Consider the following 72089-nt stretch of genomic DNA (forward strand, 5'->3'; position numbering starts at 1 on the left):
TGCCTACCTTATCCACCTGCGTTGACACTTTCAGTGACCTGTGGACCTGTACGCCCGGATCTCTCTGCCTGTCAATACTCCTAAGGGTTCTGCCATTTACTGTATACTTCCCACCTACATTAGATCTTCCAAAATGCATTACTTCACATTTGTCCGGATTAAACTCCATCTGCCATTTCTCAGCCCAAGTCTCCAACCGATCTATATCCTGCTGTATCCTCTGACAATCCTCATCACTGTCCGCAACTCCACCAAACTTTGTGTCGTCTGCAAACTTACTCATCAGACCAGCTACATTTTCCTCCAAATCATTTATATATACTGCAAACAGCAAAGGTCCCAGCACTGATCCCTGCGGAACACCACTAGTCTCAGCCCTCCACTCAGAAAAGCACCATTCCACTGCTACCCTCTGTCTTCTATGACAGAGCCAGTTCTGTATCCATCTTGCCAGCTCACCTCTGATCCCGTGTGACTTCACCTTTTGTACCAGTCTGCCATGAGGGACCTTGTCAAAGGCTTTACTGAAGTCCATATAGATAACATCCACCGCCCTTCCCTCATCAATCATCTTCTTCACTTCCTCAAAAAACTCAATCAAATTAGTAAGACACGACCTCCCCTTCACAAAACCATGCTGTCTCTCGCTAATAAGTTCGTTTGTTTCCAAATGGGAGTAAATACTGTCCCGAAGAATCCTCTCTAATAATTTCCCTTCCACTGACGTAAGGCTCACCGGCCTATAATTTCTTGGATTATACTTGCCACCCTTCTTAAACAAACGAACAACATTGGCTATTCTCCAGTCCTCTGGGACCTCACCTGTAGCCAATGAGGATGCAAAGATTTCTGTCAAGGCCCCAGCAATTTCTTCCCTTGCCTCCCTTAGTATTCTGGGGTAGATCCCATCAGGCCCTGGGGACTTATCTACCTTAATGCTTTGCAAGATACCCAACACCTCCTCCTCTTTGATAATGAGATGACTGAGACTATCTACACTCCCTTCCCTAGGCTCATCATCCACCAAGTCCTTCTCTTTGGTGAATACTGATGCAAAGTAATCATTCAGTACCTCGCCCATTTCCTCTGGCTCCACACATAGATTCCATTCTCTGTCCTTGAGCGAGCCAACCCTTTCCCTAGTTACCCTCTTGCTCTTTATATATGTATAAAAAGCCTTGGGATTATCCTTAATCCTGTTTGCCAATCACTTTTCATGACCCATTTTAGCCCTCCTGAGTCTTTGCTTAAGTTCCTTTCTACTGTCTTTATATTCCTCAAGGGATTCGTCTGTTCTTAGCCTTCCAGCCCTTACAAATGCTTCCTTTTTCTTTTTGACTAGGCTCACAATATCCCGTGTTATCCAAGGTTCCTGAAACTTGCCAAACTTGTCTTTCTTCCTCACAGGAACATGCTGGTCCTGGATTCTAATCAACTGACATTTGAAAGACTCCCACATGTCAGATGTTGATTTACCCTCAAACAGCCGCCCCCAATCTAAATTCTTCAGTTCCTGCCTAATATTGTTATAATTAGCCTTCCCCCAATTTAGCACCTTCACCCGAGGACTACTCTTATCCTTATCCACAAGTACCTTAAAACTTATGGAATTATGGTCACTGTTCCCGAAATGCTCCCCTACTGAAACTTCGACCACCTGGCCGGGCTCATTCCCCAATACCAGGTCCAGTACGGCCCCATCCCTAGTTGGACTATCTGCATACTGTTTCAAGAAGCCCTCCTGGATGCTCCTTACAAATTCTGCCCAATCTAAGCCCCTAGCACTAAGTGAGTCCCAGTCAATATAGGGGAAGTTAAAATCACCCACCACTACAACCCTGTTACCTTTACATCTTTCCAAAATCTGTCTACATATCTGCTCCTCTACCTCCCGCTGGCTGTTGGGAGGCCTGTAGAAAACCCTCAACATCGTGACTGCACCCTTTCTATTCCTGAGCTCCACCCATATTGCCTCGCTGCACGTCCCCTCTGAGGTGTCCTCCCGCAGTACAGCTGTGATATTCTCCTTAACAAGTAATGCAACTCCCCCACCCCTTTTACATCCCCCTCTATCCCGCCTGAAGCTTCTAAAGCCTGGAACATTTAGCTGCCAATCCTGTCCTTCCTTCAACCAAGTCTCTGTAATGGCAACAACATCATAGTTCCAAGTACTAATCCAAGCTCTAAGTTCATCTGCCTTACCTGTTACACTTCTCGCATTGAAACAAATGCACTTCAGACCACCAGTCCCGCTGTGCTCCTCAACATCTCCCTGCCTGCTCTTCCTCTTAGTCTTACTGGCCTTATTTACTAGTTCCCCCTCAGTTATTTCACTTTCTGTCCTACTGCTCTGGTTCCCACCCCCCTGCCACATTAGTTTAAACCCTCCCGAGTGACACTAGCAAATCTCGCAGCCAGGTTATTTGTGCCCCTCCAGTTTAGATGCAACCCGTCCTTCTTGTACTGGTCCCATCTGTCCCTGAAGAGATCCCAATAGTCCAGATATCGGAAACCCTCCCTTCTACACCAGCTCTTCAGCCACGTGTTTAGCTGCACTATCTTCCTATTTCTAGCCTCACTGGCACGTGGCACAGGGAGTAATCCCAAGATTACAACCCTCGAGGTCCTGTCTTTTAACTTACTACCTAACTCCCTAAACTCCCCCTGCAGGACCTCGTCACTTTTCCTGCCTATGTCGTTGGTACCGATGTGTACCACAACCTCTGGCTGTTCACCCTCCCCCTTCAGAATGCCCCCTGTCCGTTCAGAGACATCCTTGACCCTGGCACCAGGGAGGCAACATACCATCCTGGAGTCTCTTTCACGTCCACAGAAGCGCCTATCTGTGCCCCTGACTATAGAGTCCCCAATAACTATTGCTCCTGCGCTCTGTCCCTCCCTGCTGAACAACAGTACGAGCCGTGATGCCACTGCTCTGGCTGCTGATGTACTGATCCCATCCCATATTATCAGCGCAACACCACCTCCTTTTCCTTTTGCCTGCCTTTCATAAATGTTGAATATCCTTGAATATTCAGTTCCCAGTCTTGGTCACCCTGTAGCCACGTTTCTGTTATGGCAATTAGATCATACCCATTTACCTCTATTTAGGCCTTTAAGTCCTCTACCTTGTTGTGAATGCTGTGTGCATTCAGGTAGAGTGCCCATAACCTTGACTTCTTGACATTCTGCATTCTAAGCCTAGTTGATGCTCGCCTTTGTTTTGCCTGTCTTCTAATGTCACTTGCTACTTTTCTACCTCCCATTACCAGCTTTACTTCCTTCCAATTTGAGCTACCCCTCAGGTTCCCATCCCCCTGACAAGTAGTGTAAACCCTCCCCAACAGCACTAGCAAATCTACCTGCGAGTATGTTAGTTCCGGTCCTGTTAAGGTGTAACCCGTCGAACTTGTACAGTTCCCACCTGCCCCAGACCCAGTCCCAATGCCTCAGAAATCTGATGCCCTCCCTCCTACACCAATTTTCCAGCAACCTGTTCAATCGATCAATCCTCCTATTCCTATGCTCACTAGCACCATGGGACTGGGAGTAATCCTGAGATTACTGCTTTGGAAGTCCTGCTTTTTAATTTCCTTCCTAACTCCCTAAATTCTGCTTTCAGGACCTCATCCCTCTTCCTACCTATGTCATCAGTACCAATGTGGACCACAACTTCTGGCTGTTCACCCTTCCCCAGAAGGATGTCCTGCAGTCGCTCCGTGACATCCTTGACCATGGCACCAGGGAGGCAACACACCATTCTGGAGTCACGTTTACTGCCGCAGAAATGCCTGTCTGATCCCCTGACTATCGAATCCCCTATCACGATTGCTCTTCCACTCTTCTTCCTCCCCTACTGTGCAGCTGAGCCACCCGTGGTGCCACCGACTTTGCTCTGGCTGCACTCCCCCGAGGAACCATCGCTCTCACGAGTATCCAAAATGGAAAACCAATTAGAATATAGAACATAGAACAGTACAGCACAGTACAGGCCCTTCGGCCCACGATGTTGTGCCGAACCTTTAACCTACTCCAAGATCAAACTACCTACATACCCTTCATTCTACTATCATCCATGTACCTATCCAAGAGTCATTTAAATGTCCCTAATGTATCTGCTTCTACTACCACCGCTGGCAGCGCATTCCACGCACCCACCACTCTCTGTGTAAAGAACCTACCTCTGACATCTCCCCGAAACCTTCCTCCAATCACCTTGAAATTATGACCCCTGGTGATAGCCCTTTCCGCCCTGGGAAAAAGTCTCTGGCTATCCACTCTATCTATGCCTCTCATCATCTTGTACCCCTCTATCAAGTCACCTCTCATCCTTCTTCACTCCAATGAGAAAAGCCCCAGCTCCCTCAACCTTTCCTCGTAAGACATGCCCTCCAGACCAGGCAGCATCCTGGTAAATCTCCTCTGCACCCTCTCTAAAGCTTCCACATCCTTCCTATAATGAGGTGACCAGAACTGAAAACAATATTCCAAGTCTGGTCTAACCAGGGCTTTATAGAGCTGCAGCATAACCTCGCGGCTCTTAAACTCAATCCCCCTGTTAATGAAAGCCAACACACCATACGCCTTCTTAACAACCCTATCAACTTGGGTGGCAACTTTGAGCGATCTATGGACGTGGACCCCAAGATCCCTCTGTTCCTCCACACTACCAAGAATCCTGTCTTTAAGCCTGTATTCTGCATTCAAATTCGACCTTCCAAAATGAATCACTTCACACTTTTCCAGGTTGATCTCCATCTGCCACTTCTCAGCCCAGCTCTGCATCCTGTCAATGTCCCGTTGCAACCTACAACAGCCTTCCACACTATCCACAACTCCAGCAACCTTCGTGTCATTGGCAAACTTGCTAACCCAGCCTTCCATTTCCTCATCCTCATCCAAGTCATTTATAAAAATCACAAAGAGCAGAGGTCCCAGAACAGATCCCTGCGGAACACCACTGGTCACCGAGCTCCAGGCTGAATACTTTCCATCTACTACCACCCTCTGTCTTCTATGGGCCAGCCAATTCTGTATCCAGACAGCCAACTTTCCCTGTATCCCATGCCTCCTTACTTTCTGAATGAGCCTACCATGGGGAACCTTATCAAACGCCTTGCTAAAATCCATATACACCACATCCACTGCTCTTCAAAGAACAAAGAACAGTAAAGCACAGGAACAGGCCATTCGGCCCTCCAAGCCTGCGCCGATCTTGATGCCTGCCGAAACTAACACCTTCTGCAATTCCGGGGCCCATATCCCTCTATTCCCTTCCTATCCATATATTTGTCAAGATGTCTCTTAAACGTCGCTATCGTATCTGCTTCCACCATCTCCCCTGGCAGCAGGTTCCAGGCACTCACCACCCTCTGTGTAAAAAACTTGCCTCGCACATCCCCTCTAAACTTTGCCCCTCGCACCTTAAACCTATGTCCCCTAGTAACTGACTCTTCCACCCTGGGAAAAAGTTTCTGACTATCCACTCTGTCCATGCCGCTCATAACTTTGTAAACCTCAATCATGGCGCCCCTCCACCTCCGTCGTTCCAGTGAAAACAATCCGAGTTTTTCCAACCTCTCCTCATAGCTAATGCCCTCCAGACCAGGCAACATCCTGGTAAACCTCCTCTGTACCCTCTCCAAAGTCTCCACATCCTTCTGGTAGTGTGGCGACCAGAATTGCATGCAACATTCTAAGTGTGGCCTAACTAAGGTTCTGTACAGCTGCAACATGCCTTGCCAATTTTTATACTCTATGCCCCGACCGATCAAGGCAAGCATGCCGAATGCCTTCTTGACTACCTTATCCACCTGCGTTGCCACTTTCAGTGACCTGTGGACCTGTACGCCCAGATCTCTCTGCCTGTCAATACTCCTAAGGGTTCTGCCATTTACTGTATACCTCCCAGCTGCATTAGACCTTCCAAAATGCATTACCTCACATTTGTCCGGATTAAACTCCATCTGCCATTACTCCGCCCAAGTCTCCAACCAATCTATATCCAGCTGTATCCTCTGACAATCCTCATCATTATCCGCAACTCCACCAACCTTTGTGTCGTCCGCAAACGTACTAATCAGACCAGCTACATTTTCCTCCAAATCATTTCTATATACTACAAACAGCAAAGGTCCCAGCTCTGATCCCTGCGGAACACCACTAGTCACATCCCTCCATTCAGAAGAACACCCATCCACTGTTACCCTCTGTCTTCTGTGACCGAGCCAGTTCTGTATCCATCTTGCCAGCTCACCTCTGATCCCTTGTGACTTCACCTTTTGCACCAGTCTGCCATGAGGGACCTTGTTAAAGGCTTTACTAAAGTCCATATAGATAACATCCACCGCCCTTCCTTCATCAATCATCTTCTTCACTTCCTCAAAAAACTCAATCAAATTAGTAAGACACGACCTCCCGTTCACAAAACCATGCTGTCTCTCGCTAATAAGTTCGTTTGTTTCCAAATGGGAGTAAATCCTGTCCCGAAGAATCCTCTCTAATAGTTTCCCTACCACTGACGTAAGGCTCACCGGCCTATAATTTCCTGGATTATCCTTGCCACCCTTCTTAAACAAAGGAACAACATTGGCCATTCTCCAGTCCTCTGGGACCTCACCTGTAGCCAATGAGGATGTAAAGATTTCTGTCAAGGCCCCAGCAATTTCTTCCCTTGCCTCCCTTAGTATTCTAGGGTAGATCCCATCAGGCCCTGGGGACTTATCTACCTAATGCTTTGCAAGACACCCAACACCTCCTCCTTTTTGATAATGAGATGACTGAGACTATCTGCACTCCCTTCCCTAGGCTCATCATCCACCAAGTCCTTCTCTTTGGTGAATACTGATGCAAAGTAATCATTTAGTACCTCGCCCATTTCCTCTGGCTCCACACATAGACTCCCTTCTCTGTCCTTAAGTGGGCCAACCCTTTCCCTAGTTACCCTCTTGCTCTTTATATATGTATAAAAAGCCTTGGGATTTTCCTTAATCCTGTTTGCCAATGACTTTTCATGACCCCTTTTAGCCCTCCTGACTCGTTGCTTAAGTTCCTTCCTACTGTCTTTATATTCCTCAAGGGATTCGTCTGTTCCTAGCCTTCCAGCCCTTACAAATGCTTCCTTTTTCTTTTTGACTGGGCTCACAATATCCCGTGTTATCCAAGGTTCCCGAAACTTGCCAAACTTGTCTTTCTTCCTCACAGGAACATGCTGGTCCTGGATTCTAATCAGCTGACGTTTGAAAGACTCCCACATGTCAGATGTTGATTTACCCTCAAACAGCCGCCCCCAATCTAAATTCTTCAGTTCCTGCCTAATATTGTTATAATTAGCCTTCCCCCAATTTAGCCTTCACCCGAGGACTACTCTTATCCTCATCCACAAGTACCTTAAAACTTATGGAATTATGGTCACTGCTCCCGAAATGCTCCCCCGCTGAAACTTCGACCACCTGGCCGGGCTCATTCCCCAATACCAGGTCCAGTACGGCCCCATCCCTAGTTGGACTATCTACATACTGTTTCAAGAAGCCCTCCTGGATGCTCCTTACAAATTCTGCCCCCTCCAAACCCCTGGCACTAAGTGAGTCCCAGTCAATATAGGGGAAGTTAAAATCACCCACCACTACAACCCTGTTACCTTTACATCTTTCCAAAATCTGTCTACATATCTGCTCCTTTACCTCCCGCTGGCTGTTGGGAGGCCTGTAGTAAACCCCCAACATCGTGACTGCACCCTTCCTATTCCTGAGCTCCACCCATATTGCCTTGCTGCATGACCCCTCTGAGGTGTCCTCCCGCAGTACAGCTGTGATATTCTCCTTAACAAGTAATGCAACTCCCCCACCCCTTTTACATCCCCCTCTATCCCGCCTGAAGCTTCTAAAGCCTGGAACATTTAGCTGCCAATCCTGCCCTTCCCTCAACCAAGTCTCTGTAATAGCAACAACATCATATTTCCAAGTACTAATCCAAGCTCTAAGTTCATCTGCCTTACCTGTTATACTTCTCGCATTGAAACAAATGCACTTCAGACCACCAGTCCCGCTGTGCTCAGCAACATCTCCCTGCCTGCTCTTCCTCTTAGTCTTACTGGCCTTATTTACTATGTCCTCCTCATTTACTTCACTAGCTGTCCTACTGCTCTGGTTCCCACCCCCCTGCCACATTAGTTTAAACCCTCCCGAGTGACGCTAGCAAATCTTGCAGCCAGGATATTAGTGCCCCTCCAGTTTAGATGTAACCCGTCCTTCTTGTACAGGTCCCATCTGTCCCTGATGAGAGCCCAATGGTCCAGATATCTGAAACCCTCCCTTCTACACCAGCTGCTCAGCCACGTGTTTAGTTGCACTATCTTCCTATTTCTAGCCTCACTGGCACGTGGCACAGGGAGTAATCCAGAGATTACAATCCTAGAGGTCCTGTCTTTTAACTTACTATCTCAGTCCCTAAACTCCCCCTGTAGGACCTCATCACTCTTCCTGCCTATGTCGTTGGTACCGATGTGTACCACAACCTCTGGCTGTTCACCCTCCCCCTTCAGAATGCCCTCTGTCCGTTCAGAGACATCCTTGACCCTAACACCAGGGAGGCAACATACCTTCATGGAGTCTCTTTCACGTCCACAGAAGCGCCTATCTGTGCCCCTGACTATAGAGTTCCCTATAACTATTGCTCTTCTGCGCTTTGTCCCTCCCTGCTGAACAGCAGTGCCAACCGTGGTGCCACTGCTCTGGCTGCTGCTGTTTTCCCCTGATAGGCCATCCCTCCCAACAGTATCCAAAATGGTATACTTGTTAATCAATGTGTTTTGTCACATCTTCAAAGAATTCAATAAGGCTTGTGAGGCATGACCTGCCCCTCACAAAGCCATGCTGACGATCTCTAATCAAACTATGCTTTTCCAAATAATCATCAATCCTGTCTCTCAGAATCCTCTCCAATAATTTGCCCACTACTGACGTAAGACTGACTGGTCTATAATTCCCAGGGTTATCCCTATTCCCTTTCTTGAACAAGGGAATAACATTTGCCACCCTCCAATCATCTGGTACTACTCCAGTGGACATTGAGGACGCAAAGATCATCGCCAAAGGCGCGGCAATCTCTTCCCTCGCTTCCCGTAATATCCTTGGGTATATCCCATCTGGCCCCGGGGACTTATCTATCCTCATGTCTTTCAAAATTTCCAGCACATCCTCCTTTTTAACATCAACCTGTTCGAGCATATCAGCCTGTTTCACGCTGTCCTCACAAACGACCAGGTCCCTCTCACTAGTGAATACTGAAGCAAAGTATTCATTTAAGACCTCCCCTACCTCCAGGCACAAGTTCCCTCCACTATCCCTGATCGGCCCTACCCTCACTCTGGCCATTAGCAATTAGCAAGCAAGATAGACTCAGGGGACTCCTGCACTTCCTGCCTGGTTCTCTTAGACTGCCTGGCGATCACCCATTCCCTCTCTGCCTGCATACTCCTAATCTACGGTGTGACCACCTCCCTAAATGTGCTATTCATGTAGTCCTCTGCCCGTGGATGCACAACAGTGATTCCAGCTGCCGCTCAAGTTCCAAAACCTGGAGCTCAAGCTTCTGCAGCCGGTAACACTTCCTGCTGATGTGTTCGTCTAAGGTACGCGGTATGTCCATGACTTCCCACATACCGTAGGACATACAGACCACTTGGCCGAGCTGACCTGCCATAACGTATCTTTAAAAACCTTTTATTACAATAAGAAGTAAAATAGTCTACCAGTTACTCACCAATCAACTTCGTCCCCTGTACCGAAGAGAGAGGCGACCACTGGAGGCTGAAAAAAGGTGAAAAAAAGGAAAGAATGAAGAGAAGGATGAAGGAAAGAATGAAGGAAAGAATGAAGGAAAGAATGAAGGAAAGAATGAAGGGAAGGGTGAAGGGAAGGGTGAAGGGAAGGGTGAAGGGAAGGGTGAAGGGAAGGGTGAAGGGAAGGGTGAAGGGAAAGAAAGCAAGAAAGCAAGAAAGAAAGAGGGAAGGAAGAAGGGGAGGGAGGGAGGAAGGAAGGAAGGGAGGGAGGGAAGGAAGGAAAGGAAGGAAGAGAGGGAGGGAAGGTAGGAAGGGAGGGAAAGGGGGGAGGGAGGAGAAGGGGAGGGAGGGAAGGAAGGGAAGGGAGGGAAGGAAGATGAGGAGTAGGAGGAATAAGATGGAAGGCCCTCACACACCAAATTCCCACTTTACACTCAAATTTATTTTCTTCTTAATTTATAGTTCCCCTCCTTCCCAAACTCTGTCACTTTCCAATTCCCTTCTTCACATTCCAGTAGCATTCAGTGCAGACAAGCAGCACTGAGAGTCCCCTGAATGTATACTCTGAAATCAATGCTGTGTCAGCTCTGCTAAAGCTCAGAAACCAAAGCTAACTACCTAATGAACTAGCTACAACTACTCTCAGAGTGTTAGTATACCCCTGTTTAAAACTGCAAGAAACCTAATTTACCTCTTAACTGAAACAGGAATTTCAATTAGTTGCTAGGTGGATGCTATCCATTTTTACATTTCTAGCTAGCTTCCTCTCATACTCTAATTTCTTTCTCCTGAATAACCTTTAGTCATTCTCTGCCATTCTCTATATTCTGACCTATTATCTGACCTGCCACTCATTTTGCGCAATTATATGCTTTTTCCTTAAGTTTGATGCTTTCCTTAACTTCTTTAGTTAACCACGCATAGTGGGTCCTCCCCTTAGAGTTTTTCTTTATAGTAGAAATATACTTATTCTGAGTATTCTGAAATACCCCCTTAAATGTTTGCCACTGTTTCTCTATTGATCTATTTCCTAACCTCGTAACCCCAGTTCACTTCAGCTAGCTCAGCTTTCATGCCTACATAATTGCTCTTATTTAAGTTTAAAATTCTAGTCTTAGACCCAACAAAGAACAAAAAGAACAAAGATAATTACAGCACAGGAACAGGCCCTTCGGCCCTCCAAGCCTGCGCCGATCCAGATCCTCTCTCTTCTCTTTTTCAAACTGGATGTAAAATTTGTATGTTCGTATGAATGGGCCATGTTACCCTGGACAAGTGGAGCAATCTTTAAATGCTCTCTGTTGTACTGTAATGAGTAAGAGGGATGACTAGAACACAATCTTTTTTGCTAGGAAAACATTTTCAGGATCAATTTCCACAAAACCAAAGCAGCCAAAGCCTAGCCTAGAAAAGCTTTGCAGGCTGCTGCACCACCTGAATTGTGGCACAGTGACAGGATCATTAGCATAGAAAAAACAGGCACCATGTTCATTACAGTGCTCCCTGAGCATCCATTCTAGAGTGGATCTGGAATTGTAGAGCAGCAGCTTGCTGCTCCATTCAGACAGAGGGGAGGTGTGCAGGCTACTCTGGGTGAAGGAGGTTCTGTTCTTTGGCCATACAGTAGCTAGAACAGGTAGGAAATGTCATTCCTCCAGTTCCTCCGCTCACAGTGAGACCATAATGAATTAATCTTTGTGTAGACAATAACCTTTTTGGGAGAATATGTAAAAGTGAATATACTGTAATAGCACCATTTTCATTTGTTTAGCTTTTTAATAACTAAGCTCAGCAATAAATGTCATATCATTGGATCCTTCATAATTGTTAGATAGGAAAACCCAAGATTTAGGATTTTGATCTAACACCATCATGGGACCACTAACCCCACTAAAACTGAAACAGTTCCACCTTAAGGCAGAGATGTGAAATGTGGCTTTGCTAATGTATACAACAAAACTTGCATTTACCAAGTTAAAGGCGCTGTGTAAAACATCCCATGGCGCTGAAGAAGTGTAGTAAGACACATATTGGCATTGAGCCAAAAAAGGAGACATTAGCACAGGTCAAAGATGTAAGTCTGAAAAGCAGAGAGGTGAAGAGGTTTAGGGAGGAAATTTCAGAGCTTAGGACCTAAACAGCTGCCAATGGCGAGGTGAAGGAAGTTTTGGGGTTGGTGGGGGAGGGAGATGCACAAGAGGCCAGAGTTGGAGGAACACATTGGAAGGGGTTGTAGGAGGTTACAGAGGCTACATTTGGAGAACAAGTGCGGGTGGGGGGGGGGAGGAATGTGAATTTTGTATACTTCCATATGAATCTAATTGATCCACAATGCAATGCAAAATATAGTCTTTGGATTTCACCCACTCTTAAATTCTCACTTGTCTGCCATCTTTTTAGGAAAGAAACAAGCCTGCACTCTTTTACTTAAAGCACAAAGAACACAAGCTGCAACACTGGTAAAAATCAGATGAACTGTTACTTAATAGAAGATACATTTAATTTGTTGCACTCATATTTTCATGTAGCTTCTACAATTTCAAAAGGCAAGCATGATTTCTGATAGGTTTCTACATAGAAAAGTCATCTTTTTTACATGAAGACAAAGTAATGAATTGGAACAAAAATATAATAAATAATAAACCATATGGACAATGGCAATTTTCATTTTTACACACATCCTCTATTAAGTGTTTAAATTGGTTAAAACTGGTGTTATAATGTAGAAAGAGAGAGAAAAAGAGCGCAAGAGAGAGAGAAAGAGAAAGAGAAATTGCATTTACATAACATCTTTAACAACCTCAAGATGTCCCGAAGTGCTTCACAGCCATTGAAGCGTATTTCAAGCGTAGTCACAGTTGTAATGTAGTGTAATGTGACAGTTAATTTATGCTCAGCAAAGTCCCATAAATAGCAATGAGACAATGAGAGAACTCCCACGCTCTTCTTCAACTAGTGCCATGGAATCTTTCACGTCCACCTGAAAGGGCAGACAAATATTCAGTTTAATGTCTCTTTTAAGGGACTGATGTCTGGTCAACTAGGACATGGACTTGCATTTACTGCACTGACCTTCAATAATGCAGTGGGCATACCAATAGAGATTGCATGGATGTTGCAATTCAAATCTTGATGAACCATAAATCAGCACGTAGCCATCAACACAGATGCTTAAATTGCAAGGATATTCTCTTCATGATTAACACAATATGTCATAATAAAGGTTAATCAGACTTCTGTAAACTTAAATATTTTTTTCCAGCATGAGTTTATATCTGAAACTTTTTCTTTAATTCTAAGGAATTTCTTTTGTGAGCATTTTGTCTTGCTGTTGGCTGCTGTTTTAGTTGGCGTCTTTGGTTTCCTGTTGCGATTTTTTCTGCGTTGCTGTCAAAATGCGAACAGAGATTAGATCCAAACATCTCAGTAACAAAAACATTTATTTTAATTATTACTACTTTTAATTCAAAATACATCACAAAGGTAACAATATACTTGGTCACTGCATGCTTAATCATGCATAACTTTAGAACAAAATGCAAATAATATATTTTTGCTTTATTGCACTTAAAAGGTACACTGTCAATTCAAATTCAGCTGCTTAATTGAAGACCAGAGATTACTATTTAAATGTATAGGCAAATATTATAAATGACATTTCTTTGTCCATATTTAATCCTCTTATTTTAAGCAAGTTAATGTCCATGTTAAAATAGAAAATAAAAGAGTCATACAAATGCTTTAAGGATTCAGATACCCATGTCAGAACCAGTAAATTTCTCACTATAATAATGTCATCAACAGATCAGTGATTATTATACTTAAAATGAAAACTTTAGTAATGGATTGTGCAACCTCTTAAATGTGATAGACAGAAGAGCCCTGAAAAACTGAGCACATTCTCATCAATTTGATCCCAGAGTGATGTCAGAATTTGCCCATCAGTGACCTCTGGCACTGAGACTGCAAAGGTTTGTAGGATTGGGGAAGTCACCTAATTTAAATAATGGCAGTGGATATCAACACCACTAGGGGTTCACCATGGGCACCTGTCAACCAGAAGAAGCTGAAAATAGAGGACTGGTTCTGGCGAAGGAAATGTACTCTGAAATGATTCTTTATCTGTGCCCATTGATTCTCTTTGCCCAAATTTATCACCTCCCCCTTACAAAGTTTATCTGTTTTTTGTGGGTCCGGGCCAGAACCAAGACCTTGTTGGGCAGATATTCCATCCTTAACAAGATCCGTTGAAAGTTTCCGGGAAAGGCCAGGACCTGACTTCTTCAGGTATCAGTCTAGCTTGTAGCATTTCCAACACAACTCCTGCCAGAGGATTGACAGGAGGGCCATGAATTTAGGCAGCAAGATAATTAACATTAATAGAACTACAGAAGTGCTTTCGAGAAGTCTAAAATATGTCTGATTAAATTATTTCCACTTTTTTGAAAAAACTGCCAATGAAGAATATTGCATGTCTTATATTTCTGCAATTATATTTGATAACATAAAAACCTGGAAATCTCCAGATATAATTTGGAAACATACATAATTTGAAACTACAAACACCACAGAGTTTTCTAATAGGTTATGTGCATAGATATAGTAACAGTATTAATGCTTCTAACAATCAATAGCATGGTTTATCATTACCCTAGTTCAATGGTCTCAGCCAGCGATACAGTGGTCAGTAGAGAGTGACCACAAGTGCTCATTGTAATATTTCTTGTCCTAAGACACTGAAACCCCAACTGGTGAGATCAGCTGATTCAAAGCAGGGGTGCAAATTGGTGGGACAATATTTTAAAAAAACCTATTTGTTCTTGCTATGATCCGGGCAAAGGGTTTTACGACTCAGACACAGAGCAACTAGTCATAGTATGGTGGGACTGGAATCACATGTAGACCAGACCAGGTAGAGGTGACAGATTAAGGCACATTAAAGAAACAGTTGAGTTTTTACAAGACCTTTCATGATCACTTTTCCAGATTACCAGAGCGTGCAATTTACCATTTGAACACACAACCTCTTGATAGCTAGTGCAGAAACGTTAATTAGTATGAGAACAAAGAATTAAGAGGTGATAACTGTTAAAACAGACAGTGATATGGTGTGCTGATTAGGAGACAAATTAAATGTTTTTTGCGGATAAATCAATAAAACCAATTACTACAGTACACAGCTTTAGTATAAAGAGGAACTGAGTTTCATTATCAGAGCACAAATCATAAAAAGGTTGCATAGTGACCAGTGTAAGCCATTGATCAGAACCCATCTGGAGAATGGTATTCATTTATTGTCACCTAATCATGGGAAGGATATAATTTCCCTTGAGAGAATACAGGAGTGAACAACAGATGGTTCCAAGTAAAAGGAATTGATGTTACAAGGAAAATTTAAGGACTTTTTTTCTCTTTAGAGGAAAAAAGGAGACTTCAAGATGATATAGCTCATGTTTTCAAGATTATGAAGTGAATTGACCAAATTGATCAGGGAAAGCACTCAATCTGGTGAAGGATTTGCAAGCCAGGAAGATAAATTAAAATTAGCAGCAAGAAGGGAAATCATGAAGAAGTTTCTTCATCAAAAAGGGTAATAAGAGTTGTGGAATAAAGAAAAACTTGTATTTAAGTACCACAAGTGCTAGGAAGGCAAATATAATCGCTGTGTTGCTGTTTGTGGGATCTTGCCGTTTGCAATGAGATGAATCAGAAATAGTTATTTTATTTTTGGTCGTATTCATTAAGGAAGGGATGTTTATCACTAGGTCTCCTTGCTCTTCTTTGAATACTATCATGGGATTTTTAACGCCGCTCTGTATCATCATCAGTTTAATCTCACATCCAAATGGTGTCACTTTTGACAATGCAGCACTTCCTCAATACTGCACTGGACTGTCAGCACAGAATAGAGAGATAATTTCTAATTTTACACACCCAGGCTCATTCATTTTGAGCAGTAATCTGGGCAGCTGAGGTACACAGTTTACTGGCCGTTAATTTGTCAGGAGCACCAAAGTTGGAAAATGATCTCTTTTGTGCTCCAGTTCTTGACGGGGGCTTGAGCCCATGATCAGAAATGAACAAGATATCGAGTTAAATTGACACGTTGAAGACTGTTGAAGTGGATAGTATAAATTGGTTCAAGAGACAATTGGATGCATTTTCAAAGAGAGGAGTGGCATATGTAATGGTAAGACAGATAGGTTTGGATGATCTATTCTGAAGAGGTTTGTTTACAACAAATGGCTAAAAATTCTTATGCTGTAAATGTGATTCTATCATATTAAGCAATGCATCTCTGTTACAGGGTATAGCTGTGCACACTTGGGATCTTGTGGAGAATGTGAGGCTTCTGGAGTTGGGCCCAAAAGGCAGGAGGAACCCTGCCTCGGCCTTCTTGTGCAAACACCACTGCCCCTCCCCCACCCCGGAGCGATCCTCCGTTGTTCCGGAGGCTACGTTTCCAGCGCCAGGATCTCTGTCCCTTTAAAGACAGGGATCCCACCTCCAAGATGTGCCAGCCAATCACTAGGCCAGCAGCTCAGCAGTATCCAGGACCCAGGCCCAATGCTGGAGACCAGGAGTTCAGGTAAGTGAGGTGGGGTTGCCAGGGTCAGTCCAGAAGGCCCCGGTGAAGGGGGTGGGTGGGTTGCCAGGGTCAGTCCAGAAGGCCCCGGTGAAGGGGGTGGGTGGGGTGGGGGTAGGCGTGAAGTCCAGGGGTGGGGGGCGGTTTCTATGTAGGTGGACATTTTGCCAGCGGTCAGATCCCATCGGCGGCAGGAATAGGCCCTTAAGTTAATAGGCCTATCCCGCTTCTGGCAAAATCGCTTGGTGATGGGGGTGGCGATGGGCCTTCCACCCCCCACCCCCTACTGCCACCTGTTGCAATTCTATGGGCCCCCCTGCCTCCAACCCCGCCTCAGGGGTGCCCATAAAATCCTGCCCTCAGCTTTTCTCTTAAGTTTTTAGAATACAATAAAACATGATGTAACCAAATCTTGCTGACATACCTTTTGACTTTTGCAACTGCATTTCAGTGTTTTTTCAGTTTTTCTGGATAAGATTATTATCTCCTCATTAAAGTCAAAGTTATTTTGCTTAGCAATGTAAAGTACAGAGCATGTCAAGTGGTGGACTGAATTAATTTCCTAGAACAAAGCACAAACATTTAGAATATAAAGTTGGTTAGTCTTTTACACTATGCAAATAAATGAGAGACAGAATATTAATAAGTGGTGTAACCATTCTGGTGTTTGTCTGGACTAAATACTGCAGAGCTATGTAGTTATGGGATCACAAGATGTTGGATGAAGGTAATCCTTTAGTCCATTTTGGCCTCATTCTTCCAGCATACCAACTTCACTGTCTCCCCATTATAACATATAGCTGTTTCTGAAATGAACCCAGTATCCTGTCCCAACCACTATTCCTAGAAACCCATTCCAGCTCTTAATCAGCGTTGATATCAATTACTTCCTGGCACCTGCGTTTGAGTTTCATTTATGAAGGACAGGTTTATAATGTTAAAAGGTATCTTGTATGCTTCTACAAGGTTCTAAAACATCTGTTGAGACTGGAGAACTCCAGTGGCAACTAGAGCTATACACAATATTCCAAGTAGCAGAATCAAGTGAAGCAATTCAGTCATCATCAGCTGATTTTATTTTGTTGGGGGGTGGGGGTGAAGGGCAGAGGGAAGGGAGCAGATAGCTCATGCAACAGACTGGAGAGTGAATCTGGGGCCTTCCTGGCCTGCATGATTCAGTTACTTATTCTCTTAAGCAGCTTTGCCATTGGGAGAGCTTCAAGTTTTTTACAAATTTATCTAAACTCAAGATGAGGTTACGGCACCTAAATACGCTTACATCACCAAATACCGAGCATTTAAATACATTGGCATCACCTTGTATCAAATGACTATTCAATCTGATTGATGAACAATGGTGCCTATACAACAGCAGTCATAGTTATGAAATATTAACTGTAGGTTTAATAAATTTATCTGTAAATGTATCTAGGTTTTTAATTGTTAGTATTATGAATGAAAGAATTCCACTAGCAATTAAGCCACCCTTTAATATCATTCTCTAACCAGTTAAGATAATCTTTCTCAGTTTTTTTGTATCAGAACAAAACTTTAAGTGCACAAAGAAACAATGATTGATCTTTTCTATACTGATTCATTTATGGAAATTAAATCAAAAAATGCACAACAGAAAAAAGACCTGAAATCATCTTACCATCCCATCAAGGCAATGAGAAAGTTTTGATTTTTGAGGTTTTCTGCAGCTGTTATAACTGTGCGAATCCAAAAGTGCTAACTAAAGGGAAAAAAAACAGGTATTCCTTGTATATTGTCCTAACACTTACAACATTTTTTAACAAGTTAAATTCATGTAATTGTTTTTGTTCCTTACCAAGTTTTGCAAATCTTGAAATATGACATACTGGAAATCATTCATTACTTCTGTCATATTTAAGTTTCTGTTCTTACAAGAAAGTGCAAAGTTTGGGATCAGAAGAATCATCAGGGAAGGTATACCAAGAATACACCTAAAGAAAACTGAATTACAGTAAAAAGGACTCAAAATGTGATTGTAACCTTGTTGAATTGAGAACATTTCGTTGTACTCAAGCAATTTTTGTTACACTGAACATATGTGCAAGCTGTTGCAGATTGACACCATTAGCTATAGTCATATTAAAAGCCAACTGCCTCTTGAAATTTACATTAAGTTGGATTTCATCTGGTGCTGGAATGTTTTATCAAAGTTGTGGACAGAATTAGGAGCCCAAACAGAAGGCTATAACTCACAATGGTACCTTTTGTGTTACTCTGATGTGGTTGTTTTTCCTGAAAATTAATGGCATGTCAAAAACTCTTATCAAAAGAAACCCGTAAGTTTAGAAGAATCAAACTAGCCCAAGACAAAAGTAATGCATATTCATTATTAGTCTATGCAAGCTGTTTTGTTTCTAAGTAAGCAATTACATCATTAAGTGCATCATCTAGTTCATCTAACTTGGTAGCAACATACACTATGGCAAGTTACCATGGAAGTAAAAGAAGGATTACTTCTCTTGCGTCTATTATGCTCAGACTTCAATGAATTTCTGGTAGAGTAGGATGGTTAGCCTGCAAATGAAGCTTCGAATCTACTGTGCTGTTGTATTATCAATACTACTTTACGTTACTCTGCTTAGAGGCCATCAGTCTTCAACATGTGGAGCTGGTGGAAATAACATCACATAAGCTGGCATCACCATAGGAAAATTGCTTAATGATTATTTATTACCTGCAGTAAAGACTATTCATCATGCTACTTTGGATATGCCACTCAACAACCCCAAAGCAATGGCCAACAAAATCTTCTTTGCTAAACTGCGATCATCAGAATGGAAATATCCTCAGGAGCTTGCTGGGCTGATCAATGAATAATGATCTGATACACCAATGGAACTCATTCTAATAACCACCTGTCATTGTCATGTTTCCACACAGATTACATCAGCTAGATGGTTCAATTTAATTCATTAATTTCATGAAAGTTCTTTCTGAATGTTCTGGTGTTATATTATGATGCATTTTAGTGATTTTCCATTCTGTGCCACATAAATGAAATTTATTTTATTTCTATATAGAAATCAACCAGAAAAGCATTGGTGAATTTGATGTGCAGAGGTTACTAACCCGAAGATAGCAATATTCACCTCTGAACCATATGCCAATGCACATACAATAAAAAGGCCATGTAGAAAATCATCAGTTGGATCAATGCCTTGGCCACCACCCCTGCAAAGTTGAAGGAAGTCAGACTTCCGTATCAATGTGATCCAGGAACTGCATAACATACTGGCACTGCTTCACAATTCTTTTGACTTTGATACTTCTGACATGTGGTCAGCTATCCAATTAAGAATACAATCAACTATGAGTATGGACATTGACTTCCAATTTACATGGGAAGTTAATAGCAGAATAGCAGAGTTTTGTTCCCAAAACATTTGTAAAAATCCCCTATTTCCAAGTCATAAAAGTGGAATATGATTTATTCAGTCTCCATAAACACATGAATCCAATTATAAATGGAATTCATCTCAGAATTCAAATCCTGAAAGCTGGAATGCCATCCGATAAGAATAGATTTAATTTATTCAGTCATTGAAAACTAGTGGCTTTGACCATTGGCATGATTTGCTCACTTCATTGATGCTCTGTGCTCAGGTTGATCAGTGGTAGCCATGAGATCTACATGTCACCGCAAGTTCAGAGGTAGGATACTAGAGTTACTGCAGTAGTCTATCCCTAATGTCATGTAGCAATTTGTCTCTAATATATTGTACTTAGAAACGTAGGAATGCACGGGATCAGAAAAATCTCAGCAGTTCACCTGGCTAATACCAAAATTCTAATCCTACCTCCTTGAACTCTATTCAATTCTCCCTATAATTTTCCTCACACTTTGCCTCCACTCTACTTCCCTTGGCAGTTAATTCCATATATTTAACACCTTCTTTGTAAAGTACTTGAATCTAAACTCTCTGTACACCTTCCTTTTTTTTAGAAAAACTTTGAGCCGAACAGTAAAGCGTAATTACCTTGGCAGACAACTCCCTTAACTGAAATGGGTGGTTATCAGGCTTCCCCAAAACTTCTAACAAACTTCTCCTAAAGCATAACATCATCCCTAGGGGACAAACTTGAAGGTTATTATGCTACTGACTTTAAAAATACTTTATCACCTTAAAATCAACTTTTAGCTAGATTTACGAGCTACAGGTCCACAGACCTCTTAAATATGTAGAAGCTACAACATGACTTATTGAATTAGATCCACCTCTGACTTGATGGCCGGAATTTTATGCCCCTCGTAGGAGTGGGCTGGAGGCAGGGTGGGGCAGGCGTAAAATTGAATGGAAGATGGAGGTGGGGGGTGCCGTTCCCGTTGCCTTCCCGCCTCCACTGCAAATTTACGAGCAGCGGCGGCATAAAACAGCCTGCCTGCCCTAGGCCAATTAAGGCCCTTAAGTTTCCAATTAACTATCACTTATAACCAGCAGTGGACGTGCGGCTCAGGAGTCCCAGGAGGCTGCCCAGCCTCCTTGTGGGCTAGGAATGGGGCCCTCTTGATCGGGCACCCTGTGTCCCACGGAGGCCAACCCACCCCCCAAGGCACTACAGGGCCCCCCCAGCTCCCAACCGACCCCCGCTGCCCCGCTGGGGCCGATTGTCCCTGGTGAGGCCCAAAACCCCACTTACTTTTCTCGGCGCCGGTGTCCATGATCCTCCTGAAGCTGGGTGCAGTTCCAGTTGTGGCCACCGCTCCCGGTGGTGGTACCGGGACTGAGAAGCTGCCGGCCCCCTGATTGGCTGGCAGCTCCTAGAGGCAGGACTTCCTGCCTCAGAGGGACAGAAATCCCACCCGAGGCCAATTAAGGGCCTAAGCCACGTAAAATCTCTGCATGGCTCTCAGGCCTGGTGGCGGTACGCTTGCCCCGGACTTTTAAGCTAGTGGGCGGGTTGCCGCCCGACGTAAAATCCCGGCCTCTGAGCTACACTGATGTTGTTTTCAACAGTTTTAGCAACTTGGTCCTGACACCAAAAACAGGCATTGAAAAGTTGCTCGTCTCCATCCCAACTGAGGGACACGTCAACCTGCGCAGGAAATCAGTTTCTGGGTGCATGTATAATGTCAGAATAAATTTCAGACATGGTGGGCTCTCCTCCCTGTCCCAAAGTAACAAAGTTAAGTACTTGTAGGTTGGGTATAGCACAACCAGGTGCAGTGCAGCTTCTTGAACCTGAGCCAGAAATATCCTATAATACCAACACTCTGTAATGGACCATTGTGATTTTTCAACAGTCATCCCAATTGCTTCACTGCATTTAATTGCTTATGTGTGTCCGATGATGGTAAGTTTGGGCTTGTACCTACTAACAACTAGGCCGAAGCTGGGCAAATTAATTTTACATAAGAGTCATGCAGCCTGCAGGGAGACAAGTTTTTTGTCACATTTAACCTGGATTCAAACTGAGGTCTGAGATGTAAGCTAACCCGCTGCTTCATCCAATTCCCACGACACATCCAAATTATGAAATAGAACTTAAATAAATCTGTTTCATTAGTTCACTGCTAATATGTTTGTGGGAAGTGTTTATTACCTGGAGCTTTGCTAAATAATTCTGACATTTTAATACTTCAAACAATCAAAGATGTTGGAGACAACTGCAAGATGGTGGCATGTTGAGAAAAAATTTGTATATGGTGAAACAAGTGGTGGGTAATTATTGTAGATAAGGAGTGTTACGACCAGGTGAGAAAGGTGTCTACGGGTCCCTTTCAGCCTTCACCTGGTCTTACTGTAACAGGGTTTAATTTTAAACACGCCATGTTATTAGCTCCCCCTTGGTGAGTCCTTGTTCACCACTTTCCAATTATAAGGCAAAGAAACCAGCACAAACAGGCTTCCTTAGGTTTAAAGAAGAAAAGTTGAAATTTATTAAACTTAAACTCTAATTCGGTTAACGCCTACGGATACACGCTGCGCTCCACGCTAGCATGCATACGTGATACACACATGCAAATAGAGACAGAAAAGAGCAGACGAAAAATAAAGTGGAAAGGTTTAAGGCAATATCTGAGGAGTTGTTGTTACGGTTCTTAGAGCTCACTGTAGAGTCCTGGATTGTAGGTAGATCTTGCTTTTCGTTGGGGCCCAGTATTCTTCTTAAACCTTGTTTGCTGTAGGAGACATTTCTCTCTTGGGGTTCATGTGACTTCAGTGGATTCAGAGGCTTGTGAGAAAGAGATGGGAGCAGACAGGAGAGAAATCTTCTCAGTCCAGGAGCAAACAGCTTTCTGCCCAAACTGTTTGTACAGTTCAAAAAACTCAGGTTGCCCAAGAGATTAGTCATGTGACTAGCTGGTTTGACCATGTCCATTTGTGTATTCGGCCATCTTAGCAGTCAACCTGGAATGCGAGCTCCCCCACCTTCAATGTCTGGTGATCAAAAGTCCATTGTGGGTTGAATGTGTCAGGGAATGGCTGCTTTGTCCTTCTAAACACTGTCTGTTAATATGCAAATATCTTTTCCAGTCACGGCTGATCTGTTTAACAAGTCCTTTCTTCACTCCAGTAACAGTTTAAAATCAATGTTCATGACAAAATTAATGTGCCTCATTCTTGTTAGGTGGGGGCCTAGCATGACAGGAGTAATGTTCTGTCTTTGTAGAATGATTGTAAAAATCATTTGCAGTGTGCATCCAAATTTCCAATGTGAGGCCCAAAACTGAAAAATTATCTCCATAATCTACCTACACATCAGTGTATGAATTACATTAGTCTTTATGGAGCATCATAAATGTGTTTGTGAGGATTTTTTCAATTCAGTATTTCTCGTAGAATCTATATAAATAGAACCAGCACAGAAGGAGGGCATTCAGCCCGATTATCCAATTAGTTCCAATCCCTCTTTTTCCCCCGTGGACCAGCATTTTTTTTCTTTTTCAGATATATATCAAATTCTCTTTTGAAAGTTACTATTAAATCTGCTTCCACCTATCATGGAGTGCAATTCAGATCACTACAACTCGCTGCTTAAAAAAGCATCCTCTAGCAAGAGGAAATCTTCATGCAGTCATTTCTGTTGTAGCTAAGTGAGCATAGGAATTTTAACCTGGCACTACGCCTTCAAAAAAGCTCTCCAAATATGAGCCGGGGGAGCACTGGGAGCCTTGTTCCAAGTGTTTATGAATCCTGTTTACTTATGTGGAATGACAGCCTGAAAAGAGTCAAATAACATTTGCGTTTCATGGTTTCAACTTTATTTTTCTTACTCATTTAGAAATCTTCAAATAGGCTAACTGTAATTTCACTCTTTTACATTTGACCCACCCCAACCAAAACAAATACATTAACAATCTATTCCAGTGACTTCAGTGATTTCCAACTCTAAATCACAAGTATAAAAAGCGCTTGCCTTTCTACTTAACGTAATTAGCTACCGTCTAGGAACAGGTTTCTTTTATATATTAGCTTCCTTGTCATCATTTTAAATGAGTAAATAACCAGTATGTCAATCTCACTGAACTGCTTAGTCTTCCATTAATCACCTTTTCAGGGTTTCTCCTCCCTCTGTTCCCACACCTTTCCTTCAGTTGGATGATGTACATTTTTCCTGCTCTCATGTACGAAACCATCTACTGGAGAAGTTCAGGAAAGGACTGACCTTCCGATTCCACTTAGAGTCAGAGTCATTTACGGCACAGAAGGAGGCCATTTGGCCCATCGAGTCCATGCCTGCTCTCCATGGAGGCACGCTATCAGTCGCACTCCCCAGCTCGATCGCTGTAGCCCTGCAAGTCTATCCAACTTCATCTTGCTAGTGATTGTCTCCACTTCCACCACCCTTGTGAGCAGTGAATTCCAGGTCATTACCACCCAATGCATAAAAAAGAGCTTCCTCATATTCCCCCTGCATCTTTTGCCCAAAACCTTCAATCTGTGTCCCCTAGTCCTTGCACCATTTGTTAATGAAAACAGTTTTTCCTTATCTAACTTATCTAAGCCAGTCATAATCTTGTATACTTCTATTAAATCTCCACTCAATCTCTTTTGTTCTAAGGAGAGCCAACCCAGCTTTCCCAACCTTGGAATTAAAATTCTCCATCCCTGGAACTATTCTGGTAAATCTCCTCTGCACCCTCTGAAGGACACTCACATCCTTCCTGAAGTATGGTGACCAGAGCTGGATGCAATACTTCAGTTGGGGCCTAAACAGACCTTGAGAAAGGTTTGGCATATCTTCCCTCCTTTTGTACTCAATGCCTCAATTTATGAAGCCCAAGGTACCATATGCTTTACTAACCATTCCTTCAACAAGTCCTACCACCTTCAAACATCGCTGCACATGCACCCCCAGGTCCCTCTGTTCCGGCACACTCTTTAGAACTGTGCCACCCATTCCTTCTGCCAAAATGCATCACCTCACAGTTGTCTGTGTTAAATTCCATCTGCCACCTCTCTACCCATTCTGCTGGCCTATCTATGTCCTGTTGCAGGCAGTTCATATCATCCTCATTGGACGTACCTCCAGGTTTGCTGTCATCGGCAAATTTTGAGATTCTATTCTGTATTCCAAAATTCAAGTAATTTATATATATCTAAAAAGCAATGGTCTGAAAAGCAACCATTTGCTGTGAATTGTTTCTGAATTGTTCATAAGCCAATTTTTTTTATCCAATTGGATACTGACCCTCCTATTCCACGAGCTTCAATTTTGTTAATCAGCCTTTTATGTGGTACCTTATCAAATGCTATCTTAAAATCCATATAAACAACATCCACTGCAATTCCTTCATCCACCTTCTCTGTTACTTCATCAAAAATTTCAATTAGGTTTGTCAAGCATGATCTGCCTTTTACAAATCAATGCTGGCAATCCTTAATTAATTTGAACCTCTCTAAGTGTCCATTGATATTCTCCCTGATTATAGTTTCTAAGACCTTACCCACCACTGATGTTAAACTAACTGGCCTGTAGTTGCTAGGACTGTCCTTACACGCTTCCTTGAATAAGGGGGTCACAGTCTCCAGTTCTCTGGCACCTCCCCATGTCCAGGTAAGATTGGAAGATTATGGCAAGTCCTTCTGCTATCTCCATCCCCACTTCCTTTAGCAACCTGAAATGCAAGCCATCCAGACCAGGTGACTTAACTACCCTAAGTATAGCCAGCCTATTTAGTACTTCCCCCTCTCAATTTTTATCCTAACCATTATCTTGACTCTCTCCGCTTCTACCGATATTTTGTCAGCCTCCATTTCCTTAGTAAACATTGATACTTAAGTACTTATTAAGTATATTAGCCTTGCCCTGCACCTCTAAGCATATATTATCCTCTGTCCCTAACAGGCCCTACCCCTCTTATTATTTACATATCAGTGGAAGATCTCCGGGTCCCCTTTCATGTTGTCTGCCATTCTATTTTCATTTTCTCTCTTTGCCAGTCTTATTTCCTCTTCACCTCCCCTCTCAACTTAGTGTATTTGGCCTGATTATCACTTCACTTCACCTGACATTTATCAAACACCCTCTCTTTTTGTTTCATCATATTCTCGATCTCCCTGGTCCACCAAGGAGCCCTGTTCTTAGTTCCCCTACCTTTCACCCTTATTTGAATGTTCCCAGCTTGTACCTGAAGCATCTCTTCCTTAAATATAACCCTTTGGTTAAATGTGAACGATTAATTTGGAAATTTCCTCTTTGCGTGGAAGCGAGATGTCAAAGAGCGTTCACTCTGGGGTTGGGGAAAATATCTCGGTCTCCACACGCCGAGCAGGAGACAAGGGTGGCCGCGCTCGTCCCTTTCCAAACAGGTCCCTTTAAAGGTCGCTGTGAAAGCCAGGTACAGATTTCCCGAGTGAACCTGAGCAGCGAATTCCCGTGGGAAAGACCCTCTCCGCCCCATGTGCTCACTCGGTTAGTGCTGGATCCGGGTGTTTGCTGCGATTCAGTCTCTGCCGGTGGCATTCCCACTCTATCTCCAATGTGGAACTATCGGAATCCATGCAGCTAAGAGTGTGAGAAAGCAACTATTTATTATTAACTTTTATATCGTAGACACCTGGCTGTCATCAGTTCTCCCCTGCTTTTAAAAAATTTTCAACTTACCATTTGTCATTTTATTCTGGATCACCCGTAAACGAAGGAAATCCCGCTCATGACGAATATCTCAGCTTCAGATTAACGCGCTTCCTGGTGAGGGGAGCTTCAACCCTCCCCGCCTCTCACGTTCATCTGAGCCGGGACAGGGGCCAAGAGCCGCCACCGCGCAGTCTCAGCCTCTCTCCTTACTTTCACTTTCAGTGTTTCAGTGCAAGCAGAGCCGTCCATACTCTCTCAATGTCCATATTCACTCACTCACAGTCCACTACTACTACACTCACCTCACACACAGTCCACAGTCACTCACTCAAATGCCTACAAACACAGTCTGTCACTCATACCCAGTCCACACTCACTCACACAGCACCACCATACCCCTACACACACCAACAAAGTATGTCTCTCTCATACCATCCACCACTCCCTCCCCCACCCCACCCCACACACCCACAGTACACCACTCACACTTTCCCACATACAGTCTGACATTCTGCTAAGGAGGCCACAAAAACACTAACCTAAAGTTCCAAAATCAAGGAGTCCATGGGATTTGGTACATACAGGCTGCGTATTTAAGTGAACCCCTGAAGGCTTTTGTGCCTCCTCGCAGAAAGATTTAGGAAAGTCTGACACAAACTAATTGGTAGCAGTTGAATACTTTCTCAGGTACAGTGCACCAAACAGTTATTAATACTGAGCGACAAAGATAAAACTCAAATAAAAACAAGAAATGCTGGAAATACTCAGCAGATCTGGCAGCATCTGTGGAGAGAGAAGCAGAGTTAACATTTCGGGTCAGTGACCCTTCTTCGGAACTGGCAAATATTAGAAATGTCAAAGGTTATAAGCAAGTAAAGCAGGGTTGGGGAAAGAGATAACAAAGGAGAAGGTGTAGATAGGACAAGGCCACAGAATAGCTGACCAGAAGGTCATGGAGCAAAGGCAAACAATATGTTAATGGTGTGTTGAAAGACAAAGCATTAGTACAGATAGGGTGTTAACGGACTGAAGATAAAACTCACTTGTGGAGAGAGAAGCAGAGTTAACGTTTCAGGTCAGTGACCCTTCTTCAGAACTGATAAAGGTCACTGACCTGAAACGTTAATTCTACTTCTCTCTCCACAGATGTTGCCAGACCTGCTGAGTATTTCCAGCATTTCTTGTTTTTATTTTATATATTATATAAAACTCACCTTGGTGGTGTTCAGAGTTGAGTTGTATTCTGGTGTCAGTGCAGTTGTTCTAAGCACTTGTGCCTTAGTTGCACTATTTCTCTTCCCAAAAAACATGAATTTTGGGCTCAGTTTTATAGTAGAAAATGATGCTTGAAGATTGGCAAGCATTAGCCCATATAGGTTGCTTTCCCATATCTCTTAATTAGAAGGGGGCAAAAGAAGGCTACCAACAGTGTGACCTAGGGCAAGTGATGTTCATATGCATGAAGGTTACTTCAGTCCCATTTGGAGACCGTTAACCTTTCTTTGTTCAGCTCCCTTGCCATTTTCAACAAGGTGTTGAATACATATTCATGACTGGTCCCAGATGTGAGTCTTCGAAGGGGATTAATTCCCAAGGCCATGCTTAGTAGTCGATTGTCTACCTCTTCCTGAAAAGGAAAAACTTGTCTGTCTTTTCTCATAAATGCAAGACTATGTTTGTTCAAGCAATTTAAAGAAAAAAATATGCTGCAGAGCTGAAGACATATTCAAACTACCTTATTAATGATTATTAGGAGGTTCATGCTATCATGGTTACATTTAAAATGCACAAGGGAATTTTAGAGTATGTTTTACAAATTCATAATTCCAGCACTGTCAGGAAACTCAGACTCTTTAGCCTCTTCATTCCAATTCCCCAAATGCAATCCCAGTTCATGAAGTTCTGAGCAGGCAACACAAATTGGCAGAAACTACCATTAAGTAAGGATTAGTAGGAGAACCACCTGTTAGAAAAATATCCAGAAGGCACAAATATTCACAAAGATGGTTGACAGCAGAAAAGTTGAAATTGCTAATATTCCTTACGCATGATGCTGCTTGGCATAGTATCCGAAGAGAAGTCTGGGTTTGGACAAAAGGTCATCGACCATGAAATATTAATCCAGTTGCTACAGATGCAGTCTGACCTGCTGAGTGTTTTCAGAAATTTCGGTTTTTACTCCTGGATCATTTATGTATTTCATAATATTGGTGTATTCTGTCTTATTTTAGAACACAGTTTACTTCATAAGTAGTAGATTTTTAATTTGGAAAATGTATATATCAGTTGTTTTCTTTGCAGTAAACTTCATCAGACATTCAGTGTTGAGACGGCATGACTCTGTGCTTCCAATGTGGATTGGACCAAGCATTTTCTGTTCCTGGTGTGTATTTGGGCAACAAAACTCTATTCTCCCAATATGGATTACGCCTTGTGCTCTGTGCTCACATTGTAGAGAGAGCTGTGCGCTCTGTGTTCCCAATGTGGATTGCTCCTTGCACTCTGTTTCCTGTGTGGATTGCACTATATGTTCTGTGTTCCCTGTGTGGATTGATCCATGCACCCTGTGTTCCCTGTGTGGATTGGGCTATGTGCTCTGTGTCTCCAATGTGGATTGGGCTATGTGCTCCGTGTTTCCAGTGTGGATTGGTTTATGTGCTCTGTGTTTCCAGTGTGAATTGGTTTATGTGCTCTGTATTTCCAGTGTGGATTGGTTTATGTGCTCTGTGTTCCCAGTGTGGATTGGGCTATGTGCTCTGTGTTTCCAGTGTGGATTGGGCTATGTGCTCTGTATTTCCAGTGTGGATTGGTTTATGTGCTCTGTGTTCCCAGTGTGGATTGGGCTATGTGCTCTGTTTTTCCAGTGTGGATTGGGCTATGTGCTCTGTGTTCCCTGTGTGGATTACTCCATGCACTCTGTGTTCCCTGTGTGGATTGGGCTATGTGCTCTGTTTTTCCAGTGTGGATTGGGCTATGTGCTCTGTGTTCCCAGTGTGGATTGGGCTATGTGCTCTGTTTTTCCAGTGTGGATTGGGCTATGTGCTCTGTGTTTCCAGTGTGGATTGGGCTATGTGCTCTGTATTTCCAGTGTGGATTGGTTTATGTGCTCTGTGTTCCCAGTGTGGATTGGGCTATGTGCTCTGTTTTTCCAGTGTGGATTGGGCTATGTGCTCTGTGTTCCCTGTGTGGATTACTCCATGCACTCTGTGTTCCCTGTGTGGATTGGGCTATGTGTGCTGTGTTCCATTGTGGATTGGACTCTGTGCTCTGTGTTCCCAATGTGGATTGGGCTATGTGCTCTGTTTTTCCAGTGTGGATTGGGCTATGTGCTCTGTGTTCCCTGTGTGGATTACTCCATGCACTCTGTGTTCCCTGTGTGGATTGGGCTATGTGTGCTGTGTTCCATTGTGGATTGGACTCTGTGCTCTGTGTTCCCAATGTGGATTGGGCCATGCACTCTGTATTCCTAATGTGGATTGGGCCATGCACTCTGTATTCCTAATGTGGATTGGGCCATGCACTCTGTATTCCTAATGTGGATTGGGCCATGCACTCTGTATTCCCAGTGTGGATTGGGCTATGCACTCTGTATTCCCAGTGTGGATTGGGCTATGCACTCTGTATTCCCAGTGTGGATTGGGCCATGCACTCTGTATTCCCAGTGTGGATTGGGCCATGCACTCTGTATTCCTAATGTGGATTGGGCCATGCACTCTGTATTCCTAATGTGGATTGGGCCATGCACTCTGTATTCCTAATGTGGATTGGGCCATGCACTCTGTATTCCCAGTGTGGATTGGGCCATGCACTCTGTATTCCTAATGTGGATTGGGCCATGCACTCTGTATTCCTAATGTGGATTGGGCCATGCACTCTGTATTCCCAGTGTGGATTGGGCTATGCACTCTGTATTCCCAGTGTGGATTGGGCTATGCACTCTGTATTCCCAGTGTGGATTGGGCCATGCACTCTGTATTCCCAGTGTGGATTGGGCCATGCACTCTGTATTCCTAATGTGGATTGGGCCATGCACTCTGTATTCCCAGTGTGGATTGGGCTATGCACTCTGTATTCCCAGTGTGGATTGGGCTATGCACTCTGTATTCCCAGTGTGGATTGGGCCATGCACTCTGTATTCCCAGTGTGGATTGGGCCATGCACTCTGTATTCCTAATGTGGATTGGGCCATGCACTCTGTATTCCCAGTGTGGATTGGGCTATGCACTCTGTATTCCCAGTGTGGATTGGGCTATGCACTCTGTATTCCCAGTGTGGATTGGGCTATGCACTCTGTATTCCCAGTGTGGATTGGGCCATGCACTCTGTATTCCCAGTGTGGATTGGGCCATGCACTCTGTATTCCTAATGTGGATTGGGCCATGCACTCTGTATTCCCAGTGTGGATTGGGCTATGCACTCTGTATTCCCAGTGTGGATTGGGCTATGCACTCTGTATTCCCAGTGTGGATTGGGCTATGCACTCTGTATTCCCAGTGTGGATTGGGCTATGCACTCTGTATTCCCAGTGTGGATTGGGCTATGCACTCTCTATTCCCAGTGTGGATTGGGCTATGCACTCTGTATTCCCAGTGTGGATTGGGCTATGCACTCTGTATTCCCAGTGTGGATTGGGCTATGCACTCTGTATTCCCAGTGTGGATTGGGCTATGCACTCTCTATTCCCAGTGTGGATTGGGCTATGCACTCTGTATTCCCAGTGTGGATTGGGCTATGCACTCTCTATTCCCAGTGTGGATTGGGCTATGCACTCTCTATGCCATGCATGTTGGACACAGGTGGGATATCTTGCACAATATCAAATTTAAAATAAAAACAGTAAGTGCTGGAAATACTCATCCGGTCAAGCAGCATCTTTGAAGGGAGTAGCAGAGTTAACATTTCAGGTCTGTGACCTTTCCTCAGAACTCCACAGATGCTGCCTGACTTGCTGAATATTTCCAGCACTTTCTGTTTTTATTTCAGATTTCCAGCAGCTGCAGTATTTTGCTCTTAACAAATTTAAATTGCCTTAAATGGCAACTTGCAGATCTCAGTAGTTGTAGGAATTCCTTTCACTGGATTGCAAGCGGTCGCTGAGTATTGTGCCGGAGATCAAAGATGTAAAGCTAACCCTATCAGTTATGTTGAAGTTCTCTTCTCTTTGGCCTCCTTGTCTCGAGAGACAAAGGGTATGCACCTGGAGGTGGTCAGTGGTTTGTGAAGCAGCGCCTGGAGTGGCTATAAAGGCCAATTCTAGAGTGACAGACTCTTCCACAGGTGCTGCAGATAAAATTGGTTGTCGGGGCTGTTACGCAGTTGGCTCTCTCCTTGCGCTTCTGTCTTTTTTCTTGCCAACTGCTAAGTCTCTTCGACTCGCCACGCTTTAGCCCCACCTAGAATGTTGAAGTATGTACAGGAAAAGAAGGTTGCCATCTCTGAAATCTGTTTCCATGCTGCTTGAGAAAAGGTGTCCAAGTAGGTTAATGCTGTTTCACATGAGACGGTCATTGGCACAGGCACAAAATTAAAAGGTTGTGCTATCCTATGGTCTATGCACCCTGAAAATAGTACATTGAAGTGTAATGCTATAGTATGGTTGCAACAATACCTCAACCAGCTGCATCTTGACTTTGGATGCTGCATGATCACACGGGAATCTTTCAGTCTCTCTGACTGGATCACAAGGCAGCCCATATTCATGCTGCCACTCCTTCCTGTTTCCAAGAACTCCTTACACCCACATGGCTCAATTATCAAAAATCCTCAAACTGTTTCCATCAACAGCTGATTCCTAATTTCATCTTCAGTCTGAAGTTCAAGTGCAAATCAAACTCAGTTCCCCAGTGTCCCTTTGTTCATGTAATTATTCGCAACAGCAAGGCGTGATTGGTGGGGAATTACTCAGTCATCTACAATCTGACTGGGACTTATAGTGTCACTCTATTCAGACAAAAAAGAATTATTGTGTGTCAAATATATTCATTATATTAGTCATGAAAAAAGGGTATTGCTGTACGTATAAAAATAGTTCAAAATGGTAACCTCTTGAATGGCTGTAGACAAAGAATCTAAAATCTTTCAGTACAGAAGGTGGCACCTGTGCTAGCTCTTTATTCACCTGCACTTTCCCATAGCCCTGAAAATCTTTCCTTTTTGAGTAGATATGCAATTTCCTTTTAAATTACTTTGAATTGGTTTCCACCACCTTTTTGGCCAGTGCATTCCAGATCATGACAGCTAGCTGCATAAAAAAAATACTCATTCCCTCTTGGGTTTTTTTCTCAATTAACTTAAATCTGTGTCCTTTGGTTAACAACCCTCTATCAGTGGAAACAGGTTCTGTCTATCTGCTTTATTAAAACACTTCATGATTTTGAACACCTCTATCAAAACTCCCCTTAACCTTCTTTGCCAGCTCTCTAGTCTCTCCACATCACTGCTGTCCTTCAACCCTGGTATCATTCTGGTAAATCTAATCTGCATCCTCTCTGAGACCTTGAATTCCTTCCTACGTTCTGTCCCGAAATGGACACAATACTTCAGCTGAGGCCGAACCAGTGATTTATAAAGGTTTAGGATAATCCCTTACTTCTGTACTCTATGGGCCTGATTGTAACACGATGTAAGTGTTTTGAATAAGTTAAAATTTTGCCCTATATCTCTATTTATAAAGGCAAGGACCACATATGCTTTTTTTTAACATCTTTATCAACTTGTCCTGCAACCTTCAAAAGATTTTTGGATGTGAAACTTCTTACCAGAAATGTATGACAACAACTTGTATTTCGATAGCACCTTTAATGTTGTAAAACATTCACAAGAGAGTTAACGAACAAAATTTGACACCGAGCTACATAAGGAGATGTTGGAGCAGATTGATCAAAAAGGTAGGTTTTAAGAAGTGTCGGAAAGGAGCAAAGAGAGGTAGAGAGGCAGAGAGAATTTGGGGAGAGTTCCAGAGCTTAGGACCTCTGTAGTTCAAGGCACTGCAAACAATGGTGGAGTGATTAAAATTGTGGATGCGCAAGATGCCAGAATTGGAGGAGTGCAGATATCACGGAGGTTTGTCGGACTGGAGGAGGTTACACAGATAGGGGCAAGGTCATGGAGGCTTTGAAAACAAAGATGAGGATTTTAATATCTTGGCATTGCTTAACCGGGAGGCAATGTCAGTCAGCTAGCACAGGGTGATGGGTGAATGGGAGCTGGTGCGAGTTAGGACACAAGCAGCAGTTTTGGATGACCTGAAGTTTATTGAGAGTGGAAGATGGGACGATGGCCAGAAGTGTGTCGAAAGAGTCTAGTCTAGAAGTAACAAAAGCATGGATGCTCACTTTGCAGTTAAATCATGTTATCCAATGACTAGTTGAAGCATACAGATCAGTTTGTGCTGAGTTAGCTAATTTCAGCATGAGTGATAGGAGGGCTTCACAATTGACCTTGGCATCCCTGTGTCGATTCTGATCTCAATTGAGAGATCCTTGCTCATGTGACGATTGCAAGTGGAAATAGGATGGAGTTAGTTATAATTGCACAGACTTTTAGTAATCATAGTCAAGTCTCACTTGGGCAAGGAATCTGAGAGTACCTAATAACCATAGAACAGTCCCCTTAACAAATCCTTAACACATTCAGGAGGAAAACAGAGAAAGTTTCAAGACAAAAATTTTGCAAGAAAGATTAAGTAATCTTTTTAAAAAATAGATGGACCATCACTATTTCCAAGTTCCTCTTGTATTTCCTCCCCAAGCAAAAAGTTTAATGGTGTACTATTTTCATGTCGTCTTTCTTTTGTTTGCAGAAGAAGAATTGCCAGGGTCATACGTCACTTTTATCATAATGACATTGTTATATATCATTATATTATCTGTAAAGAGCTAGGAATTGATTAGCTAGGAACTAATTGTTATGTGGAAGTGTTCCAAGGACCCATATTCATGGCTGCACTGGAGAGGCATGTGACACATAACGCTACACATAGAGCTCCAGTATTTTTAAGCCTAAAGTATGATTATTTCTAACTTATGGAAACCAGAAGACATAATATGATGGCAGCAGGTGTCTGTAAGTAAGCCTAAAACATTTTAAATTAATTTAATGTTGAATTACATTGAAAAAATGACCTAACTTAGTGCCAGAGAGAGACAGAGAAAACTGAGTGAATCATACTAGAACGAAATGATCGCCGGCACAGCAATGAATGCAGAGCTACAGCCCATAATGAATTGGGAAGCTGATGATGTTGTAGAGACATTTGAGAAATTTAAACAAAAGTGCAGATTGACATTCAGTGGTTTTCTAAGAGCCAGTAGCGATGAGGAGAGATCAGCTATATCCTCTGTGGGCAGGAGATAAAGGATTAAATTTGTTTAATAGCTGGGAGCTGAGTGAAGAGGACAGCGGAAACCAGACAACATTTTTGAAAGATTCAGCACACATCTCCAACCAAAATCAAATCATTGGATCTACCAATGTGAATTTCCAGGCCTCAGGCAGGAATCAGATGAGCTCATTGACAATGTTATAACAAGATTGAAAAATGCAGCCAAAAAATGTAAATTTAAGGACACAGATGAAAGGCTGATAGATCAGCTAGATTCTGCACACCCTGAAATGCAAAAAGCTCTAATCGGACAGGACAAGCTCACAAAATCGCAGGCAGTAGACACTGCCAGAGCACATGAAGTCATAAGCAGACAGATGAAGACACAGACTACCCAAACCGCTAGCCTTCAGTTAAGCCAAGAGAAAAGCAGCAGGGTTGATGCAGCGAAACAGCAACAAAAGAATGCACACACCAGACAACGAGAAAGACATGCAGGAGTTGTGGATGACCACATGAATTCACAGACTGAAGGAAATGTCCCGCAAATCGATAAATCTGCAGAGTTTGCAGAAGGCCAATCACTGGGAAAACATGTGCAGAACAAAGGAAGAAGGTGGTAGATGATTCACCAGAGACAGAGCAACAGGGTGAATGAGTAGGAAAAGAAACCAAAATATCCATACCTTAGAAGGTGACAAGTTTGAGAACAAGATAGACATAGGAACCATACAACTGCATGAAATGTCTGGGTGTGACAGTTTCCAGAGAAAAGAAACTTTCACAACCATTCAGTTCAGGAAGCCCACAATGATAAATCTGAAAGTGAAGAACAGAGTAACATCATCCTGCTGAGACTATACTAGAAGATCTTTCCTGAAAGTTTGGAAGAAAATAGTTATCCAAGGATAGGTGCTCTGAAACTGAACAACATTATGCTAACAGCATACAGGGAACTGAGATTCGACAGCTAGGAACAATCCAAATCAGAGGGACACAACAAGGAAAAGATCTTAACTGTATGCTGTACGTCATTGAAACAGATGTTCCTGCTATCCTGGGGTTGAGCAGTTGTGAAGAGCTACAGATTATCTCAGCAAACCATGAGGTGAAGGAAGTGACACTGAGGGTTGAAGGTAGTATTGAAGAGCGCCTTCTGATCAGAAGCAAAGTAGATCTGGTACAAATGTTCACAGAGTGTTTTGATGAGATGGTTGGATGCTTTGAAGATTTTGAGTATCACATCACTATTGACCCAGCGATGAAACCAATGATCCCTCACAAAAGTGCCAGTAGAACTAAAAGGAAAGCTTGAAAGAGAGCTCCAAAAGATGGAAGAAAAGAAGGTTATTGCCAGATTCACAAAGCCTACAGATTGAGTAAATTCCATAGTGGTGAGAGAGAAGCCAAATGGACGGCTAAGAATTTGCCTGGATCCCAGAGATCTTAATCAAACAATAAAGAGGGATCACTACCAAATTCCAACACTGGAAGAGATCACACCAACACTGGCAGGGGCAAAAGTCTTCAGCAAGCTTGATGCCAGAAACGGCTACTGGAACATGAATCTTGACAAGAAATCTTCACTGTTGACAACATTCAGCACACGCTTTGGACAGTACAAATTCCTGTGTCTACCTTTTGGCCTTAAAGTGAGCCAGGATGTGTTCCAGCAGAAAGTAGATGAGACATACTGAGGATGTGAAAGAGCAATCAGCGTAGTTGATGATATTCATATATATGGTGTAGACGGAAAAGAGCATAACTACCATCTACATGAAGCCATGGAGAGAACCAGGTAAGCTGGGATCAAGCTAAACTCAGGCAAATGCGTTGTGAAGATGATGGAATGACAGTCCTTCGGAATGGTCTACACGCCTGATGGAGTCAAGCTGAGTCCTGAAAGAATCTCAGTTATTTCTGGGATGCAAGCCCCGAGGAACAAGAAAGAGATGAGAAGTTTCCTTGGCTTGATCCAATACATGAGTTCCTTCATACTGCATTTGTCGAGACACACAGCAAACCTGTAGGAGCTGATGAAAGAAAATGTAGAGTACCAGTGGTCAGAGTCACACAACAGGAGTTTCAACAAACTGAAAAATGTAGTATGCAAGGAGACAAGTCTGTCATACTGTAACAGAAAGAAACCTGTCATGCTGCAAGTAGATGCTTCCACAAAAGGGCTGGGAGCAGCCCTGGTACAAGAGGGAAAGCCAATAGCATTTGCATCTAAAGCTCTGTCCTCAGCTGAGACCAAATATGCGAAAATAGAAAGAGAGCTTTTGACAGTCATGTATGGATGTGAGAAGTTCCAGACATATCTCTATGGGAGAAAGTTCACAGTGGAGTGATCATCGTCCACTGGAGCAGATCTACAAGAAAAATCTATGTAAAGCACCAACAAGACTGCAGAGGATACTCTTGAGGCCTCAGAGTTACGATTTCACTCTGAAATGCAAGCCAGGAAGAGAAATTGTGCTGGCAGATACCCTATATCAGTTGTCACCAGAGGAGAAACATGATATAGAAGATCTAGGTATAAAGATTCATGGGCGCAGTGGTTAGCACCGCAGCCTCACAGCTCCAGGGACCCGGGTTCGATTCTGGGTACTGCCTGTGCAGAGTTTGCAAGTTCTCCCTGTGACCGCGTGGGTTTTCGTTGGGTGCTCCGGTTTCCTCCCACAGCCAAAGACTTGCAGGTTGATAGGTAAATTGGCCATTATAAAATTGCCCCTAGTGTAGGTAGGTGGTAGGGAATATGGGATTACTGTAGGGTTAATATAAAATGGGTGGTTGTTGGTCGGCACGGAGTCGGTGGGCCGAAGGGCCTGTTTCAGTGCTGTATCTCTAAAGAAATAAATAAAATAAACTAGTGAACATAACTCCACTGAAACTGCGTCAAATTAGGGATGAGACCAGCAAAGACGAAGAGTTACAGATGCTAACTCAGTAAGTGATCCAGGGATGGCCTGATAAGTTACAGCAGCTACTGAAGTACCACCCAGACCATGGCATACAGTAGGAGCCGAGTTATTCACACACAATCAAGAATGATGTCTCAATGGCAGACTACTACTCAAAGTTCCTATTTATCCAGAGGGTGAAAGACCTGAGAGCCACAACAATCCTCTCAGCAGTACGCGTTCTGTTGGCTGAGCAAAGGATTCTTGAAAGATTATGTGACAATGGCACCCAATTCACCTCCAGAGAATTTAAGGAATTTGCTGAACAGTATGGGTTCAACACAGTCACCTCATCACCACACTATCCATGGGGACACGGGTTTATAGAAAGAAACATCCAGACAGTCAAAAACCCCTGCCAAGAGACGAAGGAAGACCCAACTCTTACCTTCCCTTATTGTCACTCTGATCCACACCTCTCAAGGTTGACATGAAATCACCTGCAGGGCTGTTGAATGGAAGAAAGTATAAGGCAACTCTGCCAAGCAAAGTACATCCGTCAAGTGACCAGGAAGAAGTGAGACAACGATTCACTGAAGCACAGCTAAGAGGAGAGCAACACTTCAATAAGCATGCTAAATCCCTAGCTGGGCTGATGAAAGGACAAACTGTACATGTACAGGATCCAATCATGAAAACCTGGAGCCCAGCAAAGTTTGTTGGTGAAGCTGAGACTCCAAGGTCATACATCATTGAAGCCGAAACAGGTAAGCAAATGAGAAAGAACAGGGTCCATACTTAACCTACACCTGGCTGGAAAAACACTGGAAATAACACTATCCAGCAAGACAACATCAACACCATCACGAGCAAGTGACAACATTAGCAACAGCAAGCACAGCTCCTACAATACCAGGAACAACACGCAAGCCTGTGCAATGTGACAACTCACCACTGAGAGCAACGAATGTCAAATCTATAACATGGAGGCGCAACATCTTTCCACCTAAGTGATACCATGAATAATATCTTGTGAATAATATTTTTACAAAAGAATACACGCTATAAAATTCTCTAAAAGGGGTTCAGTTCATTTCTAAAAGTCAATTGTTAATCTTTAATTCAGAAAAAATTAATGATTGGAACAGTTATATTGATATAAAATAATTGTTTTTTTTAAAGGAAGAGGGGTGTTACATATGGTTATATTATCTGTAAAGAGCTAGGAACTAGTTATTATGTGTAAGTCTTGCAGGGGTCCACATTCACGGCTACACCGGAGAGGCATGTGGCACATAACATTACTCTGGTATACAGGCAGTCCTTACTAAGTAGTATGGTGGGCTATATGAAATAAACAAAGAGCTCCAGTATTTTTAAGCCTAAAGTGTGAAGATTTCTAACTAATGGAAACCAGAAGACATAACAGACATCATGGGAGTAGTTTGTGCTATTGATATCGAACCTTCCCTGCTGGTCAGACATATTAGGAAATCATGGATGCTCTTTATTATAAAGTGCGATATTGGAGAGGAAAGTGTTGTCATATATGTTTTTCTAATTTGATAGTTTTATCTTTCTTCTTCTCCAGTTGTCTGTGATTCATGTCAGTGACTGGTTGTTGGACAACACCATTCCTCCAGTATCTTTTCAAAGTGACCTCACTCCTTATGTGAACCTCTAGATAATTGGTGGCCATTAACAGACTGATTCTGTCCTTATCTGGTGTCAGTACATGCCCATTTTCTAGCAGGGACCACTGGATAGCAACTAGGGCAGGAACTTTAGCTGACCCTTCCCCGCTTTTTCCTGGTGACATTGAGACCATTTTGTAATATTCATATTGCAGACCCAACTGCAATTAGTTAAATTTAGTGCAAATTAGATGTTGAATCTGGGGCCTTCCAAGACTGATATTTTTAAAGTCAGTCTCCCATGGCGTTGCAAATGGAGAGGCAAGAGAAAGTGTAATCTTAAGGCTTTAGAGATTTAGAGACATTAGACTTGGATGTGCAGACATAATTGAGTGCCCATTTAAAAGTAATGCATTAATTCCTTCCTTTTATATAATGTTTCAATTTGATATTATTTATAATTAAATAGTAAAACTTATGGAAAATTTGGGAAATAGAGAAGAAGAGCTGGTTGGAATGTAGGAGTTTCTCTGCAGTACAGGTTGAGAAGCTGGGAGAAGCAAAACTGAAAGACTACAATGTCACCACTGGCAGGAGGGTGTAATTACAGTGTGAACATTTTACATAAACAATTTCCATTATAATAGTGGGCATAACAATTTGTAGTGGAAAAACCTTCACAAAAATTGTGACAAAAAGACAACAGAAAGTAAATATTTCTTATCAGAAAGTGTGTGCAGATATGATTTTAAATATAAATTTGTCATTCTTATTGTTAAAGCTTAAGTATTTGAATATCAAGTAAGCAACAAGCATAGCTACAGCAATTCAATATTTGCAGCTTTTGAAATACATGAATAATTCTAAAACAGTTCTATCAATAAAAAAAATTAAGTATTGCTTTTTAACTACATACATCTAGTAAATGCAATTGTATCAGGTCGAACTAACTTGACTGAGATTTTTCGAGGAGGTGACTAGATGTGTAGATGAGAGTAAAGCAGTTGATGTAGTCTACATGGACTTCAGTAAGGCTTTTGATAAGGTCCCGCATGGGAAATTGGTTTAGACGGTAAGAGCCCATGGGATCCAGGACAATTTGGCAATTTGGATCCAAAATTGGCTTAGTGGCAAGAGGCAGAGGGTGATGGTCAAGGGTTGTTTTTGCGAGTGGAAGCCTGTGACCAGTGGTCTACCGCAGGGATCGGTGCTGGGACCCTTGCTGTTTCTAGTGTACATTAATGATTTAGACATGAATATAGGAGGTACGATAAATAAGTTCGCAGATGACACGAAAATTGGTGGTGTCATAAATAGTGAGGAGGAAAGCCTTTGATTACAGGATGATATAGATGGGCTGGTAAGATGGGCGGAGCTGTGGCAAATGGAATTTAATCCTGAGAAGTGTGAGGTGATGCATTTTGGAAGGACTAACAAGGCAAGGGAACATACAATGGGTGGTAGGACCCGAGGAAGTACAGAGGATCAGAGGGACCTTGGTGTACTTGTCCATAGATCACTGAAGGCAGCAGCACAGGTAGATAAGGTGGTTAGGAAGGCATATGGGATACTTGCCTTTATTAGCCGAGGCATAGAATATAAGAGCAGGGAGGTTATGATGGAGCTGTATAAAACGCTAGTTAGGCCACAGCTGGAGTACAGTTCTGGGCACCACACTATAGGAAGGATGTGATTGCACTGGAGAGGGTGCAGAGGAGATTCACCAGGATGTTGCCTGGGCTGAAGCATTTCAGCTATGAAAAGAGACTGAAAAGGCTAGGGTTGTTTTCCTTAGAACAGAGAAGGCTAAGGGGGAGACATGATTGAGGTATATAAAATTATGAGGGGCATTGATATGTTAGATAGGAAGAGACTTTTTTCCTTAGCAGAGGGGTCAATAACCAGGGGGCATAGATTTAAGGTAAGGAGCAGGAGGTTTAGAGAGGATTTGAGAAAAAAAAATTTCACCCAGAGGGAGGTTGGAATCTGGAACACACTGCCTGAAGAGGTGGTAGAGGCAGGAACCCTCACAACATTTAAGAAGTATTTAGATGAGCACTTGAAATGCCATAGCATACAAGGCTATGGGCCAAGTGCTGGAAAATGGGACTAGAATAGTTAGGTGCTTGATGGCTGGCACAGACACGATGGGCTGAAGGGCCTGTTTCTGTGCTGTGTAACTCTATGAGACTGAAATTGCACAAGGTGAAACCTATCTGTAGTTCTCATCTATTTAGCTTGGTTTCTACAGTGAATTCATCATGGAGGACTGATTTATTTGGATGAGGAGCATGCTTACCAAGGGTCCTAGGCTCTGTCAGTGGAATTAGAAGTTGCCAACTTGGAAGTCAAAGCAAAGCACATGTTTATGATGCCAGATACTGAAGGCAGCAGCTGAAAGCTTTGGTAAATGAAACATCTTTACAGAAAGAAGGTTTTGCTGGACAAGATATGTGCCTCTTTCTTTAACTAGGTTCAAGTCCAGGAGCAGCAGGAGTTTGTTCAAGCATTTGTGCTGGTGATGCAGGAGTTGTGATGTCATCATAACCAAAGAGATTTCACAGAGAAGACCACAGGTGAAGATGTGTTTCAAAGCCATTTCCTCAAAAGGCTGTGGGATTAAAACTTGTCTTGACACCTGAAAGATCAGACTGGCTGATATCATGCTCACCTTTGTGATCATTAAAGGGGAAACTATCCTCTAGGGAAAATAAAGGGGACTATGAAGGACCTTTAAGATCTTCCTTAATTTTAAACAAGCTTTTAATTGCCCATCCTAATATCTCCTTCATTGCTTCAGTGTCAGTTTTTGTCTGATTAGACTGCTGGGAAGCATCTTGAAATGTTTTTCTACATTAAAGCTGTTATATAGATGCAAGTTGTTGTTGTTGATGAACATCTTACTAGCGACTAGTTTCAACAACTGTTTCCCTCCCAGCCAGAGGGATGCAGTTGTAGACCACTTCTTAATGCAGCACCAGATTCAGGACAGTGTGGAGAAAGAAAGCACCAGGTAATGAAAGAGGGCTTAGAGAAGTTCCATAAAGAGATTAAATGAAGAAAGTAGAGTCTATAGAGAACTGTCAACTTATCAGTAACAGATAACAGCATATGACCTCTGTGACAGGAGGAGGTAGCTGCAATCTGTTATGTAACATGGTGCCAGATCTAGGGGTGGGCACTGTGGGCATTGAGAAGAGTGCCAGAATATGAAAAAGAACTGAGGAGTTCTGCAAGGAAAGAAGAATTAATAATTAGATCATGAGAGCAGGGAAGGAACGGCCAGAGTAGGCCAAAGTAAGAGGCCGTAATCTTCCAGGTTAGTTTGATGAACATGTCAGACCCATTTAGCACAGATGTCAGAGATTACGTCTTGGGGAGCATCAGTGTTTTGCTCCCAGCTCACCAATCACCTGAAGCAGCTTTATTAAACTAGTGTTGTCCATTTTTAAGAGTGGGACAATGGTAATGAAGATGGTTCTAACTAAGACACTGCCAGGACCAGCTCTCACCTTGTAGGGGAGTGCACAGTAATTTATCCTGGGAATTTACTGGTGTTGAGCCCTTTGATAACTTAGTCTTTCATTTCATTAATATCCTTTATATCTGATGACGTGCTGCTGCATGTAGCCTTGCACCCAATGCACAAGATGAGCTACACTGAATTGGGTTGGCAGTGTGACATTCCTGATTCAGTAAAGAAATGGCTCTGCTGCAAAGCTCATTATTTCCCTAAAAATAGATTCTATGTTGAATTTCCAATGCCCGTTTGTTTAAAATATATTTATATAGCAACGTTCACAACTTCAGGACATCCCAAAGTGCTTTACATTTAAGTACTTTTGAAATGTCGTCACTACTGTAAGGTAGGAAATGTGGCAGTGAATATGTGCACACCTAGGTGATAGTGACCGGATCATTTACTTTAGTGATGTTAGTTGAGGGATAAATATTGCCATAATAGACTGTCAAGAATTCCCTTACTCTTCTTTAAGATGGTGCCATGGGCTCTTCCTGAGTCCACCTGAAAGGGCAGACAAGGCCTCCGTTTAAGATCTCAGCTGAGAGACAGCACTTCTAGCAATGCAGCACACCCTCAGTAATGCACTGCAGTGTTAGCCTGTGTATGCTCAAGTATAGTAGGACTTGACTTCACAAGCTGCTGACTCAGAGGTGAGAGTACCAGTGAGCCATGCAGCCACTGTGGCGCTTCTAGGTTTCCATGGGGTTTGCTGCACAATATCCATTCTTAAACAGACTTTTTACTTGCTTGCCATAAACTTGTTTCCACATATTGCTTGTGTAATAGATTTTCCTGTTAATGATCTACAACCACAACATTCCTGCTGATACCTCAAATTCAACCACACTGCTGAGCCTACATTCCACTGAGCTGCCAATGACTTTCCTGGATCTGGAGGAGGGAAGAGGAATTCAGGCAAAAGGAAGATAGGCAGGTGAACTTGTACATGAGGTGTCTGACTCACACTTGGCCCGGGAACTGCATTTTCTCACTCAACACACGAGGTGGTTTGATCAGTAATTTGTGGGTGCACTGGTTGTGATTTTTCATTCAATGTGGATAAAAAAATCAGGAGCAGTTGACCACAATTTTGTGATAAGCCACCTGTGAGGCCTGCTGGTGGCGCAGGGACTTAGAGCAGTATGCCCACAGTCTGATTTTTTTTCATTGATATTTGATTGAGATACTGTATTGAGTGAGTTCACCTATAATGGAGTGTTACCTAACCATTGTACAGATCCAATTTATTTTTTGCACACAAAGGTATTGTAACCTGTTTGTTGTGTATAACATTGAATATTATTTGTTTTTTACCGGGTGTGATCTTAACAACCTCTGTTATGTTACAAAGGCTTGTTACAGTACTGCTTGCATTTGAGTAGTGAAGTGAATAGGAAACCATAGACAGCTGCATCACTGAAGATTCAAGGTACCAAGCATAGGCTCAACCTCATGCACGACATTTTACTTATTCCATTAGCCCTTTTGATTATTTTTGTACCTGTTCATGACATTTAATGACCTGTGTACATGAACCCCCAAGTCTCTTTGGACCTCCACTGTTTCTAGATTTTCACCATTTAGAAAGTACCCTGTTCTATCCTTTTTAGGCCCAAAGTGGATGACTTCACATTTGCCTACACTGAAATCCATTTGCCACAGTTTTGTCCATTCACTTAATGTATCAATATCTCTTTGTAGTTTTATGCTTCCATTTACATTGCTTACAATGCCACCTATCTTTGTGTTGTCAGCAAATTTAGATAGATCATCTAAGTCATGAATAAATGTGCTGAGCATTTGAGACCCCAACACAGATCCTTGTGAGACACCACGAGTCACATCCTGCAATTTAAAGTACCTGCCCATTATCCCTACTTCCTGTCTCCTTCTGCTTAGCCAATTTCCTAACCAGGTCACTAATTTGCCTTCAATTCCATGGGCTTCGACTTTAACTAACAGTCTCTTATGGAGAACTTTATCAATTCTGCAAACATTTCCCCGTCCGCTACTTGAGTCACCTCTTCAAAAAATTCAATCAGATTCATCAGGCATGAATTACCCTTTTCAAATCCATGCTGGCTCTCTCTGATCAGCTGAAAATTTTCACGATTTTCAGTCACTCTATCCTTAATTGTAGACGCTAGCAATTTCCAGACAACAGATATTGGGCTAACTTGTCTATAATGCCATGGTTTTCCTCTCTCACCCTTTTTACATAGCAGAGTGACATATACAATTTTCCAATCTGAAGGAATAGTTCCCAAATCAAGAGCACTTTGGAAGATTACAGTCAGGGCATCTGCAATGTTCTGACGTACTTCCTTTACAACCCTGGGATAGAAATCATCTGGTCCTGGGGATTTGTCATTCTCTAGTGCCAGTATTTTCTTCATTACTGTTATTTTGCTTATGTTAGTTATGTTGAGTCCCTGTTCATGATTTGATATTAGTTTGCTTGGGATTTCCAGCATGCTGTCCTCTTCCTTTACTGTAAATACTGACACAAAGTAATTATTCAACATGTCCACCATTTCCTTATTTTCATTGACAATATCACCGTTACCAGTTTTCAAGGGGCACACATTGCTCCTGACTTGATCTGCTGCATATTGCACAGCATTGCTTTGCAGAGAGGCCTGCATTTGAAGGAATCATAGCTGAAGCCGCCATCATCAGATGAGGAAGACCTAGGGGAGGGAGAGGAAGCAACAGAGGAAGAAGGGTCACATCAGTCCCTTGTGGCCAAACATGTTAGGGATTAGTGTCATTGCTCAGCAGTTCCTCTGAGTTTCTCATACCCTGCCCTGAAAAAATTACACAAAGCCCCTCTTCTCATCAGTCCTTCTTTACCACTCCCTTCCTCCTGCATTGAAGCAGAAATTTTGTCTGATGATAGACATCTTCTCGATCAATAACATTCTGACAATCACACTCAGACTCTGCTATTAAACCACACTGCAGGTCAATGCCAAAGGTGATAAAGATGATTAATTTAATGCCAAAATGTAATAAATGCTTTCCATTCATTTCTTACCTGGATGATCATCCCATAGCGCTTTTAGAGTCATAGTCATAGTTATACAGCACAGAAACAGGCCCTTCGGCCCATTGTGTCCGCGCCAGCCATTAAGCACCTAACTATTCTAATCCCGTTTTCCAGCACTTGGCCCATAGCCTTGTATGCTATGGCATTTCAAGTGCTCATCTAAATACTTCTTAAATATTGTGAGGGTTCCTGCCTCTACCATGTCTTCAGGCAGTATGTTCCAGATTCCAACCACCCTCTGAGTGAAATTTTTTTTCCTCAAATCCCCTCTAAACCTCCTGCCCCTTACCTTAAATCTGTGCCCCCTGGTTATTGACCCCTCCACTAAGCGAAAAAGCTTCTTCTGATTTAACCGATCAATGCCCCTCATAATTTTGTATACCTCAATCATGTCCCCCCTCAGCCTTTTCTGCTGTAAGGAAAATAACCCTAGCCTTTCCAGTCTCTCTTCATAGCTGAAATGTTCCAGCCCAGGCAACATCCTGGTGAATCTCCTCTGCACCCTCTCCATGGCAATCGCATCCTTCCTATAGTGTGGTGCCCAGAACTGTACACAGTACTCCAGCTGTGGCCTAACTAGCGTTTTATACAGCTCCATCATAACCTCCCTGCTCTTATATTCTGTACCTCGGCTAATAAAGGCAAGTATCCCATATGCCTTCCTAACCACCTTATCTACCTGCGCTGCTGCCTTCAGTGATCGATGCACAAGTACACCAAGGTCCCTCTGATCCTCTGTATGTCTGAGCGTCCTACCATCCATTGTATATTCCCTTGCCTTGTTAGACCTCCCAAAGTGCATCACCTCACACGTCTCAGGATTAAATTCCACCTGCCACTGCTCCGTCTATCTTACCAGCCCAACTATATCATCCTGCAATCTAAAGCTTTCCTCCTCACTATTTATGACACCACCAATTTTCATGTCATCTGTGAACTTAGAATATAGAACATAGAACAGTGCAGCACAGTACAGGCCCTTCAGCCCACGATGTTGTGCCGACCCTTTAACCTACTCTAAGATCAAACTACCCACATACCCTTCATTCATGTATCTATCCAAGAGTCGCTTAAATGTCCCTAATGTATCTGCTTCTACTACCACCGCTGGCAGTGCATTCCACGCACCCACCACTCTCTGTGTACAGAACCTACCTCTGACATCTCCCCTAAACCTTCCTCCAATCACCTTAAAATTATGCCCCCTGGTGATAGCCCTTTCCGCCCTGGGAAAAAGTCTCTGGCTAGCCACTCTATGCCTCATCATCTTGTACACCTCTATCAAGTCACCTCTCATCCTTCTTCGCTCCAATGAGAAAAGCCCCAGCTCCCTCAACCTTTCTTCATAAGACATGCCCTCCAGTCCAGGCAGCATCCTGGTAAATCTCCTCTGCACCCTCTCTAAAGCTTCCACATCCTTCCTATAATGAGGCGACCAGAACTGAACACAGTATTCCAAGTGTGGTGTAACCAGGGCTTTATAGAGCTGCAGCATAACCTCGCGGCTCTTAAACTCAATCCCCCTGTTAATGAAAGCCAACACCCCATATGCCTTCTTAACAACCCTATCAACTTGGGTGGCAACTTTGAGGGATCTATGGACGTGGACCCCAAGATCCCTCTGTTCCTCCACACTGCCAAGAATCCTGTCTTTAAGCCTGTATTCTGTATTCAAATTCGACCTTCCAAAATGAATCACTTCACACTTTTCCAGGTTGAACTCCATCTGCCACTTTTCAGCCCAGCTCTGCATCCTGTCAATGTCCCATTGCAACCTACAACAGCCCTCCACACTATCCACAACTCCAGCAACCTTTGTGTTATCAGCAAACTTACTAACCCAGCCTTCCACTTCCTCATCCAAGTCATTTATAAAAATCACAAAGAGCAGAGGTCCCAGAACAGATCCCTGCGGAACACCACTGGTCACCGAGCTCCAGGCTGAATACTTTCCATCTACTACAACCCTCTGACTTCTATGGGCCAGCCAATTCTGTATCCAGACAGCCAAATTTCCCTGTATCCCATGCCTCCTTACTTTCTGAATGAGCCTACCATGGGGAACCTTATCAAACGCCTTGCTAAAATCCATATACACCACATCCACTGCTCTTCCTTCATCAATGTGTTTTGTCACATCTTCAAAGAATTCAATAAGGCTTGTGAGGCATGACCTGCCCCTCACAAAGCCATGCTGACTATCTCTAATCAAACTATGCTTTTCCAAATAATCATCAATCCTGTCTCTCAGAATCCTCTCCAATAATTTGCCCACTACCGACGTAAGACTGACTGGTCTGTAATTCCCAGGGTTATCCCTATTCCCTTTCTTGAACAAGGGAATAACATTTGCCACCCTCCAATCATCTGGTACTACTCCAGTGGACAGTGAGGACGCAAAGATCATCGCCAAAGGTGCGGCAATCTCTTCCCTCGCTTCCCTTAATATCCTTGGGTATATCCCGTCTGGCCCCGGGGACTTATCTATCCTCATGTCTTTCAAAATTTCCAGCACATCCTCCTTCTTAACATCAACCTGTTCGAGCATATCAGCCTGTTTCACGCTGTCCTCACAAACGTCCAGGTCCCTCTCACTAGTGAATACTGAAGCAAAGTATTCATTAAGGACCTCCCCTACCTCCTCCGACTCCAGGCACAAGTTCCCTCCACTATCCCTGATCGGCCCTACCCTCACTCTGGACATCCTCTTGTTCCTCACATAAGCGTAGAACGCCTTGGGATTTTCCTTAATCCTACCCGCCAAGACTTTTTCATGTCCCCTTCTAGCTCTCCTAAGTCCATTCTTCAGTTCCTTCCTGGCTACCTTGTAACCCTCTAGAGCCCTGTCTGATCCTTGCTTCCTCAACCTTAAGTAAGCTTCCTTCTTCCTCTTGACTAGCTGTTCCACATCTCTTGTCATACAAGGTTCCTTCACCCTACCATCCCTTCCTTGCCTCATCGGGACAAACCTATCCGGCAGTCGCAGCAAGTGCTCCCTAAACAACCTCCACATTTCTGTCGTGCATTTCCCTGAGAATATCTGTTCCCAATTTAAGCTTCCCAGTTCCTGCCTAATAGCATTGTAATTCCCCCTCCCCCAATTAAATATTTTCCCATCCCCGTCTGCTCCTATCCCTCTCCATGACTATAGTAAAGGTCAGGGAGTTGTGATCACTATCACCGAAATGCTCTCCCACCGAGAGATCTGCCACCTGGCTTGGTTCGTTGCCAAGCACCAAATCCAATATAGCCTCCCCTCTAGTCGGCCTATCTACATATTGAGTCAGGAAATCTTCCTGGACACACCTGACAAATACTGCTCCATCCAAACTATTTGCACTAAGGAGGTTCCAATCTTACTGATCATACCTGCTATATTCACGTCTAAATCATTAATGTACACTACAAACAGCAAGGGCCCAAGCACCGATCTCTGTGGTACACCATTGGTCACAGGCTTCCACTCGCAAAAACAACCCTCGACCATCACCCTTTGCCTCCTTGCACTAAGCCAATTTTGGATCCAATTTGCCAAATTGCCCTGGATCCCATGGGCTGTTAACTTCTTAACCAATCTTCCATGCGGGACCTTATCAAAAAGCCTTACTGAAGTCCATGTATACTACATCAACTGCTTTACCCTCATCGACACATCTAGTCACCGTCTCGAAAAATTCAATCAAGTTAGTTAGACACGATCTCCCCCCGACAAAGCCATGCTGACTATCCCTGATTAATCCCTGCCTTTCCAAGTGGAGATTAATCCTGTCCCTCAAAGTTTCCTAAAGAAAGTTTCCTAACATGAGGTGCTCCCCAAGTGGCCTAAGCAAAACTGGCGGCAGGCAACTCTTCATCACGTGGGGATCCTTCAGATGCTCGTGGCCTGTGACTTCTGGGTTCTTGAACCTGTGAGGGCCTGTCTGCAGGGTGCTACTGCTTGTCAGTCTAACCTAGCTGACCTACTGACAACATGGCCAGTACTTGATGAGGGATAAGGTGAATGTGCAGATGAGCTTATATTCTTTGAGGCAGTTGGTACTGCTCCCATTACACCACTGCCACTCCCTTGGGGCTGAGGCTCATCACTCACAGCAGCCTGTGAAGAGCAGACAATGACCAACCCTTCAGGTGGATGTAAAAGAACCAAGAGCAGGGGAATTCTCTTTGGTGTCCTGGCCAACATTTATCCCACAGGCAACATTACTGAAGTGGATTATGTGGTCATTATCTCATTCCTATTTGTGGGACCTTGCTGCCGTGTTTCCTACATTACAACAGTGACCAAACTGCAAAAGTACTTCATTGACATCCTAAGATCATGAAAGGTGCTGTGTAAATACAAATTCTTTTCTTTCAGTGCACTCCAGGGTTTGTGGCTCTGCCTGTGTGAGGGTGATGAAGATGTAACACCTCCACCCAGCTTCTGCCTCTCCCTGGCATTATGAGCTGTCTTGTCCTGCAGAAAGAGTTAGTGGCTGTCGAAAAGGTATGCAGTGATGTGTAGGGTTTGTGCAAACAGTGGATGTGTTGAGAGGAGTAGAAGATGCAAGTTGGAATGAAGATGGGGAGGTGATGAATGTAAAGGGAAGCGTATACATTGTGCAGTGAGGAAGGAAGCTGGGATGATTTGGTGGTAGTGCAAGTGTTAGGGTGAGAGAAGAGGTCGGTGTTAGTGGGCTGTTAGTATGAGAAGAAAGAAAGAAGTGTTTAGAATGAGAAAAATATTTTTTTAATGTGGCTTTATGATTGTATAGTGAAAGATGTGATGGAGGGAAGGTAATGAGTGCTGGGGAAGGGAGTAGGGGGTGTTGTCAAGTGCTGATGAGGGGTTGGGGGGGGGGGGTGGATGAGAGACGAAGAAGTAAACTTGTCCTTGCTGTGTCTGTGAGGTTATTTAACCTTTTTCTACATTTAATCCAAGTGCTGGGACTGATGCTGCTGGCACTGAACTATCAACCATATTGGTCCAGGCCTGCTTGACAGTATCCTTGATGAAGCATCTGTGGATGCTGGGGAAGAGCACTTCACTCCTGGCCCTCACTTCCTCCAGTCAGACCTCTAGGGATGCATGAGCAAAGCAGAGGGCAGCCCTTTGACTCCACGTACCTATTAAATACATTACATCTTTAGAAAACAGCATCTCAAATTAGAGCATGAACATTTCTGCACCAAATTGACGAATATATTTGCCTTGCATTCCAATAGGGAGTTTCCCAATCTCCTTCTGTAACTCCTGTGGCCACTTTTAGCAATTTACACCACTTCTTTGGGGGTTCCATTGGTCGTCTACTGGTGATATGGAAGAAGTCAGGAGAAGCCAGGGAATTTTGTCATTATTTTTAGAATTTTAAAATTTATTCCAAAGTGGACTACCTTAAAGGGATATTGTCATTGGGTAATACTGCCTTGGAATGTAGCTTAAGAACAAAATAGTACACACAATGATAAGAGAATGGCGTGGTTGGTGATGCAATGACATCATTGTATCACTGCTTGCATTTCTCCTGAACATATGAAAAATTAATATTTAATGTCAACAGCCTAGATTTTCTGCAGGACCCAATGTATAGAATCATGGAAAGGCTTTAGCACAGAAAGAGCCAGTCAGTCCATTGAGCCCATGCCAGCTCTATGCAAGAGCAGTTTAGCTAGTCCCACTCACCCACCCTATACTCTTATACCTGAAGATTTTTCCCCTTCAGGTGCTTATTCAATTCCCTTTTGAAAGCCACAATTGAATCTGCCTTTACCACCGTTTCAGGCAGTGCATTCCAGATCCTAACCACTCACTGCATAAAAAGGGGCGGCACAGTGGCGCAGTGGTTAGCACCGCAGCCTCACAGCTCCAGCGACCCGGGTTCAATTCTGGGTACTGCCTGTGTGGAGTTTGCAAGTTCTCCCTGTGTCTGCGTGGGTTTCCTCCGGGTGCTCCGGTTTCCTCCCACATGCCAAAGACTTGCAGGTTGATAGGTTAATTGGCCATTATAAATTGCCCCTGGTGTAGGTAGGTGGTAGGGAAATATAGGGACAGGTGGGGATGTGGTAGGAATATGGGATTAGTGTAGGATTAGTATAAATGGGTGGTTGATGGTCGGCACAGACTCAGTGGGCTGAAGGGCCTGTTTCAGTGCTGTATCTCTAAACTAAACTAAACTTCATGTCACCTTTTGTTCTTTCGCCATTCACATTAAATCGGTGTCCTTTGGTTCTCAACCCTTCCACCAATGGGAACCGTTTCTCTCTATTTACTCTGTCTGGACCCCTCATAATTTTGAACACCACTATCAAATCTCCTCTTAACCTTCTCTTCTCCAAGGAGAACAACCCCAGCCGCTCCGATCTATCCATGTAACTGAAGTCCCTCATCACTGGAACTATTCTTGTAAAACATTTTTGTCTGACAGCCACCCATTCCTTCTGTGTCTGCATATGCTTAAACTGCATGGTGATCACCTCCAGAAACTTGCTATCATGTAGTTCTCAGCTTCATGGATGCAATGCAGTGATGCTAGCTGCTGCTCAAGCTCTGAAAACCAGACCTCGAGCTCCTCGGGCTCGCACTCCCTCCAGGCTCTGGCCACTCTGGCGCTCCACCCCTGCAGTCCTTCAGGTCCAAGCTCTTTACCTCCAGGTTGTCCAATTGAAGCCTACTCCTGGGGCCTTGTTTTTTATCCTCTCCAGCCCCAAAATGTGGCAGGAACATGTTTGGGAGGTTTTCTACTGGCACCCTGTTTCTGATATTTTCCATTGAAAGTGAAGTGGGCAAATGAAAAGGAAAATTCTTCAACACCCCCATTGGAGCCCCACCTCCCCCCATTCCATCACTCAGCATGCCGGGTAGCTTAGGTACATCATCATTGAGGTGCACTGCACCTGTGAAAACCTAATCTCCTCTCCTGCTAAAGCCTGGCATAGAGAATTTGAGGCAGAGATAAGGGTACAAGTGCAAGCCTGAGACTCATGCAGTATTTTGCTTTTATTACATAAGGAGCCAGACTGTTTGTCTTGTGCAATATCCACAACTAAGGTTTCACAACTAATTAGCCCTTAGGCTATGGGGAATTTGTCTGAGTGTAACTACAGTAACCAGCAGCAACAAAGAACCATGATTCTTTTCAGATCGTGAGCGTGTTCTATCTCATCTGTAATGGCAGATGCCAGATGTGTTCCTGACTGACTGTAAATGGTGAAATTCTGATGTTGTGCATTTTTGTATAGGAAAGAGTACATGTAATTCAGTAATCTTTAACAGATAAGAACAAACCTTTGTCTACCTTAATTTTATCCTCATTGCTCCACAAAATTCACTGATAATCCTAACTCTCCTGTCCCTTCAAAAGTTGAGTCGCACACCCCTATCTGTGGAGATTCTGCGAATGTGTTTCTCTCACTTCTGGACAAGATAAAAATTTATACTGCAATTTGATAGATAGCATTGCTCTAACATAACCTCCAAATTCCTTTTCACCATCAAAACCATTCTATTTTACCAATACTACATTGGTAAGTCATTTCTGCGTTGAAACCTATGCTAGATTTTCTAAGCACTAAGATTGGTCGCAGTGTGAACAGGCATGTGAGGGCTGGGAAATTGATGGGATCCCTTTGGCCAGGTTTTCTACACTATTAGTACTGCACGTGATCTTCGTGTAAAATGGCTAATTATGGAAGGGCATGTTCCATGTTTTCAGGAAGTGACCACCAGAAGCTATATTGTTGGATATTTTAGTGCTCAAGCTGGATTCTAAATGTGATTACTAGATTAAGTATGGTCCTTTGAGTTTTTTGGGAGCTGAAGGAATGTAAGTCACATTGGCTGACCATATCCACTTTTAACCAAGCCGCAGTGTGTATAGGCCCACGTGCCCAACCCTGGCATTGTTCAAGGTTAAACTTCACTAGGGAGGAGTGACTGTAAAAAGAAGAAATATTTGCATTTATATAGGAAAAAATTCATTTGCCTCGCACCACTTCGATTCCCCTGGGCCAGGCAATGTCATGGGCCACTACCCGTGCAGCCTGCACAGCTTGATATCATTGAAGAACACCACGTGGGCTGCACAGGTAGTGGCCTGCAGACCTACCTGTCCCGGGGAATTAGGTAGTCTGTGTAGCTCCCCTTGAAGCAGCGCTATATGAACGAAATTCTCTCCCTTAGTGCCTTATCACGTTCTGGGGATATCCCAAACTGAACTGTGTCATCTGATTTGCGTACAACACAAACAATATAGAACCACCGAAGTTTACAACACAGAAGGTAGCGATACTTTGCTAGAACAATGCAAAATGAATGTCACTAACCTGTTCCTCCTCATAGCCCTGCATCTTTCTTTGCTTCAAATATTTATCCAATTTTCTCTTAAAAGAGGTAATGATCTCTGCCTTGACTATTCCCTATAGGAAAGTGCCTATGCTCTAATAATCCTTTGTGTAAAGATGTTTCTCTTATTTTTTCTCCTTACTAACTTAGTGAGGGATATATTAATGACTCCTCACCACTGACACCCAGCCAAAGTGTGTACACTCTTTACCCATTCATCATATCAAATTCTTCATCATTTTAAAAACATGGATATCTAGATATTCAACCTAATGACACAATGCAAACTTCCTATAAAGATCCTTCTACTAGGCTGAAAACCGATGTCCACTATGCAAAAGATAAGTAAATTCTGAGACTTGGAATGACAGCTGTTGAAAGCTGTTACCTGGAGGCTGAAAAATTCAGGCTCCATGCCTACCTGATATATGTTGCAGAGAATCAACCAGCTGCGGCTCCAACTGTTGAAACAACTCATTGATGTAGTGATTTCAATGGTGTCTTTAGTGTTGTGCTGTGTTCTTAAGTCTTCAGTAAAGATAACCACAGGCTTGATATTTGGATTCGACACACACACTATTTATTGTCTTACTTATCTACATTGCATGATTTCAGGTACAGGTCTTTTCCTCACTGGTGTGTGTTCGCTCCCTGTAAAGCCATGTTCTGAGTGTGTCTCTCAAAATGGTGTCTCCTAATAGATGCTTAATGATGTCATCAGTTGTATCAGCGGCCTGATCTCTTAAAGGTGAAGCCACCACCGCACTACAATACATCACTCCCTTCTTTTAAATTTAAAATTTCCCCCTTTTCTTTAAAAATTAACAATTACTTTTTAGCTACTTAATTATGCAACATTATATTGAAAAAAGCTCAGTTGGAATGAACTTTGAAACTTGGAGGTTTCAGGCACATCATCCTCAATACCAGACTTTGTTCCCACCTGGCTCTGTTTATCATGGATGCCTGACATAATCTTTAAATCATTCAGGTAATTGAGAAGGTCTGGATGATATTCTCTGTGGACCTTGCAGTATTGATCTCATCTGTGCTTGATTTGGCTGAGCTGCTTCTTGAATTGTCGTAGGCGTGAAGTCAGAAAAGTCGTCTTTGTCCCTTTCTTCTGGAATTGTTTTAGCATTGACTCTTTTGAAGAGGTTGCATGTCTCTTCACAATGTAGTTTCCTTCCTTTGCTATGATCATCTTTCCTTTTCTCTGAACTACTGTAAGCACACATGGGTCAAATGGTATGCTAATTTTTAATGTTTTCTTGTGCCGAACCAGGACTTTGTCTCCTTCTTTTATCTCGCTATCGTTTGCATGTATCCGTCGGTCTGCATGCATCTTTATCCTTCATTTTTAACTCTTGTCTCTATCCCTCATGCTTTCTGTTGAGTGCGTGTAGGGTTGAGTAGGACTGAATTATGGCAGTTCGCATTTTATTTGTCTTCTGTTCAGAGCGAAGCTTAGTGATATATTTGTGGTTGAATGAGGAGTTGCCCTATAGGCTCTTAGAAATCTAAAGAGTTGTTCTTTCAAAATTTTTCCTTCAGCGTGTGCTGTTTGTATGGTTTTCATTAGGGTGTGATTAAAACGTTCTACCTCTCCATTTGCTCTCAGCCATAAGGGTGGGATTCTTCAATGGATGAATCCTAAATGGGTAGCAAATTCGGCGAATTCATGACCGTGAAATGGCGGGCCGTTGTCTGTTCTTACTGTACCTGGTGTCCCTTGTCTTGCGAAGATGGCATAAAATTTGGGTAGAGTTGCTCTTGCAGATATCGATGTCACTATTTCTACCTCTGGATATCTGCTGTAGCCATCTACTATGACTAAAATGTATTTACCAGAGAGAAAAGGTCCTAAATAAATCAGCTGACACTTCCTTCCTGGGCCTCGCGGGCAAGGGTGTCATCCTAAGTGGTTCAGTCTTCCCTGTGCCTTCATTCATGGCTACTTGGCATGGTTCGCATTCTCTTACTACTTCTTCTACCATTTTGTCAATTCCAGGGAACCATATCTTCTCTCACATAAGGCTTTTTGTCTCTATAATTCTTTGATGTGTTGCATGCACAATCTCAACTGCTTTTCACCTTAAAGATGTAGGGAGGACAAGTCTGTTGCCTCTGAGTGTGAGTCCGTCATGTGCTGTGAACTCATCCTTGCATGCTTGGTATACTTTTGCATCACAGTGTTTTCAATTGTCATGCTTCTGTGCTTTCATGAGAAGTTGTAACATTTCATCTTTCTCTGTTTCTTCTCTTACTTCATCTACCATCATAGCCTTAGGCACAGCATGACTGCATATGTCATTTAGGTAGTCAATGTTTAGTTCAGGCTCAGCAGGATTGTCTTTGATTGGATTTCAACTTAAGAAGTCGGCTAGGTTCTTTTCGTCTTTGCCCGGTTTGTATATTTGTTACCAGTTGTACGGCATGAGTCTCAAGCTCCATCTTGTGATTCTTGCAGATATTGGTTTCTGTTTTGTAAAAATGCCCAGGAACGGTTTGTGATCTGTCATGACATTAAACTTTCCTCCGCGTAGATATAGGTGGATATATCCTACTCCCCATGTAACTGCAAGCATTTCTTTCTCTCTCTGCGAATAACTTCTTTCTGTGTCCATCAAAGATCTGCTTGCATATGAAATTGGTTTCTTGCTTTGGCAGAGCACGGCTCCAAGATCAACTGGACTGCCATCTGCTATCAACTCAGTGTGTCTTCTGGGATTGAAATACAGCGTTTTTGTGTTTGTCAATGCTTTCTTTAAGTTATGACATGCCTGCGCTTCTGCCTTGTCCCATTTCCAATTGACCTCTTGTCAAGTGAGCTGTCTAGTAGGGCTGTGATAGAGGCATACTCTGGGATAAATATTGCGATATACGATGCTAATCCTGGGAGAGATTTGACTTGTTTTGCATTTGCAGGATGATCTGCATTCAAGATTGCCTTCACTTTCTTAGAATATGGAGATAGATCTTTTTCGTTAAATACGTGCCCATAGAACTTCACTTCTGTAGCTGAAAAAATGCACTTGTCTTTACTTAATCACAAATTGTGCACTTGGAGTTGATCCAGGACTGCCTGTAAGTGCTTGTCATGCACTGCTTGTGTTCTCTTGTATACAATAATGTTATCTGAGACAATCTTGATTCTATTCAGACCTGTAAGTAGTTCTGCTATTGCTGATTGAAAAGTTTTGGATACTGTGTTTACTCCAAACATTAAGTGCTTGTACCTTCTTAATCCAACGTGGGTACTGAAGGTAGTTATGTATCAACTGGATTCATCTAATTTAAATTGGTGATATCCAGTGGTCATGTCCAGGGTACTGAAGAGTGTTGACCCATTCATGTCAGAGAGTCATACAGCACTGAAACAGGCCCTTCAGCCCACTGAGTCCACACCGACAATCAGCCACCCATTTTATACTAATCTTACATTAATCCCAATTTCCCTCTCACATCCCCAACTTCCCTCAATTCTCCTACCACCTACCTACACTAGGGACAATTTTTACAATGGCCAATTTACCTATCAACCCACAAGTCTTTGGCATGTGGGGGGAAACCAGAGCACCTGGAGGAAACCCACACGGTCACAGGGAGAACTTGCAAAGTCCGCACAGGCAGTATCCAGAATCGAACCCAGGTTGATGGAGCTGTGAGACTGCGGTGCTAACCACTGTGCCACCCTCCTTCAATGTCTTCAATTATCTCATCTAGCATTGGGTGCCTTTCTTGTTTTATCGCTTTGTTGGCCTGTCTCATGTTGACACAAATTCGTACTTATCCTATGGGTTTGGGCGGCACAGTGACGCAGTGGTTAGCACTGCAGCCTCACAGCTCCAGGGACCCAGGTTCAATTCTGGGTACTGCCTGTACGGAGTTTGCAAGTTCTCCCTGTGACCGCATGGATTTCTGACGGGTGCTCTGGTTTCCTCCCACCGCCAAAGACTTGCAGGTGATAGGTAAATTGGCTGTTGTAAATTGCCCCTAGTGTAGGTAGGTGGTAGGGAATATGGGATTACTGTAGGGTTAGTATAAATGGGTGGTTGTTGGTCGGCACAGACTTGGTGGGACGAAGGGCCTGTTTCAGTGCTGTATCTCTAAATAAATAAATAAAAACAATTGTGCTGATCCACGGTGTTGGCCCTTCTGTCTTTTTAATGATATCCAACTTCTCCAGTCTGTCCTGGTATGGAATGTCTTTCTATTGTTCGGGTTGGACTGACTCAACTACATGGAGCTTGATTTTCTTCTTTTTCACTTTGCCGATACGTTCGAATTAAGATATTTCTTCAGGATGCCTTTTTCATCAGGGAGTTCTGTCCTCTTGACGGTGTTGATCGTGATCAGCTTCAATCCACTGGCAGCTTTGAAACTTAGTATATTTCCTTTGCTTGAGTCAATAGCATGTGGACCCATGGGAGGATTTGAGAGTAATTTGGATGATCCCTAAGAGATTTGCCTGTTTCCCTTCTAAGACTTTGGCTTGTCTTTCACTGGCTTCCAGCATTCTGTCAATATGGAGTAATCTTTGCGAGTTTAATGATTCTCCTCTCTAAGAGATTGCCTTCTTAGTCTTGGTGATTGGCAGGTCTCAATGATCTGGGAGATGATTTCTTTGTCCAAGTATGTGAAGTTGCAATTCTGCCTCTGACTTCTGAATCCCGTCACGTAGTGGTCAAGGGTCTTGCACTTATCTTGTTTTGTTTGTGCCCTCGGTTGAAAGTACCTTGTTAGAACATTCTTCGTTGCATCATAACCGGTGTTTTTAGTTTAGTTTAGAGATACAGCACTGAAACAGGCCCTTCGGCCCACCGAGTCTGTGCCGACCATCAACCACCCATTTATACTAATCCTACACTAATTCCATATTCCTACCACATCCCCACCTGTTCCTATATTTCCCTACCACCTACCTATACTAGGGGCAATTGCTAATGGCCAATTTACCTATCAACCTGCAAGTCTTTGGCATGTGGGAGGAAATCGGAGCACCTGGAGGAAACCCACGCAGACACAGGGAGAACTTGCAAACTCCACACAGGCAGTACCCAGAATTGAACCCGGGTCGCTGGAGCTGTGAGGCTGCGGTGCTAACCACTGCGCCACTGTGCCGCCCACTCTGTGAGTGTATCAAAGATACCGTTGACCTTTGGTCCAGCAGAGTGTCGGAGTAACACTCTGTTTCGTCAGGGAATATTGATATCGCATGCCACCATTTGGCCTTCGAATCTTGCTAGCCATTTGCTCCAATGTGATCTCAGGTTGCTCTCAGTCTCTGTAAAGGCTGGAAAGACTGGCAATTGTTGTGCACACATGGTGATTTTTAAAAAAAATCTGGTATTCTCAATGCAAGTCTTCTGTATGTTCTTGGGTTGTCTATGTGATTTGCCTTCTCATAACCCTTTTTTTGCTTAAAATGGCTAGTGTGTTCAGGTTTGCACCCCTTTTCAACAATGAATTTATAGCGGCATCACATTTATTTTTCTTATTTCTGTGTACCTGCATAACCTTCTTTTTCCTGTGCCAGCCCAGGTTTTCTCTTTGTTCCAGTCCACGTTTTCTCACTGATCCAGTGCTGGTTTACTTTCGACTTTTTAGTGTGTGTTTGCTTTCTGCCCTTGGATCGTTCTGAGTTTCATCTTTTCGTTTTTGCTCTTTTTTTTCTCCTTGTCACCAGAGATATGTAGTGTTGTGCTGTGTTCTTAAGTCTTCATTAAAGAAAACTGCAGGCTTTATATTCGGATTCAACTCGAACACTATTTTTTGTCTTACTTACCTGCATTGTATGATTTCAGCTCCAAATCTTTTCCTTGCTGGTGTGCGTCTGCTCTCTGTAAAGCCATGTGCTGAATGTGTCCCTCAAAATGGTGTCTCCTCCTTATATATGCCTGATGATGTTATCAGTTGTATCAACAAGTCGTAGAGTTATAGCCGACACAAAAGGAGCCCATTCGGCCCATTGAGTCCATGCCAGCTCTCCACAGAGTGATGCTTTCAGTCCCACTCCCCGTCTCGATCTCTGTAGCCCTGCAAGTCTATTTCTCTCAAATGACCATTCAACCTCCTCTTGAAGTCAGTGATTGCCTCCACTTCCACCACCCTCATTACCACCTGCTGCGTACGAAAAGTTCTTCCTCATATTTCCCCTGCATCTTTTGCCCAAACCTTCAATCTGTGTCCCCTAGTCCTTGTACCATTTGCTAGTGGGAACAGCTTTTCCTTGTCTAACTTATCTAAGTCTGTCATAATCTTGTACGCTTCTATTAAATCTCCCCTCAATCTCCTTTGGTCTAAGCAGAACAAACCCAACTTTTCCAACCTAACCTTGTAACTAAAATCCTCCATCCCTGCAACCATTCTGATAAATCTCCCTGCACCCTCTCAAGGACTCTCACACATCCTTCCTGAAGTGTGGTGACCAGAACGGGATGCAATACTCCAGGTGGGGCCTAACCAGAGCTTGATAAAGGTTATTATGAAAGTACTTCCATTTTTTGTTAAATTTTGAAGACTTGTGTTTTATTTAAGAAAACTGAAAAGGATTCCATGGATGTTTTTTCACAGGGGTCATTGAAAGGACTGAGAGGTCTTGTTTGCAAACAACATGAACTGGAAGTCACCTGTCTTCAGATAAATACCCAGCAGGGGCTTTTTGCATTTGGGGAGATGTTTACAGAGAAGTGACAAGTCAGGATTTATAGGGGTCAAGAGGCTTGACTCTTGAGATGTTGTTTTGGTTTCGCTTTGGACAGGCAGTTAGGGTATGGACAGTGGTTTTGAGTTGGAATTAAAAAAAAAGCCAGGAGAGCACTCACCCCAGCTCAGCCTCTTCCATCTCTTTGCAAAGGCTGCCAGTTTTTCCATTTCTTTGAGATGCATTTAGAAGTGAGTATAAGAAATAGAGAAATTGATGCTACATTCATCCTGAAAGGCCTGCTTGAAACCCCTGTTGCCATATTTCTCCTGAGATGCTGGAAAAACCTGTCGGATAAATCCTCAATGCTGCCTGAACAAATTGCTCTGGCGAAAGCTCCCAGTGACAGCTGTCTACATGTATTTGGGATGCCAAATCAAAAAAGACAATGACATCTTTCTATATCTTCTCTTTTCTCTTCAAGAATCAGCAAATATTTGGCCATTTTTTTTTGTAACAGAGCTTTAAAGAAAGTTTCTATTTTTTCTGGTTAACCGGTGTGTCTGTGTATGTGTGTGTGAGTGTGTGTGTCTGAGGGGCCAAGGTAAAAGGGAACTTTCATATTTCAATCTGCGTGTTAATGCTTTGCTTTGTTACTGGTTATATCTTGTTTTATAATAAACTGATAATTTTGTTGTTTATTAAAGAAACCTAGTTGGGCATTTTATTCTGGGAGAAAGAGTAGAGTATATGATTGATCATATCGGTAACTGGGTAAACATTTCAATATATGTTGTGACCTGTGGAGAGGTGGAACTAGAAAAGACAGTGCACTCCTCCCACCTCGGTTGTAGTATATAATTGGGGGCTCTGTGTGGGATAACCCAAAGCCAATGGCGCGCAATTGTAAGTGGGGTAATAATAATTGAAAAGAGGAAAAGTTAAAAAAAAAAACAGGTTTCTTGTATATTAGAATAAAGTTTACACTACCGGGATGTCTGTGTCAGTTGCTACAACCTTTCTGGGGAAGAAGGATGCATCCCTGAGTGATTTGAGAAATTTAACCAAGGTTAGACCAAAGGATTTGCAGAATTGTTGGTGTTAAGAGTTAAAACCAGGAGCTAAGAAAGCAGACAAAATTGAAGTAATAGCACAGCATTTGAAATTGGAAGAAGAAGAAGTCAAACCAAATGGTAGTGCAGTTGAATTAGTTAAAGTGTGGTTGAAGTTGAGGCAGCTTGAGCTTGACAAAGAAAAAGAAATGGAAATGAAAAAAAACTTGAGCTTGAGCAGGAAAAAGAATTGGAAAACCTTAAGCTTGACCAAGAAAGAGAATTGACCACGAAAAACCTTGAAATTGATAGAGAGGGAAGGGCAAAAGAGAGATCATTTCAAAGAGAAAGAGAAGAAAGGGAATTTGAAGTTAAAAAGCTGCAACTAAGCCAAAAGAGTGACCTTGGCTCCAAGGAAAATTCTGGTGAGGAAAGATCTGATTCCAGCCCAGGACTCAATGGAGAGCTGTTTAAATTTGTACAAGCCCTCCTGAAATTTGAGGAAAAGAACGTAGAGGCATTTTTCATTTATTCTGGAAAGATATTCAAACAAATGAAATGGCCGAAGGAAAGCTAGACACTGGTTATGCAAAGCAGGTTGATGGGCAGAGCTCATGAAATTTATAAAAGCAAAATACTGCAGATGCTGGAAAGCTGAAATAAATACAAGAAATGCTGGAAATACTCAGCAGGTCTGACAGCATCGGTGGAGAGAGAAGCAGAGTTGACGTTTCAGGTCAGTGACCCTTCTTCAGAACTGGCAAATATTAGAAATGTGAAAGGTTTTAAGCAAGTAAAGCGGGGGTGGGGAAAGAGATAACAAAGGAGAAGGTGTAGATAGGACAAGGTTACAGAGAATAACTGACCATAAGGTCATGGAGCAAAGGCAAACAATATGTTAATGGTGTGTTGAAAGACAAAACATTAGTACAGATAGGGTGTTAACGGACTGAAAACTGAACAGCCGCAGTTTGCTTACCCACTTTTTTTTTCATGTTTGTACTTGCGGCTGTTCAGTTTTCAGTCTGTTAACACCCTATCTGTACTAATGGCCTTCTGGTCGTTTTTTATCTGTGACCTTGTCCTGCCTACACCTCCTTTGTTATCTCTTGCCCCACCCCCGCTTTACTTGCTTAAAACCATTCACATTTTTAATATTTGCCAGTTCTGAAGCAGGGTCACTGACCTGAAACATTAATTCTGCTTCTCTCTCCACAGATGCTGCCAGACCTGCTGAGTATTTCCAGCATTTCTAGTGTTTATCACATGAAGTTTATGCCATGATTTCTGAGGAGGCTTTTGCAGATTATGAGATGGTAAAAAAGGCTATTCTCGCTGCTTATGAGTTGGTCCCTGAAGCTTACCAGCAGAAATTTCAAAACCTCCGGAGATTGTCTGGGTAGACTTATATAGAATTTGAGAGGGTAAAGCAAATTAATTTTGATCATTGGATGCAGGCACTAAAGGTAGAGACCATGTATGAGAATCTTAGGGAACTAATTCTCCTAGAAGAATTTAAAAATTCACTCCCTTCGTTAGTGAGAACCCATGTCGAGAACCAGCAAGTTTCAACTGCCGGACAGGCAGCTGAGATTGCTGATGATTATGAGCTTGTTTATAAGCCCAAACCCTTTGTCTATCACCCTCACAAATCCAAGAAGGATAGAATATGGGAGGGTGAAAGGAAGGCAAGTAGCTGGGGACAAGAATGGTCAGCTGGGAATGTCCCAGGATCTCCTCCTCAGGCCAGAAAGGAAGATTCTGAGGGTGGAAGTGAGGCCCAAAAGCCTAAATAATACCATTACCACAAGGTGGGAAACCTTCGTGCAGAATGCTGGAAGTTGCGGGGTAAACCTATGGCACTTATTGGGGTGCACAAAGTCAATGGAGAGACAGGGGCCCTGTCCGAGAGTATGACAGATCAGACTGTAGCTCTGACTGCAGCTGTCAGGCCAAGTACAAAACTGCGGTGAGTGTGGGATTCGTGAGTAAGATACCTGAGAGTTATAGGTAATTCTTGTCAAAAGGAAAAGTAACTCCTTATCCCTCAGGTGAGGCAGTTAACCTATAGTTATACTTAGGGATACAGGAGCAACCCAAACCCTTTTACTGGGAAAAGGCATAACCTTTCCACCAGAGACGCACTGAATGCCAAGGTTTTAGTGAATGGTATTGGTGGGGAATATATACCCGTACCTTGTATTGAGTGCACCCAGAATGTGACCTAATGTCTGGAACGGTAACTGTAGGAGTTGTCCATAGTTTGCCTGTAGACGGAGTTGACCTACTCCTGGGGAATGATTTGGCCGGAGCAAAGGTGGTAGCTCCTCCAGCAGCCACGGAAAAACCAAGTGAAGTCAAAGAGACAGAACAGATGCAGGAAAAGGTTCCAGGAATTTTTCCTTCATGTGTTGTGACCCGACCAATGGCTAAACAAGTTCCACTGTCGGAGGTCAAATTGGCACCACAGTCAGACCATTGAATATCTGAAACTTTCTTTGGGGATTTGGATAATCCAAAGAAAATGTTCAGTAAGTCGTCTCTGATCGAGGCTCAGCAAAACGATCCAGAGTTAAATAAAGTGGCACAATCAACTCCAACTGAAACTGAGGCAAAAGGAGTTCTGGAAGAATAATATATTAAAAATGGGATTCTGATGAGGAAGTGGCGACCTCCTCACAGACCTGTGGATGAAGAATGGATGGTAGTTCACTAGATAGTAGTACTGCCCAAGAATCGCTGGGAAATATTAAGGATAAAGCATGAAATTCCTATAGTAGGATATGTGGGAATTCAGAAGACCCAATCACGTATAAGTTGACATTTTTACTGGCCAGGTCTTTCCAAGGACGTGGTGCAGTTTTGTAAAATGTGCCATAAATGCCAGATTGTGGGAAAATCGCAACTTGCCATAAAACTGGCACCTCTAATTCCCATATCAGTTTTTGGTGAACCATTTAGTAGGGTGTTGGTAGACTGTGTCGGACCGTTACCGAAAACAAAAGCGGGACATCGATATATACTCACTATCATGGGTGTGGCTACTCGGTTCCCAGAGGCCATTCCCTTGAGAACAATTTCTACGAAGGTAGTAGTCGAGTAGTTAACCCACCTCTTCACTAGATATGGATTACCGATTAAGATTCAGTCGGATCAAGGTTCCAATTTTATGTCTAAACTTTTTCAGGAAGTTATGGGTAATTTGGCTATAACACAGTTAAAATCTTCAGCATACCACCCACAGACACAAGGGGCTTTAGAAAGGTACCATCAGATCCTCAAAACGCTCAGGGCATACTGTCATGAATATCCCCATGATTGGGGTAAAGGGCTAGAATTTCGCTTGTTTGCCTCAAGGAATTCATCTAATGAGTCTACCAGTTTTAGTACTTTTGAATTAGTCTATGGACATGAGATAAGAGGTCCTTTAAAACTGATCTCTTAAAGGTATGGTTTCTTAAAGGTGAAGTCACAACTACACTATATTACAGTGGCAATGTGCTGCTATGTTTTATGTGAGTTGCACTGCTCACCATGTTACTTGTGAGGAACTTCAAATACCTGCTGTTAACTTTTGAATGTCAGTTGTCAGTGTTTAATGACTAACTAGTGACTATCTCTTTGCGATCAAGTTGACTATGATATGACATACCTGATGCTGGAAGTTCAGAACCAAGTCACTGTGACTGATTGACCAGCTAAAACTGATATTCCTTTCACTTGGTTCCAGATGACCAATGTCCGAATGGATAAGGTTGGTTCAAGCCAAATAAACAGTGGGACATTTGTCAGTGCTCTGGAACATCATAATCAGTACATTTTCAAGGGGGAAAGTAAAAGTTCACAGCAAAAGGCACAAAAGTAGACAATGAAGCAGCAGTCACTAGCTTAAAAAAGCAAAATGTTGCAACCCATCCACTGGTCCGAAATTAGTAGTGGATGAGCCTTAACTTCCTTCAGTTAAATATTGGGAAGCCATCATCTTTGGTTTCAGCTACATAATCAGTACCCTCACCATTGATTCCATCACCCTCTACAGGCATTATTTCAAGTAGGATCAGTTTGCAACTTCAGCACAGTTAGTGGATTTCCTGTGATTACAATTGCTGCAAAGTTAGTCCGGCAGCAATAACTTCTGCTGAATTTAGGTGCAAGTGGTTTGAAACAACAAGCTTTAGTATACATTGACTAGTAACAGTATTGATTTTATACAAATGTCCTACAGTACTACAACACATGGCAAGCAATTAATACAACCTGTTTACTTCACAAAGTTTTGTTCAAGCTGGTCAGACTTGTAATCTTCTTGAATAGAATTTTGACCATCCCAAGAGCACTCTGAAGTTTAAGAGAAGAAATATCCTACTCTTCTACTATTTAACTACCTTGTGCTACACCTACACACACCATTATGTGTAGGTGCACATTGACTGAGGCCATATATTTAGGTGTTTACCTTGATTCTAATCTTCTTCATCTCTGTTCTACAAGCTTTGTTTAATGATTATACCAAGTAGCCTTGCAGCATTCTATAATTCTGACTACCTTGTACTATTTCTTACTGTAATATGGGGTATCTTTGTAACTGCCTTACCTCAGTATGGGCCTTCTCTTTACCTGGCTGTTTATCATTTTCAGCCCTTTGAGTTTCCGAACTGTCTTTGTTCACTTATTTTCCCTTTTTTCCTCTATTGTTCTCTGGCTTAGATACTAAAGCAAAACATGCTACTTTTTTGGTTCTAAGCCACTATGCAAAGTCTACAAGTCTTGCTTCAGCAGAGCCACCTGGGCTTTCCATTGTTTCCAGGTGTTAGCAACTGTCATACACATCCTCCGAAACACTGACTCATTGTTTACAATCCGAAAGTCTGCGAGGGTGAAACCTTTTGTTCTTCAGGTGTTATACCCCTGGAATCTCTACTTTTCAAAAAAGTCTTTGATATGGGATCTTTGTTGCCCTGGTGACTAAGATTTCTGTCTTGTTTTTAAGTAGAGTTGATGTGTGGTCACCTGACTTCTCTGACTCCATCTTAAACTTTTCAAAAATCACAGTTTTAAAACATAATCATGTTACAAAATCCAGCGTTAATAACACATTGTACAGAAATGGAGTTTACCATATTATCAAGAAATCAAGGACTTAAAAGTTTCTCTAGCTCTCCTGTTACCCGTATTCATCTGTAGATAATCCTTGCTAAATGTTATTTCTTCCCAAGCCCTCAATTGTCCCAATTTCATTGTTAACTCAAATCCTGACTTTTGTAATTCCAAATTCTATGCCCTCTTTGCTTTAATTTTGATCCATCTGACAGATACCAGTGTGTTTAACTCTACCCTGATTGCTTCATTAATTAATTTCTCTCTGAAGCATGTGACGGTACCTTGATTTAAAATGTTTTCTCTCTCTCTTGAGCCACGTAAACCATTTCATGTCGTGCTGCTATTGTCAAGTAACTGACCATATCTGAGACCTGTTCTTCAATGCACAATATTTCCACAACATATTTCCACAAGCCAGTTGCCTCACATTTGCATACATGCTCACGCGCACGCACGCATGCACGCACACACACACATATCCCAATATCATACCACACATGACATCTGATAGAAGCCATTCTTGGGCTATCAGGTGATCTTACCAACAGATCATGGGCTTGTGAGGGAGGTTGAGGGGCAGTTCTGGAGATCCTTGCTCATCTCCCGGTCCCGATGTTGTGAGTAGTGACCATGCTATCCAGTGCAGTTTTCGTGTTGATCTATAGGTAAGGATGCAAACATTTCCAAGAGAAAGCTATGAATTAACTATTCACACCTATACTTTCCTGACTTTTACTAGAATTTGAATTGTGACCAGATCGATATCTTTTGGGGAATCATCCAGGTGATTTAAACTAATTCACCCAAGAAAATGGTTTTAGAAAAATTCCCATTTGGTGGTATAATTTTCCTGTTTCTATCTTATATCTTCAATCACTTCCTCTCATTCAATTTTACACATCCAGTAATTGCCATTTCATCTCATTCATGAGCTCTGGAGGAAGTTTACTACCTAATGCAATATTATTATAATATCTTTAAAACCTAAACCAAATGCTCCCACTTGATCCATATTGTCAATACATTTTGTTTGTTTATTTTAGAGGACCTTTGTGTGTAAGTATAACACCAAAAAATGAGTGGTTGGATCAGGTGAGTTGTTAAAATTTTAAATCTCAAACCAGCCTCCAACCCACCCTCTTCCAGGTTTCATGGAAGTGGGCCAAAGAAGGGCAAGCAACCCGCTCCCAGGGACCAAGTTGGCCATTAAATATTATAATGAGGCTACAGGCCTTAAATTTGACCTATATTCTAAGTTTAAATTGGCCAGCTGTGTTTCCTGGGCCTCAGGAAATACGGCAGCTTAAGGGAGATGTAGACTGCTTTGTGGAAATGTTTAGTGCTTTACAGTACTGCTTCTCATCCAGGAATAGCAGGAGTACTTCCTCTCAGATCTCCAAGCTTATCTGCTTCCTTGCTCAGCATCAGACCCCTCCCCCGATCCAAAGAACACCCCCACCCCACCCCCTCATGATTGGACCCCTTAGGACTGGAGATCGGTCTCCTCCTTATATCAATGACCCCCACCCCAAGATCAAACCCCCCCCCAACCCAATTCCAATTTTAGGTTCAAATGATGCCCAGGCTTTGTGGTTTTACATTAGAGATGGAGATACTTGTAATTACTTTTGGAGGTACCACTCACATCTCTTCCTCCCCCACTTGAGCACTCTGTCTTGGAAGATAAAAAATGACACTACTCGGTTAAGGCCAAGCCTTTAGTCCAAACTGTCACCAGGTTGTGACATTTGATGTCAGCCACTGAGTTCAGATAAGGTGTTAAATTCTTAAAACTTCTGGATCTCTTGTTGCGCCATCAACTTTCCTGTGATCTGGAAAACGATGTTTAGAAGAAAAGATATGAAGAGAATCCATTGTGGCCCTTCTTGAGATCCCAAGGGAGTAATTTGGCAATTCATGATTCCCTTCTGTCATTGTGGGGAAATAGCCATCAAATTATGAAACTTTAGGCTGCAAAATTTGGCTCCGTTACTCTACTGGTGTCAACACTACAGAAGCTGGGAACTCCAAAAATGTCTGCCAGACTATTTCCAGCCACTTCCAGTACTATTTACGTGCGCGTCATGATTGTAAGGGCGCTAGCTCAGGCATGCCTGCATGGGCCAGAAAGATGCAGAGTGGGAAGATTGTGACATGAAATGCTGATTTGGTGCAAGACCTGCCATTTTGGACCTCACAGGTTCTGCTAACACCCTCTCTTAATCACACTCACCTGAACATATGTTCAGTTGCATGAGGGACCAGCACCCTCCTCCCACCACCATTTCACTAATGCTATTCAACGGGATCACAATGGGACTTCCAGATGAGGTCCTTTTGACTTTCTTTTGCTGCTGCACAGTGAGTGGAAGTACTGTGTTGAGTGTTGTCGGAGTTCTGAAAAGTTTTTGGATTTACAAGGGAGTGATGCTGGACTTTGAGGTCAGAGATTTTAGAAGGCATGTCAGGAGAAAGCCTGCTTCCAGTAATGGAGATAATTATTGCTGTTCCTCTTGTGCTGCAGCTCGATAAGGGGAAGAAGCAGAGGCAGCAGAGAGTGGAAGCTGTGCACAGAGGGAGGTGGAGGAGGTCTTTCAACAGAAGACTGTACTCGCCAAGGGTCTTCAGAGAGCACTTCTCCTACCTCCACCTCAGCCAGGAGCAATGTCTGAGGTGGCTACATTTCACCAAGGAGGTGGTCGCTGAACTGTATCACCTCCTACAACTGGACCTACAGTTGCACAGGGCAAAGACAGCACTGTCAATGGCCATCAATATCAGCGCGGTCCTCAACTTCTACACCAGCAGATCTTTCCAGGTAGGAGCTGATGACATTGCTTAGAGTTCACAGTTTGTTGTGCATCACTGTGCCAGGGAGTTGACAGAGGCTCTATGTGCCAGGAAGTGGCAATTCATAGTTCCTCTCTGACCAGAAGGAAACAGGAGGAGTGAGCACACGACTTTGCTAGGGTAGTGGAATTCCCAATGGTGCAGAGAGCCATTGACTGCACTCACATAGCTCTGCAGGCCCCACATATTAAATGGGAAAATGTACTGCAGCTGCAAGAGCTACCACTCTATGAATGTACAGTTAGTGTGTGACCGTGCATAAAGAATCCTGGCAGCAGCTACACGCATTCATTCTACGCCAATTAGCTGTACCCGCCATCTTCGAGCCACCACAATGAACCAGAGGCTGGCTGCTTGGTGACCACTACTACTGCTCTACACATGACTCATGGCTCCCTTTCACAATGTGACAATGCGTGGGCTGTGTGTGTCAGGCTACTCAAACTGCGGTTCCCCTGAAATCACATCCCTACATCACCATTTTTCCACACTTCAGCACTCCGTTGCAGACCATCATAGTGTACTCTTGGTCAAAATCCAGAAATAAAAGACACTGCAAAAGCCATTCGATAGCAACTTTATCCAACAATACTTTTAATAATACATACAAAACTGAACTATTCACCCTTCTGCATTCCCCTGGTACCTGTCTTGTGGCTGCCTTGGCCTGGCTAGTGTTCCTACTCAGTGCCACCTCCGTGGCTGCAGCATGGCTGGTGGAAAGCTGATGACTTTCATTGGGGAGTCTGCAAATGGCCTTGTAGGATGACCTTGAGCAACTCTGAGCCTTGGAGGCCCGGCTTTAAACTGTATCATATCAGTATGGGTGGCAGCAGTCTGGGCGGGCTGGCTGGCTGGCAGGCAACAGTGAGGGCTCTGGCAAATTAGCAGTAGTGGGATCATGAATGCTGCCATCCTGTAAGTTTGTGCTTCAGGGAACTAGTGTCACTCCCCCAGGGCGACACCTTAGCAATTCTAGTAATCTGCTGGAGTACAGATTCATGGACTGCTATGAGTCTCTGCATGTGCCTTTGAGCACTGATATCCATAGCCATGATGGTAGCAATCTGAACCCTGCATCGCACCATACTGGGTTTGCATGGCAACAATCATGGATCTCATGCCGTCAGTCTGAGCTTCTACTGCAGCATCAAGATGTTGGATGGTTTCTGGCCGCTCTACGATGGAAGCTGAGACATCGGCTAGCAGATGCAGCATCATGGCTGGGTTTACAAGTGCTGTCATGGAGTTGGCCATCGTTTCAATGGTGGAAAGATGGGCTCCAAGTCCTGAATCAAGTTGGAGCTGGACTGCTCCATGCTCGTTGACAGTGACAACAGGCTCTTTGGCCTGCCAATGCACCAAGCATCTCTGTATGTGCATGCCCATCAGCCTTCTCCTGTGTGCCTCCCCATCAAAGACCTCATCTGAGTCCTCTGTAGCAGAGCTTGTCTGCGACCTCACCCTCTGGTGACCTGGTGCATGCGCTACCCTTTCCTCCTACCCTGGCTGCAGTCCACTCATGCATGGTGACTCACCATGTGCTGCTCCTGCATCTATACTGCCCTCTAATGTATGCGCAGTGACAGATGAGCTGGTGGCTGCAAGTATCAGATCAAGTAATGGTGCTTCTTCATCAAAGGCCTGCAGTTGCTTGCACCCTTCAAGATGAGTCTGCACTGTCTGGGCAGGCAGCAAATCTTGGGTACCTGAAAACAAAACTGCAGAAGGAGAGGGCTAGGGTGAGGGAAGCAGGAAGCGGTGGAAAGCAAGAGATCCATGGTCACATCATCTGCAGCCTGCACTTCATCCCAGATAGCAAGTTGAGGTTGAAGTGGAATTTGAGAAGATGATAAGGCAGTAACACACTATCATCCTGAATGTTCTCAGAAATGCCAAATGTAACAGCCTCAATGACTGCTGGCCTTATAACGCTGCAAACCATTTCCCCCCAAAGGCTTAGGAGATGCAGGCATGCCTGTACCCCAAAGGTTCTCTGCTGCTCTATGTGGTTATGTGCAACCTTGTCCTGCAAGAGAGAGGGAAAAATATCAATGATTGTGTTGTAATCTGTTTGGATGATGTGCCTGCCATAGCTGACGAGCTGGAGGTATGTAGAAGCTGCGTGAGGTGGGCGTGATGCAAGCATCATTGGCAGGTGTGTGAAGGGGAGGTGGAACATCTGAATGCTAGGCATGAGTGCTGCTCAGTAAGTGAAGGGAGTTGGTGTTGTGGTGGGGAGGGGATGTTATTTAAAGATGCA

At 43.2% G+C, this 72089-nt stretch overlaps 1 protein-coding gene across 3 annotated transcripts; it reads right to left on the reverse strand.

Moving 5' to 3' along the window:
- Positions 1-12294: 12294 nt before the first annotated feature.
- On the reverse strand, positions 12295-26642 carry LOC137369616 (interleukin-7-like). 3 transcript variants are annotated; one of them, XR_010974984.1, is made up of 6 exons: positions 26454-26642; positions 18199-18344; positions 18022-18102; positions 16792-16929; positions 12854-13168; positions 12295-12761 (listed from the first exon to the last, which is right to left on the reverse strand). XR_010974984.1 is itself a non-coding variant. In XM_068030943.1 (5 exons), the coding sequence occupies exons 2-5, from the start codon at positions 18307-18309 to the stop codon at positions 13010-13012; spliced, it is 489 nt and encodes a 162-aa protein (XP_067887044.1). In that variant the 5' UTR covers positions 18310-18334; positions 26454-26642; the 3' UTR covers positions 12295-13009. The 3 variants fall into 3 exon arrangements, 2 of the variants coding, with proteins under 2 accessions (XP_067887044.1, XP_067887043.1); XM_068030943.1 differs by having other exon boundaries at positions 12295-13168; positions 18199-18334; XM_068030942.1 differs by having other exon boundaries at positions 12295-13168.
- Between the last annotated feature and the right edge of the window lie 45447 nt (positions 26643-72089).

The sequence above is a fragment of the Heterodontus francisci genome, chromosome 5 (assembly GCF_036365525.1).
Source record: "Heterodontus francisci isolate sHetFra1 chromosome 5, sHetFra1.hap1, whole genome shotgun sequence".
NCBI lineage: Eukaryota > Metazoa > Chordata > Chondrichthyes > Heterodontiformes > Heterodontidae > Heterodontus > Heterodontus francisci.

Bases quoted from the DNA above. Each gene is read 5' to 3' on its own strand.
- LOC137369616 (XM_068030942.1), bottom strand. The intron at 18,103-18,198 runs GTAAGGAACAAA...TTTTCCCTTTAG, and splicing joins TTCAAGATTTGCAAAACTTG to TTAGCACTTTTGGATTCGCA. The intron at 13,169-16,791 runs GTATGTCAGCAA...GCATTTTGACAG, and splicing joins GCAGTTGCAAAAGTCAAAAG to CAACGCAGAAAAAATCGCAA.